Source organism: Parasteatoda tepidariorum, chromosome 11 (assembly GCF_982258835.1).
Source record: "Parasteatoda tepidariorum strain Cologne lab strain chromosome 11, Ptep-v5.0, whole genome shotgun sequence".
NCBI lineage: Eukaryota > Metazoa > Arthropoda > Arachnida > Araneae > Theridiidae > Parasteatoda > Parasteatoda tepidariorum.
In genome coordinates, this window is record NC_141765.1 from 38,637,660 (window position 1) to 38,700,170 (window position 62,511).

The 62,511-nt window shown below is 26.7% G+C and overlaps 2 protein-coding genes across 2 annotated transcripts; both read right to left on the reverse strand.

Moving 5' to 3' along the window:
- Nucleotides 1–407: 407 nt before the first annotated feature.
- Nucleotides 408–12,837, reverse strand: LOC147801352 (uncharacterized). Its single transcript, XM_087154419.1, has 3 exons — nt 9,615–12,837; nt 5,396–6,191; nt 408–838 (listed from the first exon to the last, which is right to left on the reverse strand). Exons 1-3 carry the CDS (start codon nt 9,704–9,706, stop codon nt 737–739), a joined length of 990 nt encoding a protein of 329 aa, XP_087010545.1. The 5' UTR covers nt 9,707–12,837; the 3' UTR covers nt 408–736.
- Nucleotides 3,504–4,933, reverse strand: LOC147801353 (uncharacterized). Its single transcript, XM_087154663.1, has one exon. It carries the CDS (start codon nt 4,621–4,623, stop codon nt 3,685–3,687), a length of 939 nt encoding a protein of 312 aa, XP_087010789.1. The 5' UTR covers nt 4,624–4,933; the 3' UTR covers nt 3,504–3,684.
- Nucleotides 12,838–62,511: the final 49,674 nt, after the last annotated feature.

The window sequence follows — 62,511 nt, forward strand, 5'->3', positions numbered from 1 at the left end:
TTTTTCTTACTGATTGTAACATAAATCTAATATGAATTATTCCAGAAATCAATTTTTTTATGGTGTTATTATTGATATTTTTATATCCTATTTAATTGAAATTAAATTAGAAGCTTTATAAATTTGCTCTGTCATTGTTGTGGAATACATATACAAATTCATTTTTGAAATTCATAATTAACTTTTGGTTGATATGAAAACTTTTTTAATATTTTCCCCGAAAGTGATAATTTATAAGTGCTGAAAGAAAATTCAGGTAGTTACTTTTCGTATTCATTATTATGTTTGTATACATTTTCTGAACTAATTCTGAATTTTAAAAGTAATATGTTATCTTTTACTTTTAAAATTTAGAATCAGTTCTGAAAATGTATGCAATTATAATAATGAATACGAAATATTCCGTTTTATATTCCGTATTAATATTCCGTCAGAAAAAAAGAAAATGAAAAAAAAAAATCAATTCAAATCGTTGGAGCAGTTTTCTTTATAGCAGCGCAATGCAAAGGATGGTACTCGAAAAGGCGTATATATACGCCGGTGGCAGGGAAAATGAAACAAATTTAATTTTTTATTAAACAAAATGATCTTTTCCCTGAGATTTGCTATCATTTATATTTTTTTTACAGATTCAAGTATCAATATTAGTCTAAATCCCTAAAATTTTCAAATTTTATTGATAATTTAATTTCATATTTTATTGGAATTAAGTTCAAAATTGTATACATTTGCTACTTCACTGTTGTGCCGTACTTCCAGAAATCCGTTCTTGAAATTCATAGTTAACTTTTGATTGATACAAAAACTCATTCAATATTTTCCCCGAACGTGATAAGAACTGAAAGAAAATTCTTCCTTTAGAATTTCGTTTTTTTCTTGTTCATTATAATAAGTGTATACATTTTCTTAACTAATTTAAAAAGTAGAAGTAATATGTTACAATTTAAGATTATTAAACGGTGTATATATATTTATCATGAAATAATGCATTATAATGCCTTTTTTATTAAATAAAGAACAATTTTATTTTTCATCCTCTAATTTTGAATAATAATAAGAAGCGAAAACATAATAAAAGCAGAGAATAATATTCAGAAGTGATGATGAATGAATATTGCCAGTTACTTCTTATTTTTATAAAGGGACAAATTAATAAAAATCTGCAGGTAAACTTTTATTAACTGCATTTTCAAAACAGGATGTATAATGAAGTATTCTGCTTACATTATGTAAAAATGTATTTATTAGCTATGTTTATGTGCAGTATATACAAAGGCCAAAACAAAACAAGCTTTAGATAACTATAAAGAAAAATTTGAACGGACGTTTTCTAGGAGGAAATATAATTAATAAAAAACATGCACATGAATGAAAAGGGAGGCAAGAGATAAATCCCACATAATTTTCTTATATACGAAAAAAAGTATTTTTATTTTACTTAGCATTACAGACGTTGAAAATCAGTTGTAATGTTAGAATGATATACAAGAATAATGAAATTGTAAAAAAGAGTTCTCAGAAAACGTAGGTCATTATTTCATATAGTATTCTTTTTAAGTATTATTTTGATGTTTATTTTAAACTCTTTGGTAAAAATCATTTACGCATAAATTAATTAGATTCATGCATGTATGCGCATAGCATTTCGTTTAATAGTATTGAATAAAATATTAACATTTTTTCAAATTGCAAATAAAATTTTTATGGCAAAAAATTTATCTAAATAACAATACATAAGATACATAATAATACTTTGCAATTCTAAAACAAGATGTAGAATGGTTATTAAATTTCAATTATAAAACAATATTAAACAAAATAAAAAGAATGTATTAGCTATAAGCAGTATTTACAGCAGAAAAGCATGCTTAGAAGTTAAGAAAAAATTTTAATAGCTACGATGATTTTTGATTGTTGAAAATATAGTGGGTGACAAGGAAATTACGGTATACTCGGCGAAAATTTATTATTAATTAAATTATTTAGATGCAAAGAATGAAAGTATCATTTATAATAAAGATAACAAACTCACTTTATTAAGAATGATATGACGGGGTGAACAAACAAAGCTCAATAATTCAATTTAAAGTAAATATAATTTTCAATTTAAAGTATTGCCTACTACAGAGTTAACTGAATAATTTTAGCAATGTTTATGTGCAGTAGATACAAAGGGAAAAGCAAGCATAGTAGATAAAGGTAGAGAAAAATTTGAGCAGTTACGATGATGTTTTGTTGGAGGAAATCTAATGAATAAGAATCGTGCAAATGAAACCAATCGGAAACAAAAGAAAAATCCTGCTAATTTTTTATATGTGAAAAAAAAAATTTTAAAGTGCGGTCATGCTGTCAGACATGCTTATGCTTGTGAATTTACAAGCAAAAAATGTACCGAGTTAAGCATTAGAAGCATTAAAAAAATTGTAAGAAATGAAATATAAAATTTCAAAATAATTATTTCCAAAAAAACGAGCTAACTATATAGAGTAAGGCAAATATCCATGAAGTTCTATTACCAGTAAATGGAACCCTATTTTAAATTATATCAACTGATCTCTCTCTCTAAATATATATATATGCATGATATTTGGTTAAATAGGAATTGAGAAAAATTTACCATTACTTAAAATTTAAAGTAATAATTATCGTGGCGTAAATTTGTCTCAATAACAATAGATAATATACAAATAATTTTCATTTCGATTTAAAAGATGTGCACTTATTTAGCTAACATTAAATTAGAAAAATATATTTATTAGCTATATGTGCAGTATATACAAAGGGAAAAACAAGCATAGATAAAGGTAGAGAAGAATTTGGGCAACTGCGATTATGTTTTGAATATAGATAAGTTTGCGATGATAATGAATAAAAATCGTGCAAATAAAAGTAATCGGAAACAGAAAATAAATCCTGCTAATTTTTTATCTGTGAAAAAAAATTTTTATTTCGTGGTCATGCTATTAGACAGGCTTAAGCTTATAAATTTACAAGCAAAAAATTTACTGAGCATTGGAAACTTGAGAAAAGTTGCACGGAATGAAAAATAAAGCTACAATATAATTTTTCAAAAGCGAACTATTTTGATATTTTGAACTGTTTGACAAAAATCTTCGAATATATATATATATATATATATATATATATATATATATATATTGTTGAATATGAATGAACAAAATTATTATAAGATTCAAAATTTGAAGTAACAATAACTGTGACATAAATTTATCTAAATAACAATACATAAGATAGCCAATTATAATTTGCATTTTTTTAAAACAAACTGCTCATTTATTCAGTTTGCAGTATATTAAATATATGTATTTATATATATATATTTATATATATATATATATTTATATATAATATTATATATATATATATATATATATATATATATATATATATATATATATATATATATATATATATATATATATATATATATATATATATATATATATATATATATATATATATATATATATTTCATGTCTAATAAACATGCAACTGAACACAAGGAAAAACAAAATATAAATCTTGTTAACTATTGCATGAAAAAAAAAAGTTTTACTTCGGGGTCACACCAGACAGACTCATTAGCTATAAACAAAAATGTATTTTAGCTAATTATAAGCAATTATGAAACTACTTCTTAACAATTATTCTAATACAATTATACTACAATAGTTTCCTTTTTTTAGAAAGATTTTTTTCATTTTGCGCTTTTATAATATATTCAGGCTCCCTAATTTTCATTGACCGCGTATGTCGAGGATCAACAAGTTCTGGCAAAATGCAATCAAAATAAAATTGTTGAAGTTTTAATTTCATTTCTTTATTCCAGAACCTGTCATCCTTGAAAATCTTTTCTATCTTTACTCCTTTAGGGGTCCACATTATGTATAAACAATATTTGCGTTTTGTTATATGTAATTGCCCCTGAACTTGAAAATAATGCTTATGCCTTAAGTTAATTTCCTCTTTATTTGTTTTTTTATCAATTTTCCAGAAAGTAAATTTTTTTTTTGCTATAGCTTCTTCAGGGGTCATATCTTTGCACGAACTGGGGCACTTGACCTCAAGTATGCCATCGTTATCAATAAGTCCATCTGGTGTAGCCCCTAAATAAAAATCTTCTTCATCTACGAAGAGACCACAGGGTTGAACACGAATGTCCAAATGTTTCTCGATGTGTTCAATTGCATGTTTTTCGTTGAAGCGGCCATACTGCATACTTTTAGTATCCACATTTGAATATAGTAGCGATTTCACTAAATTTCCACACCCTGTGTGAGGCAGCCTGCAACAAACGGTACCGAAGTTGGAAGCAGTGATTCGTTTTCTTCTCTCTTCGACCCATAGAGATGAATCGCGTTGAAGAGTGGTATCCAACTGCAGCCTCTTCCTGGATACTTCATCTAAAGTTAAGGATTTTAACACATAATCTTTCTTTTCTTCATATATTTGAGAGTTCATATCTGGTTTTTCTGCTTTTTCCCCCATTGTTGAAACTTTGCTGAAGTAAAAAGTTACTAGATATGGAATCCTTGTCAATTTTAATTGAAGTGAGATATTTCTAGCAGATGAAATAGCTTTGGAAAATGAATAATAATGCATTCTATTAAAAGTAAGATTCTTTATGGAGAAATTTTCTGACGTACTAGTTTTAAAAGAAACAAGGTTTTGGCGGAGTGGGGTATGCCACTTTGCAATAAATTAATAAATATTGCATCAGAAAACTCAGCAGTAGTTTCATTAAGTTTTTCCCTAAAGTTCCCCTTTTTGCTGTGGATAAGAAAAATATAATTGATTTTTTTTTATCACACATAAAACGAAAAAAAATAGGGTGCTTCACTCCTGAAGACATTTGTATATGGAGAATAAAAAAGTTTTATTCTATTTTATTTTCATACTTTCGGTTTATGATATTATGATATTAAATATTATGATATTAAATATTATGATATTAAATATTATGATATTAAATATTATGATATTAAATATTATGATATTAAATATTATGATATTAAATATTATTATGATATTATAATAGTGGTATTATGATATTAAATATTTAACTTAAAAAATTTTAAATATATATTTAATTTAAAATATATCAGATATATATTTCATTTAAAAGTATTAAATGTAGATTTAGTTAAAAAATTTAAATAAAGTACGATTTCAATTAAATTTTTGTTTCAAAAAATTTTGTTCAAATTTTGTTGGCTTCAAAGCGTAAATTAATTTATTTAAAGTGCTTGTAACAATTTAGAATCACATTTTGTATAAGTAATTATCAGGTTAAAAAAATAATAAATAAGTAAAGAAATATATGTTTACTTATGCAATTAATGTTATCGAAAATTAATGAAACAGAGATACTTACGACACCAGAAAGGGAAGTGAAATTTGTCCGATATGAACGTTTCGCCCAACTTCCATCTACGACTACTGTCAAGAGTGGTATACCGTCCTGATCTACCTCTTTTCTTGCTACAGCTAAAGCCATTTCTTCAGCTGCTGCTAATTCCATCTCTTTCAAAGCTGTTTTTTCCCAAGCATCGCAGATTTTCTCATGTTCTTTACTATAAAGATTGTAACTCATTGCTTTAATATTCATTATAGCAAAAAACTCTTCCAAGTTGTTGAAACCGCATCCAATTGTCATAATACCAGACACAGCATCAGTGTTCACGTTTTTGGAAGGACAATCTGTGTCTTCTGACCAAACGGTTTTCATTAGATTACACATGCGACATTTGAATTTGAATCCAGAAAGTAAGCCTTTCCTTTCTTCAGATATTATTTCCATTGAAGAGAAATTGCACCCAAAATTGCTATGATTGTCTAAACTCCGTACTTGCTTCAGGAAAAAGACAATATCAATTATTCTTCTCCCTTCAAGTTCTTCTGTGCGCAAGAGTTGAGCTGGTTCGATATCATACCCTTCTTCTTGTTCTTCTCTGTGTTGCTGTACATCCTGATATTGCTCATGATGTCTTTGCTGCTGTTGCTCTCGTTGTCCTTGCTGTTGTACTTGCTGCTGTTGCTCTCGGTGTCCTTGCTGCTGTTGCTCTCGGTGTCCTTGCTGCTGTTGCTCTAGATGATGTTGTTCTTGATGTTCTAGTTGCTGTGGTTCTAACTGCTGCTGTTCAGCTAATTCTGCCAGTTCTCTCGCTTTTCTAAAAGGAAAATATAATTAACATATAATTATATCAAATTTTTTAATATCAATATATATTTCATTTTTTTTTTGAATCAGACATTTTTTTCTCATTTATTTCCTGCTGAAAATTTTATTTTTGGTCACTGCGTGATGTATGCTTAAATATATTTAAACTATTTGCCCTTTTAGTGAACGGAAATATTAACTTACTGTCATGAACTAATCCAATTTGTTATAACTAGAGCCCGGATTTTGATGACCTAAAAAATCCCAATAAATGCCCTTAAAAAGTGAAAAAAATGCCCTTAAAAAGTGCGAAAAATGCCCTTAAAAATGCGAAAATTGCTCTAAAAATGCCTTTTGACATGACTTAAATAAAGTAAAAATATTGAACTAAAACAATGTTTTACTCTTTAAAATTATTATGAGTCATTTCAAAAAATATAAAGCAATGCAATACTTGTTTTACGTTCATTAAAGTATGAAAAATATGTTTTATATCCTAAAATAACAAAGAAAAAAAGGAAAATATACTGACTCCAAAACATTTTCATTTTGTCATAATATTATCTCATAAATCTCATAATATTACTAAATATCAGAATTACATTGGATTATTAAATTTTTTTTGATATTTTGAAATGTAAACGAGCGTCTCTTGTCTAAAAGTAAATTCTTATACCTGAGAAGCTTATTTCAACGTCTACTGATGTTATTGGTGCGTACTTGAAAAAGACGGTCTCACTTACTGACAATTCTTCTTTAATTTGAAAAGATGTTGCTTCACCTGTTAATATTCTAGAGATTTTCCTCACTGTTTAGAAGCCAGTGAAATAATAAAAAATGATAAAAAAATAATAAAAATTGGAAAAAATTTAAAAAATGTTTAAAAATGCAAAATAAGCCAAAAAATTTAATGAAAAATGCCCTATAAATCTAAAAAAATGCCCTAAAGGACAAAAAATGTCCAAAAATGCAAAAAATGCAAAAAAATGCAAATGTCATCAAAATCCGGGCCTTAGTTATAACAATATATCTGTAATATAAAATGTCATTTTAAAAAATTATTAGTAATGAAAATATTTATATGTTCAGTATTAGGCTTTAGCCGAATCATAAAGGGAATGTTTGCACGAACTCAAGAACAGAATGGCTTTTAGTAGTATTAATGTGAATGAATTCTACTAAAATTTGTGAATGAATACTACAGTAATTTCAACTTTCGTAGAACAAAAAACTATTTCATGTCATGAAATAACTGTTGATTATTAGTTAATAAGATGTAAATAAATCACAAATTAAAAGAATATTGTTTTTTTTACTTTTTTATTTTTTATTATTATTATTATTTTTTTTTTTTTGTATCTGGTAGATTTTGCGGAGTTCGATTAATGATGAAGATGTAAATACAGATCATACTTATTCGTTAACTCTAAATTTGTTGTGCCAATATTTTTTTCTATTCAATTTCAAATTAAATAAAAAAAATTACACGTAATTTGTTTTACCAGCAATCATTGGGTATATATATATAAAGCCCAGATTTTGATGCTCGGAGTTTGAAAAATCTCAACTAATGACCTTAAAAAGTACACAAAATGCTCTAAAAATGTAAAAATTGCGCTAAAAAGGCTTCTGACATGACTTAAATAAAGTAGAAATATTGAACTAAAAGAATGTTTTTCTCCTTAAAATCATTATGAGTCATTTAAAAAAGTATAAAGCAATGCAATATTTTTTCTACGATAATTAAAGTTTGAAAAATATGCTTTATATCCTAAAATAATAGAAAAAAAGGAAAATATATTGTCTCCAAAGCATTTTCATTTTGTATAGAAACTTCAATGTAAATACCGCAAAAAATAATGAAAAGTGGCAAAAATTAACAAAAAACTTTAAAAATGCTTTAAAATGCAAAATACGCCCCAAAATTTAAAAAAAAAAATTTCCTATAAATCTAAAAAAATGCCCTATAAATCTAAAAAAATGATCTAAAGGACAAATATTGTCCGAAAACCCTTCACAGTAGCATGTTATTAGAATTCACGCAGAACTTTCTTCAATAAACTTTCTCATAAAATTATATAGTAGTCATAATTTCAATCAACACAGAAATAAACCTGAGTAAAATGACTTAATTAAAAAAAAAAATGAATCAAATGCTTATATTCCTATTATATAACGTTAGCACTACGCTTTTGTTACATTCTATGGAATCCTTGAGTTGACACAATTTATAGAAGAGCAGGAAATAGAATAAGTTATAACTACAACCCACTCTTGTGTCAACTGGCTTTAGTCTTCCCTACTAATATTTACAAGTTACAACATAAAAATAGTAACACCTTCGTTCGCCCAAATTTTATTCATTTTATTTAATTTCATCATAATAAAAAAAAACAAAATCTTAGGAAATCTTACCGATTCAGAAAAGAAATTTTTAACAGAGTGTAACTTTATAAGATTAAAGCTTTACAAGTTTTAAAACAAAAATATTTTTTTAATTCAGCATTTGATTGAGTGTCGCAAATAAATATTTATTAATTAAGCTAATAAATAAATGAAATACAAGTTAAAATAATTCAATACAGATTCATTTATGAAATTATTGTAAACTGAAATATCCTCTTTGCCACACTTTCAAGCTTCTAAACATCACTTCCAGCTTCGGCGTACAACTAGTAGAAGTTAAATGCTTCATAACCAAGTATTTAAGCTATTAATTTATTTTAGTATGAAGTCTTTACTTATGATAACTTTATTATACACAAATTTCAAATCGGAATGCGAGGAAATAAGAAAATAATAATATTGTAAACGTGAATAAATAATATTTTCAAGAAAATCTAAACAGAATATTTTCTATCGGTCTGATAGAAAATGGTAGTGTTAAAATTTAAACATGTTTTTTTTTTAATCCAAAGGCAAGAAAATAATACTATTGCGATAGAAAAGGTCCATTAAAATAAACGCGTCAAAATTAATTTTTCATTTAAAGAAAAATGGAAGAAAAAAATTCAACTTTTCAATTTAAAACAGTTTTTTATATTTACCAAAAAAAGTAATTTTGTAAACCAATTGAAAATTAACAAAAAAATTATATTTGAACAGCTTTCTCAATATTTTTATTTAGTTGTTTATTTTGTAATTATACAACTATACAAAATAAATAAAGGTTATAATTAAAAAAAAAAAAGAATTTCAAAAATATAAGCATTTTTTAACATTTTTTATTATAATTTTTGGTAATATTTAAAAATTTTGAAATTAAAATATCCAAAAATGATTGAATTGGAATTACATAACATCGATGAAAAAAAAAAAAACTACTTTTATCGCACATAGAGAATTGAGCAACAAAAGAAATGGATTTTCAAAAACATACATACATTCTAAGAAGAAATGGATTTTTGAAAAACAAAAATGAAAATAGCCTTACCTTTCTCTCCAGGCTTTCAAATTTTGACCTTTATTTTTCTTTCTACGTGCAGACAAATGTAAATCACGTTCTCTTTTTCTAAATCGAGGCATCCTGGCTAAATCTTCTTACATCAAAGAAATTTAAAAATTTTTTTATGAAATCATGGTATAAAAGTAAGTAAAGGTTGCTCTGTTACTAATACGACGCATCGCAACGAATGGTAACGAATGTTTGAAAACTCGACAGTTTTGCACGTTCTTATATACAGAAAAGGAGATGAGTGGTATGTTAATCACTTTTAGTTACATGATCATGCTAAAATAAATTAAATAATTGAGCCTTTAGAAGTGCTGAAGATTTCTATTCATAGGTGTTCCTAAATAACGAGGCTTCACAAAAGCTTCGAAAAACGATCACCCTTCCAGTAATGTACCATTGAACCGTGATCTCCCCTTTTCGCTTCTTTGAAAACTAAAGTATTGTGTAAGGAACTAACTCGACACCTGTGAGTTTAGCCACGCTAATTATTTTGCAAAAGATAGTTTAGTATACATAAATTTACCTGTCTCTTGATGGAAAAGGTGTGCCCAGGCCAACAAAAAGGATAAGTACTCTTGAGCACTTTAGTCTCTTACTGATTATACCGCAAAGGACGTGTAATCGAAATATATATATGTCAAAGAGGCAGTAGAAAATATAAATTTAGGATAACATAACAACGTCATAATAACGTGCAGAAAAATCAACTTACTTAAATACTTGATGATACTAATAACTTGATGATGATAATGATAATAATAAATAAACTGAAAAAAAGAAATGTGGAGAGGAAGCTTAGTTGTGCGCCATTGTGAAGAAAGTCAAAGCCCACCAGGGACTGTAGAGTTAGAAAATAAGAATATCTAACTATGTATAAAAATCAAATGATGCAGCGGCTATTTTGTAATGCTAATTTCCAATCTTTTTCTTCGTTTTCATTAGCATAAATAACACTTATACAAATATTCGAAAAGATTTTATATCCCAAATTTATAGGTATCTTCAAATTATTTTAAAGATATTGCTATTCATTTTTCTTACTTAACAATGCTATATTATGACGTTTATTATTTTGAAAGTTTTCTAAATTTAAGTTTTACAACGAGTCGTTTCTCTCTAATAACGTAATTTCATGATTTTCTCTCATTACGCTACATTTTAAAAAATAAACTTACTTTAGTCAGTGTCTAAGTTTATTAACCGTCTTACAACTATAAATTTTTAGTGTGGTTTACATTAATATACCATTATAATCACATAATATATCAGCCTGTAAGCAAAAATATGGAATTACGGTTTTTGACACAAATATATTGTAACAATGTACCTTTAATTTTCCAATGTTATTTTAAGAACTGATTAATAAGCAAAATTAGCTATGTTAAAAAATAAATATTTATCTTATCATAATGAAATGTTTGAACATTTTTGGTACCACAGAGTTTTTTACCTGCACAAACAATCCGCTTTGTGGTTCAACAGTCTTCCACCTGCATGACCTCACCACTACACTGTTCCACATATTTTTCCACATTTATAATTATTATTAGTCAGTGATCACAACTACGAGTTACCACATAGTATTCCACCTGTATTCCATTTTTAAATTATTTTTTTTAATATTATGTGCTGATTTCATAAAAAAAAAAACAAAATATATTATTATTGGTACAAGTTAAGCAGATTAATGTTGGTACTAATTAAACAGATAACTGTCTTAAATTTACGACATTCGAAACGGTAAGTTCATCGATTTTTTCGAACTACAATAGATAGTCTCTGCTTAAATTAATAAAATTTACTATAATTTTTGAATACTTCTATAAATAAAAAAAATTAAAGATATCCTTGGCGATAGAGGTAAGAGTCATCCACAGAATTGAGTAAATAATAATAATAGTAATAATAATAAAAAAAAAACATATTTTCGGAGGGAGTTTAGTTTTTTTTTTAAAAAAAAGAAAATTAAGTTTATCGAAAATAATTTTATTTATTTAATAATAAGAAAGAAATTAGAAAAGGGTAAAAGAATTATGAATTTTGGTCACCTCAAAATATTTCAATACTTGACGAATCCTATGACAATAAATGTAAAAAATAAAATAACTGTAAAAATTAAAAAAAAAAACTAAAATTTTTATATTATTTTGCATGAAAATAATAGAAATCTTATTTGTATTAGGACAATTTTAATAAATTAATTAAGTGTTAATAAGCCAATTATTGATTGGCAAAAAATTAGCTTTTCAAAAAACATTTCTATTTTAAAACGATAAAAATGTTTAATAATGATCAAGATCTATTTAAATTCTTAGAATTAAATAAGGACATGAGTTCCCATAAGCTTAATTTTTTTATAAAAATATTTTTTCACGCCTCTTCTATTTAGCAAATAAAATTTGTGTTAATTTTGGCATTAAATTTGAAAATGCAACTGTCGAATTGAAGTAGATTCCATGTAATACGCAAACAGCAATATTTGAGATTTCTTGAAATAGAAAATTTACATAATTAAAAAGAAAATATGAATTTTTATTGATTGAATATCCAGAGTTGTTGTGCACCCTTTTGATCCCCTTGCGGGTATTTATGAATTTATAGCGCCTTTGTCATTAAATAAATTAACAAAATGAAACTACGTGAATGAATTTTTAAAAAAAGAAAAGAAAGAACGAAAAGAATCTTTGCGTAATGAGTGGTCAGTTTTCACTTTCTACTTTAGTAGAAAGTGATTGGTTTCCCCAGAAGATTTTCCTTCTAACTGGTCAATTAGCACTTACACCACTTCCCTACTCACAAGATTAGGCGGGGTCAAAGCGTTTGGGCGGGTCTCAAAAAAATTAAATGAAATAATGTGTTTTTTATCAATATCTATAATACTTATACGAATGAATTTTTTTTCAAATGCTTTGTAAAAATAGTTGCTTGATGGGCGCGTTGTCAAATATTTCAAAAATCTTGTAGTTTTCCCGCAAAAAGTAATTTAAAATTTCTCATTAAAAAAAAATGAATTTTCTTTAGCACTTATTATTTATTATCGCAAGAAATAATAAAAGACCCCGAAGCATATTTTTATTTTCTTGTATAAAAAATTAATTGTTATGATATATCCCTAATAGTTTTAATAGAAAAGGTAGCGAAAATTCCCCCATAGACTTAACATTACGGAGAGTTTTCAAGATGGCGCAGGTTGAGGCCTCTTAAGTCTTAAAAGGAATAAGCCAATGTCTAGACTAAATATTACCTGATCAAAAGAAATTTTCGAATAATCCTCACTAAATAAAATAAAAAAATGTAATCGAACATTTTTCCAATCACTTGCAAAATGTAAAGATTAAAAGAAATTCATTTTCCTACTTTTAAAATTATAAAATTTCACATTATTTATTAATTACCACAAAAAAATTTATTATATTTCGATTTAGTTTAAGAAGTTTGCTTCCTTCTTTTTATATAAAATAAGAAATTTTATAGTATAAGATTTTGGATTAATGAATAAAAATACTTTTGATTATGCTTAGTCTCGATTCTAAATCGTCTCGCTGATTGACCCAAGATATGGAGCTTAATGACTTTAATTTTTTTTCTTGGTGTTAATAACTCAAATGGGAAAGTCAATTAATCTTTATTTAGAATTTGTAGACCTTAGAAATGTCTGAGAAATTATGATCTATTTTTCTAACATTTCCCTAGCCACTCCGTCTAAAAAAGTGACGAGACGAACGGATGTCAAATGCGTCTAACATTCCATTTTTATCACTTTGCGCAATTTGTAGTTAAATATATTCTCTTTTACTCTAAACATCCCCTAATATTAGCCTACGATTGTTATTCATAATATCTCAAAACTCTTTGAAAATAATAAAATTAAAATAATAGTGTAATTTCCAAACCGTTATTGAACTTATATAGATATTGGGTGCTCATTTGTAAGACTTAACCCCTAACATTTGAAAAGCAGCAGCTAGTCTAAATCAGTGGTTTCCAACAGGAGGCCCGGGACCGCATCCGCCCCCTCGAAGCCTTTTTTTGTGGCCCGCGAACTAAAATATATTAGTTGTCATTTTTTTGCGGGCAATTTTCGTAAAAAATCTATATGGGTTTAAAATACTTTTCTCGTTAATAAAAACCTAATTTCTTCGTTTCTGTGAAATTTATCGAACCAACTGTGCAAAAAAAAATTTTTTTCTCAGGTTTTACATTCAAGAAAATATTTTTTCAAATACATAAATAATCTTGTATAAGTGTATGTTGTTCTTTTCTATTTAATTTTTTTGTTTTTTCTGAATATAATTTAGCATGTGTCTATCAGAAATTTTCTCAAAGAAATTCTCCGATTTAACTTTCTGAAACCACTCATTTTGGAAGAAAATATTTACACACACATTTGTACATTTTAAGTTCAAAATGTAAATATCTATTCTCTGCTAGTTGCAGCAGACAAACCTCAATTTTGTCATTGGACATTTTGTGTGCTACTATGTAAGTTTTAATACCTACCTTTTTAAAGTTTTATGTCTTAACCTATGTCTCAAGGTCTTAACAATTAGATATCTGTTGCACATTAATTGTTTAATACATGGATGCACATTAATTGTTTAATACATGGGTGTACATTAAAGTTATTGTAGCCCGAATTTTTTAATATGCAATTAAATATTTTAAAAAATCTACTTCTTATTTTAATTTGTAATTCAATACTTTTGTTTTGTACAACTTGGTAAAAATCTGACAGTAATATTTAATGTTCTTTCAAACATAAAAGAGTCCTATATAAAATTTTGATAAAGTTGCGGCCTGCCATTTGATTTCTGTTTTAAATTGTGGCCCCCGGCCTCATGTAAGTTGGAAACCCCTGTTCTAAATAAATGTATCTAAATAGAATAAAATGACTATGGTCTACTTTAACATGGTTAGTTTATTCAGTACAAACAGAATTTCATGTGTTCAACTCTTAAAATTGTTCCATACTTTAAATTTTGTCAAAAAAATTCTGTTATGTCGAGAAAAAAATATAGTTCATAGAGAGATCCGGTTCGTTTAGTATAGAATTCTTCTATTTCTAACGTTATCTATAAGATATTAATACTTAAAAATTATCAAACCTATTTGTTAATTTCTATAACTTTATAAGTGCTAACACAATAAAGATTAAGTGCAAACTATAACATAGCATTTCGTAAAATAATTTTTCATTTTGATTTAAAATATTATATGTTTCGTATGTTGACTTCTTCACCTGTAGCCGATTTTTTAAAAACATACAAATATGAAAAAACAGTCGACAAGTTTCAGAAATAGGCACCCATTCTCAAAACTTGCCAGACGTGAATGTAAAGAAACAAAAATGATTTGAAATAAAGAAAAAACGTGAAGTTGCGAACGGAAATTGGAAAAATAAAAGTGGGAAACAAAACTTAAAAAAAAAACATGGAAGTCGGGGGACAAAAAAGATGAAAAATAGAAAAAAAAATCTCAGTGGACGAGAGGCTTGAAAATGGGCATCTAAAGAAGCGCTTGAAACATGTCGATCATTTTTTTTAATTCATATTTCTCTATTTTTGAAGCGAATGAAGTTTCAAACAGGTATACAGGTAAGTTTCTTGGGATTATTCAGCATTTAATATTGTTTTATACTATAACATAACATTTCGTAAAATAATTTTTCATTTTGAGTTAAAATATTATATGTTTCGTTTGTTGACTTTTTCACCTGTAGCTGATTTTTTAAAAACATACAAATATGAAAAAACAATCGACATGTTTCAAAAATAGGCACCCATTCTCAAAACTTGCCAGACGTGAATGTAAAGAAACAAAAATGATTTGAAATAAAGAAAAAACGTGAAGTTGCGAACGGAAATTGGAAAAATAAAAGTGGGAAACAAAACTTAAAAAAAAACATGGAAGTCGGGAGACAAAAAAGATGAAAAATAGAACAAAAAAAATCTCAGTGGACGAGAGGCTTGAAAATGGGCATGTAAAGAAGCGCTTGAAACATGTCGATCATTTTTTTTTATTCATATTTCTCTATTTTTGAAGCGAATGAAGTTTCAAACAGGTATACAGGTAAGTTTATTGGGATTATTCAGCATTTAATATTGTTTTATACTATAACATAACATTTCGTAAAATAATTTTTCATTTTGATTTAAAATATTATAGTATGTTTTGTTTGTTGACTTTTTCACCTGTAGCTGAGTTTTTAAAAACATACAAATATGAAAAAACAGTCGACAAGTTTCAAAAATAGGCACCCATTCTCAAAACTTGCCAGACGTGAATGTAAAGAAACAAAAATGATTTGAAATAAAAAAAAACGTGAAGTTGCAAACGGAAATTGGAAAAATAAAAGTGGGAAACAAAACTTTAAAAAAAAACATGGAAGTCGGGAGACAAAGAAGATGAAAAATAGAACAAAAAAAATTCTCAGTGGACGAGAGGCTTGAAAATGGGCATCTAAAGAATCGCTTGAAACATGTCGATCATTTTTATTTATTCATATTTCTCTATTTTTGAAGCGAATGAAGTTTCAAACAGGTATACAGGTAAGTTTATTGGGATTATTTAGCATTTAATACTGTTTTATACTATAACATAACATTTCGTAAAATAATTTTTCATTTTGATTTAAAATATTATAGTATGTTTTGTTTGTTGACTTTTTCACCTGTAGCTGATTTTTTAAAAATATACAAATATGAAAAAACAGTCGACAAGTTTCAAAAATAGGCACCCATTCTCAAAACTTGCCATACGTGAATGTAAAGAAACAAAAATGATTTGATATAAAAAAAAACGTGAAGTTGCGAACGGAAATTGGAAAAATAAAAGTGGGAAGCAAAACTTTTAAAAAAAAAACATGTAAGTCGGGAGACAAAGAAGATGAAAAATAGAACAAAAAAAATCTCAGTGGACGAGAGGCTTGAAAATGGGCATCTAAAGAATCGCTTGAAACATGTCGATCATTTTTTTTTTATTCATATTTCTCTATTTTTGAAGCGAATGAAGTTTCAAACAGGTATACAGGTAAGTTTATTGGGATTATTTAGCATTTAATACTGTTTTATTTAGTTAAAACGTGAAAATGAAGAATAAAGCTTTTCTTTCAACAAACCAGCGAAGTTGGGAAAATGTCCCTACAGACCCCAGAGCCCCCGACCCATTATTGTAGGACAGTGTAAAATAACGGATTATTTAAAAAATTGTGGTCAAATTTATCTCATGTACTACAATATCACAGCTTTGAAGCAAAAACCACGATCTCCGTACTGCCTAAGTTCAATTAAAATAGCAATTCGAAATAATTTTTACACTTAAAACTACTATTTAAAGTAATTTCAATGTTATAAAATTTTTAAACGACTAAACATCTTCTGTAAAAATCTCTCAAGGTTTGACACTTATTTGTGAATGAAACTGAGGAGTTTCTTTTAAAATGTTGCTTACGAAAATATTTTTCAACCTTGAAATATTTCAAGGACGATTTGAAACGATTACTTAATCTCCAAGTGCTTAGAATATTATATTTTGTAGTCAAACTTCATAATTTATTTTAATTAATACTCCTGTGAATATTTGAGTAATTTAATAATATCATATTAAATCAAAGATTCGTATGATAAAACAACTCTCTGTGATTTTGATAACGCTCTTATTTTTAAAACAATTTAAAGTGACAACAATCTTGAAACAATTTTGATAAAAGAGTAAGTTTCAAGTTTAGTGAAGATCAGGAATATTTTACGTTTTCCCGCGAAATCTGAGCTTTTATATTTAAGTGCAACTGTATATGCTTAGTTATAAAACTGTTGTTGTTGTTTCTAATGCTACTTGTCAATGACAGCAAGCCTGTGAAACCAAGCGATTTCAAGGCAGAGCGTGCGTTTCTCGTTTTTCAATCGAGTCATCTATGACCAATAATACGACTTCAGCCATGCACACGTCCCAGCCCGTTTCAAAGGGCGGACCTATTCATACATCCACAGATCGTAATTTTGACCTAATACAGAAAACGATCAATCTCCAGTTCAGTACAGCAAGTGATATTGATTTGTTATAGGAACTTGGAGGACTTTCTGACGAAACAGATTTAACGTGCACCAGTCACCATTTACTACACGGGGGAGTTTTCGGCTGGTAGGGATCGAACTCACCCTAATTCTTTTCCTTTAGTAGAATTTTATTTAGGTTTCCTCCTACCTAATTATTAGAATTAATAGAGTAACAGGCCCCTATTCTTTAGCCACTCTTCAAAAAAATTGAGTTGACCAATCGCATTCAATTTTTCAGATATGTTTCTGGTGGGTGACGTCACTCTAACACAAATTATGACAAAAGGTTTTAATTGCATGGATAGTTTGATTAACTTCTGAGATTTCATCATTAAGATGGAATGAAGAATGCTGTTAACTTTGAAATAACTGGAAGCAAGGCTTACAAATAGCAAAAATAATTAGAATTAAAAAACAAATTCTTGGATTCATTAATATAGGAAGGATTTTCTGCAAGAAGCTGGAAGTAGAATTTCATTCTTGTTTCCTATTACCTAATAATTAGAAAAATAGGTCTCAATTCTTTTTGTTTTTCTTTAAAAAAAATTAAGCTATAAGTTGCACTAGGATGACATATTACTCGAAAATTTGTCACGGATTTTTACTGTGCTACGTCACTCTAATAGTGAAAAAAAAAATTATGACCTGCTTGGCTTGATAACTTTCTGAGAGTTCATTATTTATTGAGAAGATACGCACAAAGGCATTATCTTTAAAATAATTATAAACAGGATTTACTAGTAGTAAAATAAATTAGATTTAAAATAATTTGTGGGGTTTATTATTATAGGAAGGATTTTCTGTAACAAACTTAACTAATCTAAAAAAGTGCACAACAACAGCACAGTTTTTATACTACAAAACAAGAACAATTGTTCACAACACGTATGTGAAACTTCATAAATTTTTGTTTCTTCGATTATTTTTTTTCTCTTTTCTTTAACAATACAGTATGCTTTCAACCAAATTTGATTGTGCTCCGCACGTCAAGTGCGTAAACAATGTGTCAAACGTGATGCAGGAACATGACATTGATGACCTTGAACTCAGAACATGAAGCAATAAATCTGAAACCAATATTTTGATAGCTATTCTTTTAATTTTCGATAGTTTTTTTACTCTTATCAAAAATATAAATCGATAAGTTTTGGTTTTAAAAACCATAAAAATCAAAGCATTATTTATTTACTTAAAGTATGTGCTAAGCATTGTTAATCAAAGCCCTGCAATGCCGTAAATATTTAAGCTTGAAAATTTTCAAGCTTAAGTATTTCTCAGTATTTTTAACAAACTTTTTAAAATTTTAAAAATCATTGAAATGCTTACATCATAATATTTATATAAAGTGAAAAGATTTTTACAAATTTATCTTGTATTAAAAAATAATTACTTAAAAAACCTTTTGTTTCTTACTGTGTTGAAAATTTTGAACTTGAAAATTTTGAATTTTCAAATTCCTGAAATTTGAAATTTCCAATTCAATCGAATTTTAAAAAGAGGAATTTAAGAAATTTTAATTTCTGAAAACCAATAATTCGCTATACCTCTTTGTTTGTTTATCATTACAAATAATTTAATAAGTTGTAAACATAAACAGTTTTTAAATCTTTTTAACTTGCTTAATTTTAAGGTTTCTTACGTTACATTAATTTGGCATTGCCTCGTACTTTACAGAGAAGTGCTATTTTTCTATTTTAAAATTAAAATATTAAAATTTTCTTTAATGAAAGGAAATTAATGATACACGTATTGTCTGTCAGTATAAGATCATAGTCACTTTGTATGATTTTTATGGCATTATTGTTTTGTTGGAACACTGTAAAAAAGAGTTTCGTAAAGTTTACCGTTGACCAAATATGACCAAAGTTGATCGCAAAGATATACAAAATAACTCCTAAGCGAATGTAGCTGAATTTTAAAACCCCGTGTACTCATTATAGAGTATAGTGATATGGTCAAAACAGCATATAGGGGAGTGTCGGGTACCCCCGCCCACTGTCAATTTCATATGTATAGAATATTTTTTCAAGTCAATGGGCCATCGGACATTAATTGTTATATTAAAAAAATATTATTTTCAAAGTTTCAAGTATTTATGCAGCTGGTAACATGGTAAACAATAGTTTTGAAAATATGTTGAATACAGTAGTCATGAAATTAAGAAAAATCGGTTGAATTTTGTGATAAAAATAATAAATGAGGTTTATCTATTGTCTATGCATTGGTCATTTTCATTTACACCTGAAAAAAAAAACAGTCAAAAAACATAATTTTGGTAACTGGGCGGGGGGCTACCAGTCACATTTTGAAAAGAGCTGAAAAACATGTTTTTTTAAATTTCTATTTTTTTAAGTTAAACTATTCTTTTTTTTATTTATTCTTTTTGCATTATTTAATATTGATTATTACTCAATATTATACAGAAATATAAGCAACACTCCTTAAGTGGACGCGTCTACGCGACACTCCCCTACTCATTTTTGAACAAAATGCATAGTCTCAGAAGTGACACATCGCGTAATAATTTTGAGTAATTTGTTGTTTAAACGAGAGCCGGCATAGTCTCAAAAATCAGTATATATGCTATTTTGTGCATGTCGGTATTTTTTTATCTCAATATAATATCCAAAATCTCGTAATGGAATTAAAATTAAAGTTCACCAAGTTTTTTTATTATTTCTGTTTCTTGCAATGGTAAAATTTAAATGTTTTGGGGAATTTAAAATTTATCGTAGCCGTCGATAGTAAGCTCCCTCTACAGGATAGCTGGGATGTTGACCTTTTGACCCACTCCCTTTTGATGGAAACTATAAGTATCTTACAATATTTGAACGATACACACCCTGCTGTAATTCAAAACCTGAGTTATATTTTTCCAAGGGCTCGAAAAACCACCCGTCCGCCCGTCCTCGGCGGTCAAAAATTCCCGGCGGACAACGAATTTCTCGAATCCAACGTCCACGCGGACGGCCATTTTCCCGTTAATATTCGTGATACATTTTCAATTTTTGTTATCTTACAAGAGTCTAGTGCCTCACTTCTAAAATGACCCTCTAATCTAGAAATCCCGTTAATTCCTTGCAAAATACTGCTCATGGTGGAATTGATGTTTTCTTTGTCTGGGAGTACTGCAGCGTTTTTCAACCGGGGCTTTTCAGCAATGAACTTACAAAAAACACAATCTTAAACAAAAAGCGTTGAACGCAATTATGAACATCTCCTTAAATAGAAAACCCCTTTCAGATTTCTGTGCAGAAACCTCTGTAAATCATTGGCTTGATTGCGGAACTAGCAAACGTCATATTTGATTCCTTTAAAACACGCAGTACCCTCGGATAAATTGACATTCCAGATAACTTGACCTTTGTCATTTAAATTATTTCATAAAAGAAATACTAGGTTATTATTAGTAGCCTAGTATTTCTTTTATTACTGTATAATGTAATCCTAGTGTTTTTAATCCTAGTAACTACTAATTCATTGTGCAATTTATGTAAATGTTTGTAACAAATAAGAGAAATCTATATTTTTATTTATTTAGAAGTTACGGGTCAGTTTCAAAGGAGGACGGGTACATTGTTGGACAAGCCGTCCTCCGAGACGGGTAAAATTTCTGAGTTTTTTCGAGCCCTGATTTTTCCGACAAAGTTATGTTGTTATGCACAAATTTCCAAGTTGACACTTGTAGCCGCTCTAGATTTTCAAGTTATTATTATTGTCGTTGCCCTCTCCTTAATTTTATACTTGGTTTAATACACTTCTTGAATTGTTGATTAATTTGTCGTTCGTTAAATATCAATAAATTATAATAAATATTAATTCTCATATTAAAACTATTCGTAAACTGCCTAAATACCATACAGATCATGATTTCGTAGACCTGCAATCGAATACTAGTTATAGAAAAACGCAGAAGTAAAATTTTCTAGTTACTTCTGGAGGTTAGAATTTTCGATCATTTTTACGTCTTTTTTCACGTGATTTTTCAGATGCTGATATTTTTAATGCGATGTTATACGGCACGTGAATTCGGATTAGAGTGATCACTTGACTCTCACGATTATCGACGATTACATCGCTAATCCTCATCTTTTTTCGCAAATATTTTCTATAGTTATTTAACCTTTTTTCGGCGATCACCACATGAGTTTTCAAGCTTCAGTATTTTTAGTACAATACTATTGTGACACCTAAAGATTGAATTTAAGTAATCACTTTTTGATACCTATGATTCACGACTGATCTGTCGTTAATCCACGTCGTTATCTGATTGTTTTCTCGGCAAACATTTGAGTTATTTTTCGTTTTTAGGGCATTTTTACATAATCATCTAAATTACGAGATTTTGGGATGTTATTACGACACATGAATTTCAAATTTGAGTGATCATTTTTTGACGTACTCAATTCGTGACGAGTCGTAAATCCATCTCGTTTTTCGGGAATTATTTATCGATCTTTCGTAAAAACCTATATGTTTCAATACATAATAATCATCATTTAGTTTTCTACTAAGGAATATCTACCATTTTAAGAAATGCTTAGTACTAAGAAACAAAGAGCTATATTAAGGAAGCAATGAAATGCATATTTTTCTCCCAAATTTATACGCATTTTAAAAAACTTCACGTTTTAAGTTTTACAAGAGAAAACAACCTTAAAATTTTTTAAAGAATAATTGAAGCCTTTTTTGCAGCATTAATACACGTAGAAAAAAAATTGGTGAAATTACCGTTATGTATGATGAAGAGATTTCTTTCATAAAATAATTAATAATAAAAAAAATCTACGATATTTAAACCATTCATTTGGTAATTTTTCCATTCATATGGTAACGGTTAATAGAAAATTTTGGCTTACAAAATTATAGTTCTTATTACCACATATTTAGAAAAAAATACAAAATTGAGAAGTACATTTAAGCAAAGAAATGTTTTTGCCATGGTCTAAGGTATCATGATAAAATTACTAAATTTTATCTCATTTCATAAACCCATATTTTTTGTTAATTTTAACAAAATTACTACATAAACGCTTCGGAAATATTACCGAGCTCTTTTGGTGTTACCATTGAGAAAGAAACACGGAAAATTGTACCATATTCCGGTAGCTTTGACCATACTTTTTTTTTCTCAGTGTAATTTTTTAAAAAAAAATCATAAAAACAATTTTTACTTCAAGAGAATTTTTTTGTTCCCTTCCAGGACGGTAAAAGTTTTCAGAAAAGTGTTTTTTGTACAGCCCTGTAATATTTTAATAGGTAATTGCAAATTGCTCCTTTTGCACATCTCATATTGTGTGCAAAAACCAAATTTTTATTTATTATTTAAATATTTAGAAGAGCCTCTGTAAAAGCAACATGTTTTTACATCGATACATTTGCTCTTTTTTAAAGATTTTAATGCTAAAAAAATACCTAAAACTTATTTGTAGAACATTATATGTAGATTTTTTCATAATTCAAAATTTTTCACTAAATGTTGAAGTTTTGTGGTAGTTTTTTCGTTGCTTGGATTATTTGGAATAAGAGATTTAAATTTGTTTCCTTGTTTGTTTTTCATTTCTATCATTTTGCATTTCTATATTACATATTAATAAAAAATTCAGTATGTTTAAATTTTGTAACTTTTGTAATATTTCTTTAGAAAATTTTTTATTTCTGACTATTATTTTTTTAATAATCTAAATTTTCAAATAATATATTTATAAAAGTTGTATTTATAAAAAAAAACTCATTTTACTTGAAAAATATATTTGGTGAGTATAAGACCTGGTAAAACACTTTTACCATACAGTGTTTGAAACCTAATTAAAGTAATTCATTTATATTTATTGTGATAAAAAACGTTTTTCTTCCTTTCATCTTCTGACAAAACTAATTGAGAAATATTGAGCTATTACCTCAACATAATAAGAAATAATGGACTAATAAGACATATACTATGTAATAGAAGGTAAGGACTTTATCACACGATTCTAGTTAAAATCTTGAAACAAGGAAAAATAAAACTGCACTATAGCACGACTACCATTATAAGTGTTTCATTTTTCTGAGAAGGAAAATAAATTATGTTAATAATTTAAATTCAATTTCAATGCCATTAAATCATGTCATATAATGCAAGAAATCAATGAATGAGGAAAAAGACAATATGAAGTCGTATACAATCGCACGTGAGGAATTTTGAAGAGAAATATTTTCCTTGATTTAATTAATTTGGATTTTAACAAACTATTACTTATTTAACGAGAATGAACATTTTATGCGAATAATTCATTTTTTCCTTATTAAGCCAGTATTTTGTGATTTTTCTTGATACAGCCTGCATCTTTCGAACGATTTCATTCAAAATTTTATATTACATTTCAAGTAATATGTATTAGAATACACTGCAGTGTTATAATGGCAAAAGTTGGAGAAAAAAAATTGATACCCTGCATAATTACGCATCATTATTAAAAAGAAACTATTTTCCTTGATTTCATTAATTTGTATGTAAACAAAATAATGATTTACAGAAAAATGACTAACATTTTTTATTAAAATAATTATAATAATAACTTCATTGAGAATTAGGGGACAGTAAAAGACCGAAAGGCAAATCCCTACCATCAAACTGAGTTTTGTAATTATAATGGAAATTAAAAAAGTTGTACACAACTTGTAATATTTCTTTTTTATATAATTAAATAAGTTAGTGGTAAGAGGTATAAGTCATACTTATTTCTATAAAACGCAAACTTTTGTAAATGCTTTGCAGTAGTTAAAGTAATATTGTAAATCAATATAATATTGTAATTATTTTTTTCAATTGGTTATTATGGGTCACATCAATTATCACGTGCCGTCAATTATCATATGCACTCGTAACAGTGATAGCTCATAAGAAAATAATTTTAAATTAAGTTTATAACACATTAAAAGAATTTTACAGTAAAATTACATTTTATGGTAATTTATTAAATGATGATTTAAAAACATTTAATTTTTAATCCATGTTAGAAAGAAATATGAGCTACTCATATGATCATATTAGTAGAAAAATACATAAGATACACATTTGACAATATAGTAATTATTTAATAATTTTAAAGCACCTAAAATTTTTGAGAAAAATTTTCAGATACTTTAACTACTTTAAAGACTTCTTAAAATTATATCGCTAATAAAATTCTGAATTTCAGTACTAAAAATTAAAGCATTCCCGCTGCAGCCTGATGTAGGCCAGGGGAGTAATGGTGGCTAAAGTGCATAACAGCAGGAGTGTGGCAATGTGGTTTGCATTGCAAACAAGCTACTTCAAAGACAAGCTGGTATCCATCAATCTAAACCTGAGTAGGGTTCAGGTTGCCCCTAGGGAGGGATTGAACCACATGTCTTCACAATGACATTTAAGTGTTTTAATCACTGAACCACCGTGGCTCGTATTGTAGTATAATTTAAATTAAATAAATTTTTATTAATTGTCTTTTATCTCTTCCTTAAAGAAAACTAATTTTGTGCTAAATTTAGATAAAAAAAATAATAGAATGAAATATAAATCGATAAAATTTAAATTTTTTTCACTTGATTTGACAAACAAATCGTCTGAGTCTCATACAGCGTAAAAAACCCGAAAACCCTTTTACGAGCATAATGTTGCTCGTAAAAGGGTTTTCGGGTTACTTTACAGTCAGTGGACATTTATTTCACGAGAATCATGCTTTTGTATTTTTATGCTCATGAGAGCTTCACGGACACGCATTTACGGTCAATGACTCGAAAACTTTCTTTTGGTATTTTTTACGATTAAATTTTTACAGTTTAAACCTAAAGGGTTTTTATTCATTAAATTCAGAAATTTTTAAATCACTCAATATAATTACTTTTCTCAAAATTTAATTACAAATCTAAGGGGGTTTGTTACAAATCATGTGGTAGCTGGAAAATAATTAAGTAACTGAATTTGTATTGTTTCAACAGGTAGGTTGCCTACGAAACAATTTCTAGATTAATTATAGAATGCAAATTTATTTTGAGCTTTTATTCCCGGAAAATTGAGGGAAAAAATGGCCTTTTAAGAGAAATATTTATTATTTTTCTCATTAGCAATTTTTAATTCAAGCTAACATATTATTTTACTTCAGTTCAAAATTAGTGTATTCTACTAAATTTTATAGCACACTTGCGCCATGAAGTTTGCTTTATTTTAAATTTTTTTTTTTCCTTTTTAAGTAAACCTATATCACCCCGTGACTTGTGGGTCGAAGTTAGGGTTCAAAAAGCTTTTCACCTCTTGGATAAGCCCTATCTCATCTAATCGCCCTCCTCGGATCAATGACCGAGACCAGCCCAAAACAGACAGACCTCCTTTTTTTTCCAATTAAAAACCCTGTCTCGGAAATTCGCTGAAGGCCCAAATTGTGTAAAGAAAATTGTTCATAAGGGCAGGTAGGAAGGAACTTGCTTCCGCAAAACCCTTAACTATTGTCTTTAATATCACCGCATTACCAGTTTCATCATCTAAGTTTGTCGTCCACTCTTTGAAGATGCGGCATGAATATATTTTTTTTTTTTATTTTTCTCTTCGACATTCGCACTCTGTAGGTCACTTAAGTTCTAAACATAGGTATTTGATCGTCACATGGGGGAGTAATTTACATTTAATTATAGGAATTTAGATTTTCGGCCGGAAACTGGTACCGCAAAAGCGTTGGTTATTAGAAACTTCACTGAATTTCAATTTATTTGATTTAGGTATAAATAACAAAAACGCGGTAGAATAAAGGATGTTTTTTTTTTTTTTACTTTCTTTTTTAATGCAATTTAAATTTTTGATCAAAACCTATGACGGTTTTTTTCTTTGATATTGGTTTGAGTTCAACTTAATGTTTCATCTATATACTAAAGTTAATAAATACAAAGTCATTCAAAGGTCAATACAGGTCGTGTCACTTTCAAGTTCACTTCTTTCGCCTGTTTCTACTTTAAAACTTTCTCATAGCAATTTTATTTTATTTCATCAGCGCTTTGTACCATCCATCACTTGGGATCCGCACCTATCAATGTTCAACTCCGTAGCTTTGAAATTTAGAGAATTACGCGAGAGAAAAAATATCTTTTAACAACAATTTTATTGTATTTTAGTTTTATCACCTACACTGAGCAGCCGATTTTGATTTTAAAACAAACTCAGAAGACAAGAATACTCGTAAATCAACCATTGGGACGAACTTTCCTTTTCGAGGAAAACTAATGTATTTACGTTAAATGACAAAAACAAAGCCACAAAACAACCCACGTTTAACCCGATCTTAACTCATGCGTTATCATAAAGATCGAAATATTTGTAATTTTTACAATATCTAAGTCCAGTTTTGGTTCTCTGAATTCCAAGATGGCTACGATTATATTGATCCATCAACGGTTCTTGATTTATAAATTACAGTTTGCTAACTCTAAACTACTTAATTATCTTCTTCTTCTTGGGCACTACAGCCTATGACAGGTCAAGGCCGTCCCAATAAGTTTTTGCCATCTTGATACTAAATTATCAGGTATTTTAATCTTATTTTGTGCCAAATCGGTTCCAAAAAAAATTCTGAAAAATGTCTAAAACACCGATTAAGCTTACTAAAAATAATGCATTCCACGCTAATTTTATTTTCATCATATAACAGAAACTATGTAGCATAAGACACTAAAATGTACTATTTATAAAAAAGGCTGAAATGTACCACATCCAACTTCAATTCACCAACTTTGAAGTTTAAAAATAAAACCTGATATAAATCATCCTTCTATTTTGTAAAGCCTTATACTATCGACCGCAACATACCGAATCAAATAATTTTAACTTAAACTCATGACCCCATTGCTCCCTAAATTGAGTTTCTCTTCTATATTTTTTATCTCTTTAGTTCATTATGCAAATAAGTCAATATATATCAATTAGAATGGATGTTTTTTCTCATGGACTTTAAAAAAAGTGATTAAAAATAACTGGGAGCAGTTCTTCATCCATTTATTGAATTTAAAGCTACAGAATAAATAACATCATTCTATTAATTAAGTTGTCTGGATCTGAAATAATTTTTTTTTGCTTGCAATGCAAATGCAAGTTCATTAAAAGGAATCCTAATGCTTGTTTTTAGATTTCTTATATTAATCATGTTCTGATCTAAGAAAATGTAACTGTCAGTGTTTACGCACACAAACATCTAAACATCGCTACATAATATAAAATAAAAGTATACGCTTTTTTTTCACCAAAAATGACCCTTAACGAAGTATGAGATGTATTAAACAATTATGGGCAAGCTGATCGTAAATTTCAATACGAACTACTAATATTTGCAACGACAAGATAATTGTGTTTTTATGGTTTTACATCAACTGAAATCGAATACTAATTTTAAAAAGAATTTTTAAAATTTTTGTTGCTCATATCAGTTTTTGACACTCGTTAAACCATGGTAGATAATTCTTATAGCCTTGGCCTGATAGAAATGATAAAAGTTTCTTTAAATAGCATTTTTTTATCTACACTGCCAACTTACAACAAAAGTTTTTTTTTAATGTAGGAAAATCTAGATTGACTTCCGTATTCGTATTTGGATCTTATACTCCGACAGAAAAAGCGTTTATAAATACTATGAAAGCTCCCTTATTTAAAAATATTATTTTTACTAAAATTCCGCTCTTTTTAATATTGAAGATTTAGTGTCGATGAGTAATCTGTAAGTTAAAGCGTCCATTGTTCATTTTGAGTAAAAATTAAAATCTGGAATAAATAAAATATCTAAGATAAGTATAAATAATAATAATAATAGTAATAATTTCTAGATTCTTCATTTTTATAAATTTAATTAACTTAATTATTTCATTCTGTATTTTCGATAAAAAGATATATATATATATATATATATTTAATATTTTGACTTAAATGTTTTGTTGTTATTGATTTATTTTTTACATCCATGATATAAAGCAATTGATTTGGACAAAGTTTTGTTTCACTGTTTCATTACAAGTGTTTCGAACACTTTCAGCTTAACTGTTTAATTACACATGTGTGTAGTAACCAAAAAAAAAGGGAAAAAGAAAGAAAGAAAATAAATGAAAAGAAAAGAAAGAAATATCAAGAAATATTAATTCAAATAGCATTAATATGAAAAAAAGACCTGCTGCTTTTTTGTTTAAAATGACCTCATGAATACGAATATGATCTCGCTCCCCCTCTCAGCCACCAATTTCAGAAATGTCCCACCCCTACATTTATTACTTTTTAATAATTAATTCATGGCCGTATAAAAGGCCATGAATTTAATTAGAAAGAGAAAGGTAAATTTTTCCCATTAAAGTTATTATGGGGGGCTAGGGGGTGAAAAGTTTTAAAACAGGAACATTTCTAGCAGGGAAAAAGATTTCAGAGGGAGTTTCTCGCTTGAATTATAAAAATAAATATCAAAAATAGATACTGTTTTAATGAATTTTTTTTTGCAATTTTTTAGGATTATTTTATTTTTTGCATTTTTCTAAGATTATTTTATTTTTTATTTCCGCTTGAAACTTCCTTTTTCTTTCTCAAATACCATCGTATAAAACAAGTAGTCACAATTTAGGTTAAAAGCAGATGAGAAGTAAATATCCGGAAATCATAGTACAGTGGATCATTTAAAGTTTCTCGTGAGAGTAACGGCACTTTCACTAGATTTGAAAAATGAATATTTAAACCGTTAAATCTTTTGATGGGCTACAGAAAGCAAAAAGTTCTATTACATGTACAGAGTGGGCAAATGACAATGCTGAATAACTTTTGATACAATGATCAGATCTTCACGTTCCAGGATTGAATCTCATGGCTTGAGGGGAAGACCTCAAATATACTAATTAATTTGTGCAGACGATATTTTAAGTTACGAAATCAGGTGCAAAAAACTTTGAATAAACGTGCCTTTTTTCTCTGAATAAACGTGCCTTTTTTCTCTGAATAAACGTGCCTTTTTTTTCGATGGAATCGGATTTCTGACCGTCAAAATATAGGGGGTAGCCGCAATTTGGGAAATATGGTTCCAATAAATTGGTCAGAAGAGCTTTCCGAAATTTGGACCTCATAATGTTCATTTTGCTTTTGCGTATTTTGCTATATCTCGCGAACTTTTTAACCGAATTGAAAGTTTTTTGCCCACAATTATTAAATTTACTTATGCAAAGATAAATCCATGCAAAAAATAGCTTTTGAAAATATTCCTTACCTTTCGTTATTTTATTTAATAATGGTCGAAAAAATTTTGAATTGTAAGTTATAAATTCTTTTTTTGCATCATATTAAAGAATGCAATTATACATGGCAAAACGCGAAATTTGAGCAAACTCGGTTGAATAGTTCATGAGAAATTGAATTTCAAACTTTTCAAATGTTTAAAATTCGAATTTTAAAGAGCTATTCGACCGATTTTGCTCAAATTTTGTATTTTGCCTTGTAAAATTATATTCTTTAAAATTATGTGAAAGATTATGTACCTTACGATTCAAATTTTTTCAACCATTATTAAATAAAATAATAAAAAATAATAAATATTTACCAAAAGTTATATTGTGCATGGAATTAATTATCTTTGGATAAACGAATTTTATAATTGTATGCAAAAAATTTTCAATTCGGTTAAAAAGTTCTGGAGATGTAACAAAATACTCAAAAAATAAAATTAACGTGAAGAGGTTCGAACTTTGGAGCACTCTCCTGACTTAACTATTGGGACCCTATTTCCCAGATCGCGGCTATCCCCTATATTATGGGGGTCAGAAATCCGAATAAGTCGAAAAAAAAAGGTATCTTTATTCAGAGAAAGTCCGTTTTTGTGTCTGATTTCAAAACTTAAAATATCGTCTGCACTAATTATTTAGCATATTTGAGGTCAACCCCTCGAGCCATTAAAATTGAGATCTAAAACATGAAGATCCGATCATTAGATCAAAAGTTATTCAAAATAGTCTGTTACTTTATTTATTTATTTATTTTTGCACATTAAACAATACAGTACAGGCAAGGTTATGAGATTTTCTGGGACATTCCCCTTGAATGTAAAAAAATAATAATAATTATTATTATTATTATCTCTTGTAACTTATTTTGTGGATGTTTATGCTACCCCCCCCCTCCTCTTCGTTCCTCAAACAATAATAATATTTAATATCAATGTTAGCTAAAAGCGTAAGAAGTAGAGAAGGAAGGAAGCCTTCGTACAAAATATCTTCCAAACTTGCATCCGAGAACTATGGGAACTCTCACTCAGCTTATTTTTATTATTTAGGGCTTTTACAGAAGGATAAAGAGAGCAAGAAGCTTGATTATCTAGAAAATAAGTTAAAAGTTAGAGAAAAAAAAATTAGAAAAATCGATGATTTTTAATGATTTTTTTTTTTTAATAATTTACTGAGAAAATCTCCAAAATCTTTTTAATAGCTGTAATTGTTCGTATATTAGAAAATTTTACTTCTCTAGCACCTCAAAAGAAATTTATTTCTCAAAATAATCATTTTTCTTCTCAGAAAGGTCTCGAAGCTCTCGCGTGAAAGTTCACACGATTCACTGTTATTTGGATACTTTTGCCTCCTCACCCCTAACCAGCTTTTAGTCAAAATTGAGGCGAAATATTTTTGTTATTAATTTAAGTTTAATCCTTAAAACTCATGATACGTAAAAAATTACTCCTTGATCATTGTTCTTCAGAACACCAACAAATTATATTTTGATTAGACGCCGCAAAATTATCTGTAAAAACTAAAAAAATAATAGTTAAAACTATTTATGAAATAATTTTTATAAATACATATTATATATTATTATTTAATCCTTAAAACTCATGATACGTAAAAAATTACTAGTTGATCATTGTTCTTCAGAACACCAACAAATTATATTTTGATTAGAAGCCACAAAATTATCTGTAAAAACTAAAAAAATAATAGTTAAAACTATTTATGAAATAATTTTTATAAATACATATTATATATTATTATATATAAAAATATATTATATATAAAAATATATTATATATAAAAATATATTATATATAAAAATATATTATATATAAAAATATATTATATATTAATATATATTATAGATTATTATATATAAATATAGATCATTATTATGCACTGAATAAAGTTTCACCAAACGATCGAATCTTCACGTTCTAGATCTCAATCTTAGTGGTTTGAAGGGGTCATCTCAAATTAGAGCTCATTCATTAGAATCTTTTGTGCTATTTAACCATTTAAAATGTGCATTAAAATTACTATGAATTATAATGAATTAAAAGATTTTATGTTTCTAATTTTTAAGAAAAACTGAAATGAGACCAAGGAACTTATTGTTATTTAATTCTATGTTAACTAATGCCTATTAATTTTTACTTTTAATTAACACCTGCCATTAAATCAAACCATCTGCTCGAAGTTGTCATGCAGGTGGTGCGTTAAATTGTAATGGTGATTCTGCGTAACAAATAGAACTTTAACCTCTTCCGTCTGATATTCGGACATACGTTGATGACCCTTCTTCAAACCTACAACGCCTATATTGTGTCAATACCTTTTATATATTCCAAATTTCTGTCTTTACTATTTTTACATTTTTCTAGTGTTTTAAAACTAGCTTTATTTAACCAGCTTTTTCTTACATTTTTCTGTAATTGATAGAAATATTCCTCCTAAACTTAAAAGTAATAAAAAAATAATTCAGAGGAAAATTATATTTGAATTTATTCACATTCTCTGTTTCATTTAAAGATGTGTAAACTGAAATTAAAAACTTCCTTTACAATTTTATTTAATTTTATTATGCGTTAGGACGACGCATTAGAAGTGAATCTAAACCTAATTTAATATAAATAACAACGAATAGATCTTTTATTTAATAAATTTTGATTTTTTTTCTCAACAGAATGTAAACAAATAGTACGTCTTAAACAGAGAAAAAACACTAGCTTCTGAGTAATAATAGAAGAACAGGAATTTTTAGGATTTCTTAAAATTACTTTAAATTGTGATTTTTTGGCACAGAGAAAAAGCATCAAAAACAAATCATTAGTTTATTTTATTAAAGAATAATACTTAAACAAATATCTAAATACAGCATACAAAATTGTTTTAAACCTTGCTTGTTATCCTACCTCAGATATTGTTCGCAATATCATTAGATGTTATTATTTTTGGGAAGATTAAAACAACTTCAGATTAAGAACACGTTCATCAAAAACATCTGGAATCACATATTTATCTGGATTTATATATCTTTGAAATCATGTGTTCACGATGGAAAAACATGTATGGATTAAGAAAAATGTCTACAGGTTAATATCAAAATAGTAATAATAACGTGTCAATTATTTTTCTTATTCCAAAGATTAAGATTTGATCAACTCTTAGTAACATATGTATTTGATTCCCAAGATATTATCTGGAAGTTGTTGTGGAATGGTGAAAAACATGGGGTACGTGGGTTATGCTGACTTAGACAAATCGTTCCAAAATAAAAATAGAAACAAATTTGAAACTAGTAATTTTTCAAAGACTTTACTACAATGGAAATATGGTGGTTTTATCAGCACTTGTGTAAAATCATGAACAAATACTGTGTTTATTTGGAATACGTGAACTTGATCTGCCATAAGTTAAATACGAACAGAAAAGTATAAATGGAGCAGTTAAACTTATGATTGAATTGGCAAATCTTATGAATTTAATTACTATTTTCTAAAGTTTACTGTAGTCAAAAAATTATTCATTTATTAATTTTTTCAGAAGAAGAAAGAACAAGGACAAATACTTTAAAGTATGAAAAGTTTTAAAGATGATGCATTTATTTGGTAGGCGTCAGATAAATTATTTGCAAACATTTTTTGTAATAAGGAATTCTTAATAAAAGCTCAACTTTTAAGCGTTGTTCCAAACTAAGTAATTATAAGATACTATATGAAATAACTACATACTAAACTATATAAAATACTGTACTACATAGCATACTACATTGATACATACTACACAAAAATAAATACTACAAAATACGGAATTACAAATACATACAATAAATATTTTAAATTTCGAATTAAATTATTTCTATGATACTCACGGTTAATTTGGGTATTGCATAACTTTTTCAAAACTTCAATAAGAATAATATGATATATAACCTTTAAAGTTATATAAAATATGATTAAGAGGTGATTGCTATTTAGTAATCCAATTATTATTGATATGTATATTTTCAATTGATAGATTTTAGATCATAACATGTAATTGTTATTTACATGTAATTGTTATTTACATGTAATTGTTATAATTAATAATATTTACATGTAAATGTTAATATTAAAATAACATGTAATTGTTATTTTGTTTACTTGAATTTCAGTTCCACGTGGCGCTGTCAGGATTAAAACGCAAACGAAGTAAAATAAATGAAATGCGTGTCTAAAATAAATTAAAAGCAGACGAGAATTAAATTACTTAGAAGAAATATTCCATAAAATGCAAACTATCACTACATTTTTAGACAACTATTAGTGGGCAAAACTTTAACAATATTATAAATTGTAAATAAAAAAATTAGAAAAGCATCTTACATTAATTTTGCACTAAAAAATTATTAATATTTAATAATCGAATTAAAAATTTATACTTTAAGTAACTATTAATGCCATTTTATTAGGAATCACAAAGTTTTCAAAGCTCATTTAATTTTTTCCTTTTTAAACAAACATTAAATTATTAATAGACTTAATAGTATTGGGTGTTGTCTGAATTGATGCCCCTCTGAATTGTTTAATTCCTTACAGTTCATTAAGTTATATCTGTTTAATCTGTTTAAAAGTAGGAAACTTTTCAAACGAAATTAACTGTAATTAATTCAAGAGACGCAAAAAATTTGAAACCTTTGCCATTTGTGAATACAAAATTTGTTGATATATTCTCCGTAAATTAATTGGTCAAAATAAAAAAACATTCAAATTTATAAACACCAATCCCCTTATGATGTTTAAAAATAACATTATATTCAACTTTAACTAAACTATAGTTGTACAGAAAGTTAAATAAAGAATGAAAATATATTTTTCAAATGCGAATCTAAAATGAAAACTATTGTGAAAGAATTCGACTAAAACTTAAACCCTGTCACGTATACATAATTCACGAAACACGTATACTTCTTGATAAAAATAACATCCTTATCGCACATCAATTTCAAAATGAAGTTACGCTAATAATTATTTTTTTACGCAAGATGTTTTAAGATCTTGCATATCAGAACTGCAATCCTATGCTCAGAATTTTACATTGTTAGTTCTTTTCCTATAAGAATAATTTAAATGATATGGATAGAGTAATTGATAAAATTTTATTAATTCGTAGTATTCAAAAAGTTTAAATAAAACTATGTTTTGTTAACCAGAATATTTTTTTAACTTTTGCATAATTTTATTCTTTCTTGAAAAATTTACAATTTATTTTTTGTTGAACTAAATGGCTATTTTCTTTAAATAATTGAAAATAGCTATCTTAAAAAGTTTCATTTAATTTTTATAGCAAATTGTATTTTAAATCTACGTTATATACATTTAGTAAAATTTAATTTCAATTTCAACCGAAATTGAAAAACACGGGAAATTGAGAAAACTGAAGAAATTTTTTTATTATATCTCAAAAATGTTAAAATGAAAATCCACACAATTGGAAAAAAACCGTTTAGGAATCATAATCACCAAGCACGATTCCCGCATTAATTACTTAGTTTCTAAAAATCGTAATATTTGTTCACAAGTTTAATAAAATTGAAATTATACTGTAGGGGAGAGTGGGGTCAATTGTAACAGGGTACGATTGTAACAGAGCAAAAATTTCGAGTGTCGGGTTCTAGATTTGGTTCCTAGGTGGCGCACAAGGTGTATTTAATAAATCTACATGTACACCCCTGATGGCAACCATTTTTATGTACTTTTGAAAGAGCTACATCACAAAAGATATTTTCACGCCACGCAAGTACTTTTTTTGGTATTAGAATATTATATTGTAACAAAGTAGTTTTGTTTAAACAAATAAAAATTAGTAACCGAATATGTAAGTGGACACCTTAATTAACATTTCAATTAAAAAAAAAGATTAGTTTTGCCAATTAACTAGCATTGTTTTTAACAAATGAAGCTGAAATGGCGTCTTGGGGACAATTGTAACAATAAGTAAAGGGACGATTGTAACAGCTGAAAATAAATAATCTTATGTTTACAAACCATTACTTAACCCTTTAAGAACCACCAATAGTTTCCTATATCATTTATATTATGTTGCATGAGCATTATTTTATTTGTCACTTTTCACAGCATAAATTGAAATTTTTAACCCCTTAAAGTTAAAAGTTTAACCCTTTAGGTCTCTGCTCATTATTATTTTTATTCCTAAAATATCACTACTATTTTGATCAATAAAAAAATATATCACAACTATGATAATATGTATAATTAACTATGTTTTAGTTGAATTTATGAACTGTTACAATTGACCCCGTAAGTGGGGACAATTGTAACAAGTGCACGACTGTCAAAAATTGTTAATAACTAATATAATAACATTTAAAATCAGGTATTTGTTTTTTTTTCTAGTAGAGGATAGTCTACTTTACTCGTCTGTCAATTAATACTAATAATATATTGGATATTTTGTTAGTTAAAAATAGTTAAGTAAAAATGTTACAATTGACCCCACTCTCCCCTACGAAATTAGAAATTATTATATAAAAAAATAGAAACTATTTTAAAATGGAGCGAAATTTTATAATATATTTAAATAAATACATAGTTTTTATTAAAATAAGCACAATAAAGTGAAATTGTAGGGTTAAATGAAATTACACTGGTGTCTGGTAAGAGAATTTGTAGACTTGGGCGATTATCTCTAGAACTACTGGGCCGATATTAATGAAATTTTATCTGTACATACATTGATACAATACAAAACAAATAACCATTCAACAATTGTAATACACTCGCATGATCATTCGTAACACTTGTTGGAGTTGGAAGGTATGAAACAGCAGTTGTAGAATAAACGAAAAAAAGGGGGTTAATCGGGAGTATGGTCCCCTCTTACACATATACAGGCCTTGTAGAGTGATTTCATGCATGAAATAAGGCAGTTTATCATTTCCTGTGACAATTGGCCTGAATTGTCCTGTGGCATTTTCATACCTTCCGATTCCAACGAGTGTTACGCGTGATTATGCTTGCGTATTACAATTGTTGAATGGTTATTTGTTTTGTATTGTATCAATGTATGTACATATCAAATTTCACTAAAATCGGCCCAGTAGTTCTACAGATAGTCGAGAAAGTCTGCAAATTCTCTTAATTTCTTACAGCAGTGTACTTATTGAAAGAAAATCGTGTAATAAAATAAATAGAATTCTTATGAAGTAAAATAAAAAGTCGCACTAGCTACAATTTTCTTCTTTCGTACTTTATGATCATGGTTTTTTTACACTCTATATTTTTTTGAATATTAGAGTTTCGTTTTCAGTCTTTTACTGTGATTCTCATAGGAAATTAAATAACTTGCTTTCAGTGTTCCATTTGAAACATTTATGTAATAAAATAAATTTTATTTCTAAAAAACTTACTGAAATCATGGATTTTTCAAAAGGCAAAAAGTGTTAATTAAACTCTAAGTTAAAATTACTCGTTTAAAATAACTGATTTAAGTTACTATAGTCATTATTAATATAAAAATAAATGTATAGACAAATCAGCACTATTATAGCGTCACTTATTACTGTGCAATACCAAGAAAATATATGTTTGCCGCACAACAGTCTGCATGTGATTTTAACTAGTATTGTATAGCATTTTCAAGCCTCCATATTTTAACCATTATTTCAATTGCTATTCTTATTAACAACTCTTAAATCATAAGCGTTATTGTAACAACAATCGTGGAGTCATTAATTTCACTGCGGAAAAAAAACTTTCTGTAAGAAAGCAGTATTTCTTAAATGTATCTGTCATCTTTAAAGTCATACTTTTCAGACAGCGAAGAAATATTAAATGATTCTGCTCCTTTATTCTTCACTTTTATTTTATTTATTATCTTATTTTATTATTCCATCTAAGATCACGTTAAATACCTTGTCTAGTTTATCAATTCTCAGATGTTTTTCTCAACAGTGGATCAATACACGACTTTCAAACAATGAAATACATTGTTAGACTACAACTGTACAATGTAAATCCTATAAATAAATATTTTGACTGAATTTATTTTTCAATTGTTCGAATTCAACTTGATAAATAAAAGCGAAGTTTTAAAGAACTATCAAACATGAAATGAAATTAAGTATAGAAATAGTCTTTTTATATTTTTGTTAGTGCTGTAAGAAAAAAAATATGGTAAAAACCATCAGAATATGGTAAAATTCAACGTGTGTTTGAATCAATAGAACACCAAAATGCTTGGTACTATTTACCGAAGCCATTTGGTAGTAATTCAGGTAAAATTAGCAATAAAATTTGGTAATTTTATCAGGATGTCTTAGTATGGCATAAAAACCATTTATTCGATTAAATTTACTTTTCAGTTTTGCGTTTTTTTTTTACGAAATTTGCGGTAATAATAAATATAATTTTGAAAACCAGAATTTCCAGTAAACCGTTACTATATGAATGGAAAAATTAAAAAACGAACAGTTATGTTATGGCATATTTTGATTTTTTTTTCTTTTCTTTTTTTTTTTGTTGTTGTCAGAAATGTCTTTATATAGTACAGTAATTTTATCAGAATTTTTTTCTCCGTATGTGGGTATTCCGCCATAGCAAAATATTATAACTTTTTTTTACTTTATACGAAATATAAATTTAAAACTTTCTTATTTACATATAATTTACAGTATTTCAAAAGCATGTTGGGGAAAGTTAGGAAAACCTGGACAGCTTAGTAGTTGTATAAAGGTTTTACATTGCTAAAAAATTACGATTGAATACAATTATAGTTATTGTGACCATATTATTATTAAATATTTCACATGTAACATTAAAACTATCGAGGTATTTATTTTATTTTGAAATGTAATTTAACATATTGTGTAATTTTAATGTATTGTTTTGTACTGTTCCAAGCAAAAAATAACTTTTAGTAAATATTTATTATTTTTTATTATTTTATTTAATAATGGTCAAAACAATTTTGAATTCTAAGGTATGCAATTTTTGCATCAGTTTAAAGCTCATAATTTTACATGGCAAAATACAAAATCTGAGTGAAATCTGTTGAATAGTTTCTGATAAATAGAATTTCAAAAAAGTCAGATATTTAAAATTCGATTTCTCACTAGCTATTCCACTGATTTTGTTCAAACTTTATATTTTACCATGTAAAATTATATTCTTCAAAATGATTCAAAAAATTGTATACCCTACAATTCAAATTTTTTTTCGATTATTATTAATAAAATAATAAAAAATAAATAAATATTTAATAAAGGTTATTATTAGCTTGGAATTACCTTTGAACAAACGAATTTCATAATTATGCGCAAATTTTTTTCAAATAGCTTAAAAAGTTTTTGGGATATAGCACTATATTTCCCAGTTTGCTGTTACTCTCTATATCAGGGGTAGCCAACCTGCGACTCGCGAGCCGCATGCGATTCTTTGAAGGATTATTTGTGGCTCTCGATAAATGTACTCGAGTTCCCTTTTCATTTTTGTGTTATTATATTTTAATATTTTTCTGAATCCATTTGAAATTAACATAATTCAAGGTGAGTTTTCCATTTCCAATATAATTATAACCCAAAAAGCATCTGAAGAATTAGAATTAATAGAGATGCAAGACGATCAAACTCTACAATTGAAATATAAGTCGACATTGATTACTGAATTTTGGAAATTTGTACCAGAATCGAAATATCCTGAATTGAAAAAGGCTGCTTGTCGAATTATTTCAATATTCGGAACAACTTACTTAAGTGAATCATTTTATTTCGCTTTAAAATTCGTGAAATCCAAACACCGATCAGTATTAACTAACCAGCATCTCAAAGAATTACTGAGAAGTGCTGTCACCAATTATTCACTAAATTTTAATGAAATATCAAGAGAAGTAAAATAAATGCGTTTAATTTTTAATATTTAAATTCAGTACACATATTTTGTATTTTTATTTATATATTTTCAATAAATATAATTTCTGTAAAAAAAATTAATACATTTTTTGCATACCTTTTAAATACGTATTTAATTGCGGCTCGCAAAAAATTTAAACTTTTGAAAAATAGCTCTACTATCAGGGAGCTTGGCCACCCCTGCTCTATATCTTAGGGATCAGAAATCCGAATGCGTCGAAAAAAAGGTAAGTTTATTCAGAGAAAGTACGTTTTTGTGTCTGAATTCTTATCTTAAAATATCGTCTGCATTTATTAAATAGCATATTTGAGATCACCCCCTCTAGCTCTTACGAAAGTGTCCTAGAACGTGAAGATCCGATCATTAGATCAAAAGTTATTCAAGGTGGTTCGTTTTTTTTCACATTGTACATTAATGCTGCCAATTTTTGATACCTCACAGAGAAAATTTGACCAATAACTATTATTCAAGATATCCACCCTAGCCCCATGTCCACACTTGGCTCAATTTTTCCTGTATTTAAAAAAATACAATATTTTAAATAGAAGATTGAACAGTTGTACCATTAAATTTCCTGAAAATAATTTAAATTCATCTATATAAAATACCCAGTTTAGGGTGATTAATAAAAATTTGATTAAAATTTTTCTATAATATCCATATAAGTGATAACATGGTAATCATATTTTTTTTAAATATCATTAAAAATTATATTTAAAATATCATTCAAATTAAAATTATCTATAAGATAACTGATGAACATATAATTAAAGTATAAATTACGTAATTTATCAAATAAATTTAAGCACTAGTAATATTATTCTGTGAAAAAAAGAAATAAATATACCTTCTCATTCGTATTCGTTTTTCTTGTTAGGGCATTTTTAAAGTTACTGTAATTATCAGAAATTGTACGGACTCCTAAAAAATAAATCATATGGATAGTAAAAATCTTTAAAGAAATTTGAAAAAAAAGGGATTGAAGAAAATTACATAGGCGCTACGTTTATATTTTCAATTATCATCTGTCCATACCACCCACGACGCAGCTTCTGAAAAATAGTGTGTTTAGAGTGAGGGAAAATTCAAGTGATTTTTAGATGAAATTCACTTGAATTGGGTACTGAGTGACTTCATTTATTTATTTTTATTAGTTCTTATTTTGATTTTGGATATTTTCTTCAATTTTAAAGAATGACTTTCTAAAAGGAATTAATCAGTTTGCTAAATTTTTTTTCGAAAAAAAAAAACTATTTTCAGGAATCTTTTTTTTCGTGGAAGGTAACCTTTGTAGGAGGAATAAATTAATCAAATGAACATCATACTTATGCTTGATTATGGAATTGCACTTGAATATTAAACTTTAATACTCAGACGCAAAATTTTTTTTTACAATCTTTTTTCACTAGTTTGTATTTATGTCAAAATAAATGAAAAGATAATATTTAGCATTTTAATTATTTATAGTTATGAAATACAGCATAAGACACCAGAATTTTTTCTGCTGTAAAGGTAAAATCTTCCAAACATGGCTCCCTCCAAACAGTAAATTTTCAAATTTGCATTTATTTGCAATTATTTAGATTTAAGAGGAACAGTTATTCACCACTGAAATTTCTTTAATTTTCAAAATTTTTTAATTTCCAATCATTTATAAATTTTTGAATATTTACTTTTTTTGGTTTTTATATTTAAGTGCAAATATAATTTTGATAATCTGACAGATTTTTTTAATAACTATTAGTCAAAGGGTTAAATGTGTAAAGCTCTCATTCAAAACTAATACCAGAAATATATTGCAAAAGGACAATTAATTGGAAGTAAGCTGTATGAATTATAAAAATGGTGATGGTAATATAGTTTATTACAATTGATTGAAAATTGGCAGTTGACAGAAAAATCCTATTACAGTCAAATTTCTCGTATTATATTTATATATATATATATATATATATATATATATATATGTAATGTTAAAACAATTATATATTAAATATAATCCTTAAATAGAGCATTTATCCAACGCGCAAACATTTAAAAACCTTTCCCACAAGAAAGTAATAATATTGATCTAATTATCTCAAAAAATGTGATGATGTGGCTTTAGCAGCTTGGGAAATTGATCAGTCCCACGCTACTGAGACCTATTAACATTTAAATATATTGTCCAGAAATATATAAAAACCCTCTTTCCAAGGTCAAATGTGCTATTCTATACCTATCCACCAGCATGTAAGGTTGTCATTCTGGGGCTCTGGCCCTTACTTTAATAAAATTATATTATGTATGATTCCTGCATTTTCCTGTATCTTTTCCAAGAAGCACCGGCCACACTACAAACTTACAATGTTTAGGCTTTCAAAGCGTAACATATATATATATATATATATATATATATATATATATATATATATATATATATATATATATATATATATTGTATCAAATTGTAATACAATTTTATCAAAATACAGAAATAAGCAATAAAAATTGAAATATTCTACAACTCAAACTGCTTCTAAAATGAGATTGAAAACATTATTGATGTTTGTGAAAATCAAGAGCAAAATATACATAACATATGATATTGCTGATAATAAGGTCTCTTAATCGGCAACATTAAAGCGAAGAATAAAAATATTTACTATTCAATGACAGCAAAACATACGTGAATACTCTGGAAACAAAGTTTTTTGTTCTTATCACATGTTTACAGTCTGTCAAATTCAATCTTTGTCTTTTTTTAATCTATTGTAATAATTCTTATGATAAGTTTAAGAATGTCTTCATTTAGCTTATCGATAAGTTATAGATTTTGGTGTTTTCGTATTTTTTACTTTTGCAAACAAAGAGTTATACTCAATAACAACTAAATAACTTGTTAGTTTTTTTAAAGCTAAAAATATCGTATGTTAGTCTTTATAGATAGCATCGAAGAATGATAAAATTGAATATACCTATACCTGCTTTTTCCCTGTTAAAAAAAAATCAGTAACAAAAAGTAGTAAAACATTTAAAAATTAAAACAAATAATTGATAGTTTTATTGGGTATATGAAAGAAGATCTAATGAAATGCATGAAATGCTTCGCTTTACAAAAGAAATTTTTCAAAAGAGCTTTTTTTTCTCTCTTCTTAATTTTTAAATTGTATAATATTTTGTCCTTTTTTTCAGATTTTATGAAAGTATTCAACTTTTGAGCGGGATTTATTTGACTTTATGATTAATATAGACGAAATTGATGAACTTATTTAACTTTAAAGAAGCAATTGTAATAACTTTATTTCAATGTTTTTGTCAAATAAATTTTTTTTAAAGTTTTTGTAGAATATGTTTTCTTTTTATATGTTTTTCTCTAACAGCTATCCATTAAATGAAACTTACTGATTGTTGAATCTGAACACACCAGTCGGAACTTTCATAAAATTTACCTTGGTTCTGGCTCTAAGAGAACACCATAAAGCTCGATACTTTTTAACCGAAGCCCTATGGTAATGATTTTGGTGAAATTAACTATAAAATATGATTTTATAACATGAGAATAAGTTTGGTAAATGTGGTAAAATTTGTGGTGAAATTACGGTGAGCTCTAAGGGCTACTTAGAGCTCACCGTAATTTCACCGTAGAGCTTGGGATAAAAACCGTTTATTCAGTTAAACTTACTTTTCAGTTATATATTTTTTACTAAATGTGTGGAAACAAGAACTATAGTTTTGAAAAACGAAATTTCCGGTAAACCATTATCATATGAACAGAAAAATTTCCAAATGAATAGTTTAAATACAGTATATTTTTATTTTGAATAGAAGAATTATATATATTTTTTTAACTAGAAATGCCATTACCATACAGTGCGGCAATTTTAACAGAACTTTTTCTCCGTGTAAAAAAGAGACTTCGTGCTAAAGAGACTTTTACTTTATATTTATTTTCATGCATTCAGGAGATAATGGTTTAAAACGTCTCATACAATTAATGCGTGGGAAAATATTTTCGTTTTTTTTTCTTCCCTTGCTTTATTTAATATATTCAATATTTTTTGTGCATGTAAACTAAGTGATTTTTAATAGATAATCATTATAATATAATGTGGATAATCGATTTTTATTTAGCATTGTAAACGTTTGGTAAAATATCATTAAAGTACGGCTAACTAAAATGTGCATGGAGTATAAAATTTTGTAAGAAATAAAGCTGGTTAAGTATAGATTTTTTTTATCACAAAATATTGGAAACCTTTGAATAATTTCTGTATATTTCTTACATTTCTTCCGACAAAATTTTTTCCTTACCGTACTTTTTTATTAAAACATAAAATTAAAATAACAAATTTAATCTAAACTAACTACAACATTTATGTGATGATATAATTTTTATTTTCTTAATACCTTATTTTCAGTTAAAAATCTATCGACAGTTAGTGCTACAAGTAATAAACCTTTTAAACAAAAAGAAACATTTGACAGCCACAATAGAAGTTTTCGTACTCTTTTAGTGAATAAAAATCACTTAACGATTTTTGACGAAATCTCCACAATCAGCCACAAATCACAATCGCATATTGTATTTCGAAGCTGATATTTGTCTACATCAAAACGAATTGGGATAAAGGGTAGAAAGGGCTTGTAATGTCATTCTTGTCATGTAGTATTGCCAGAGAATTTTATATTCTGTACTAGCGAAGAAAAGAATCCTGACCTCTCACATGAATTAGATGCAAGAATAATATTTGTAACCTTAATTATTTTCCTGCTATTATTTTTTTGCTATTATTTTTTTAAAACCTTCTGTTTTATCTAGAACACCCTGTATAATCGCGCTGTAAATTCTCCGAGTTTTACTTGTATGATTATCGGTTTTGTTTTTTAAGTTAAATGCTATTAAGAACAGTTACATATTTTTTTTCAATTTCGTAAGAAGAATACACAAATAGAATAATATAAATAGACGGTATAAGAAGATGTACATAATTTTTGCAAATAGCACCTTTATATATTTTACAAGAAATGTCACAGATACTTATGATGTATCAAAACTCCTGTCATTTTATAAATATTTCTTTATTTCATTTCTATACACAACAATTACAGCATTTTAATGAATTTTTAAACAAAAGATTCACATAAATTTGAAAAATTGAAGTATTTTGAATGATTGTAAAATATAAGAGGAGGAAGTAAAATGAACTTTTATAACCATGACACATTTATTTATTCGTTCTCCTATCGATATTTTAAAATTTATTACATATAAACTACTAAGATTAAAAAACTATTAGAAAAATAGTTGTGATCTTAACGTTGTATTTTGCTTTATTAGGTCAAACATAATTTTATCATGGTTATATTCAACAATATTTTCTTACAATTGCTTACCTATATAAGGAGTACGGTGCACCATCGATGTAGAAACAGAGGAAATTACTCTCTTTTCGCTAGTAAAAATAAAGTAAAAATGGTCCAATATTTTTATAATATTGTATGCTAATTTAATAATAAAAATTTTCTTTCATTTGATTTAAATTTAATTTAAGTTATAAATTAATTCTAATTTGAAATCTCGGTTCTATAATCTAATTAATAACTATAATTTAATATATAAATATTAATTAAGTTTTCTATAAATTAATATATATATCTCAAACACCTATAGGATGTGTGTGACCAATAATATATTTCAAATTTGAATTAAAAATCCTGCAGGTAAAATATGTATTTTTTATTAAAAAAATTTTAAAGTTTCGAATTGTCTCAAACGGTGAAAGTATATTCAGAATTTTCTTTCTGTAGAGTGATTTTTACGTAAAGTGATTTAACTTATCAGGTAATAAATGAGCTATCAATTGCCACCTTTAAAAATGGTCAGTTTTGAGACAAAATGCAAGTCTGAAATCAACTTCAGTTCATAAAAATAAAATTCGTCTGCAAAAATAATTATAAAATTAAAGATCGTCTGCAAAATTATTTATAAGCTAAGTATTTTATTGATAGATTAATGGTTTTTAAAATCGTTTGTGGTTTCGAAGGAATACTTAATATCAACCCTTGCAAATAAATCTCTTGTAATAAAGAAATTTTAATTCGCTTGACCTCTATATGCACTATTATTAAACATTTGTAAAAGTAAAAGTGATACAAACTTTTTTATAAATCATATACAGGTAAATTCGTTTTTATTTCCCCATTCTCATCCACTCTAATTTTTTCTGACGGTTAATTTATAATTTAACTATCACATTACTTTTATTACAGTTTATATTACTATCCTGTTTAATACTTTAAACTAGTCCTTGCATCTGCATGCTAACAACCATCTTATTATAGGCATAATTTCAAATTTATACCGAGCATGATAATTTTTATTTTAGTTATGTAACAAAAATCATCAAAATAAAATAATCTGAGTTTTTTGAAAAATTCATTAGATCTATTCTTTAATAAAAGCTTGCTGTATCAATATTACATACTTAACAAATGTTTCAAGCCTTTTATAATCTTTATTTTTAAGAAAAAGATGTGTTAACTATTCTTTTATAATTCAAATTGGTTAAATATTAAAAAATTGCAATTTTTCTTAATTTATTAAAGAGATTCAAACTGTTCACAACTGCTAACCAGATCAAAATAGATTTTGTTTTATCAGTCATGGCCGTTGTAGAGTAAAAAGAACTATTCTTAAACTTAAAATTTGAATTAAAATTGCGGATTTTATTTGGTATCAGTATTAGTTGCAGTAGTCTGTTTCGTAGAGTTCACTTAGAAATTGATGGATCTTTATCAAATTTGACATTGTTTCATTTTATTTAATTTAAAAAGTGTTCAAACAGTTAAAAATAATAATTAGTTTTTCTAATTTAGCTACGTAATGTAGAAAACGAGTGAAAAATAATTAAGATATTCTATATTGCAGTTTTATGAGTGTAAATAGCAAATAAATAAATTATAAAAATGAACAAATAAAAATAAATTATCCATATTATTTAGGAGCCTCTGTCAACCAAAAAGTTAAAGATTTTGTAATTAAAAAAATCATAAACGCAATCATAGTTAAAAATTATTTTCTGTATTATATTTCATTATATTCTAGTCTCTTGATCTTTACAGCAATAGAATTTGTACCTCGTGTAAATTTTTGCATAATTTATGATGAAAATCGGTAATTCCTTAGGCCTTATTAAAATCAAAATTTGATAAGGTGTTCCTTTTCAATAAAAGTCATATGGAGAGTAATAAGTTTCTAATTATTTCAACATCTTATTGTTTTAGTTCTAATAAAGTGCAAAGTTTCCGAACAACACAAAAATTATCATAACGTTTAGTTTAATATCCATCTGTATTATTTTGAACGATACTTTCGTTTGTTTTATAAAATTTCTATGTAATCTTCAATGTATGTTGGGTAATTAATTTAGTCTAGTGTTTAGTGTGTTATAAAAACATTCTAGAAAGTGCAAATTTAAGTTATTTGATATTCATTACAAAGCATAGCTCATTCACAGATATTTAGCAGAATTCCTAGCAATTTCATAGAAAAAAGTATATCGTATTTTATGCTACAGAATATATTCAACAGAAATTTTCGCGAATTTGAGATTTTTATTATATTCTCAATTAACGACATATTTATTTTTAATCGCTAATAGTTTGTGCTTCAGAGAAAAAGCACAATAGATTTTTGTTTTAGATTAAATATAATTGAATATATGGTGTCGAAATAGCAAAAGTTATAAGCAATAAATGTAGTCACAATCTCAATATTTTACTAAATTTTGCGGAATTTCTATAATAAGTGAGCTAGAAGCATTTGTTATCTTCTTTTTATTGCTTGCAGCATTGTAATAAATATATCCCACTTAAAAAAATTATTATATCTTCTTACAAATAAATACACAAAAATAAGATTTATGAGTGAAAAATTAAAGCAGAAATATCCATAAGGGATGTTTGTTTCCTTATTTTTAACAAAAACAAAAGCATTTGTACCGCAAGTTTATTTCGCTATTTATCTTTCTTTGTTAAGCTTTTGTTATTGCCTTAGATATTTTTTTTTCTCGTTTTTATTGATCTATGCTGGGAATACGTTAATTTATAAACAGGAAATTGAATTTGTTTTGAATAAAAGGATGCTAGCTGTATCCACTTAAATGTTGTTTACGTTTTCATTGGTGTGTTTCTATTAAGAAGCATGTTGGATATCTTAACCACATGCTGTTTTAAGGCCTTGACGTAATCTCACTTAAGTAAACACATTTGGCGCGAAACGTGCTAAATAATCTTTTCATTTGGCAGTGCATCGTCTTTATATTTACATTCAACTGTCATCCATGAGATATTTGAGCTATTTTATTACTTATTTTCGTTTTATTGCATTTTATAGAGACCTTTTTTATTTACTTATGGGTATTATTCTCGAATTAGTTTTTCGACAATTTTAAACAAGCAATATGTTTTATTATATTCTTTTAAAAAATGCTGTTATTTTTCAAACTTGTTTTCATTGCATCATTTGCAGCTTTTCCAAAATATTGAAGTGCATGTAATTAAATAATATGTTAGTACACATTATTTGCTGCAAAAAATTTTTTAAATCATGAATCAGTGGATTTGTTTTCAACTTAAAACATATTTTTAAAGTTAAGGAAAACGTAAATATATATATAAAAAAAAATTATTTTGAGTTGTAATTGAAATTTCAATGACTATTTCCAAAAATTGTGCAAGAAAAATCATTCAAAACTCGAAATATTATTGTAAACACAAAATAAGCTTAAAATATGAAATATTTTAGTATGCTTTTCGATTCAAAATATTGTATTAAATACATTTTATCCATTAGTGAGATTCAATTCAAGCTTAAAAACTGCTTCTTTTTTTCTAAAACTTTGCATTTTAGTTCTAATTTCTTTTCTTCAAATTCAAAGCTTTTTAGCAATCTATAAACAAGAACAACAAAATATTAATGAATTTGTATATGGGTTCCGTTTTAACAGCCCAAAGACTCTTAATGCGTGCTGGGTTGTACTTAAAGGATGTAACAATCATTGACCACCTCCTCAGAGTTGTCACTATGTGGCACACTAAACCTTACCCCCAACCCCCTTGTCACATTTAACGCTATATTGCATTCACATATTACATATACTAGCAGAGCAGAAATAAAACGCATATAATAGATGATATTTCAAATTTCATTTTTAAAACTTTATGTATTTCATCGACATTTGTGAGTATGAAAATAATAATGGTTAACAGTGTACTTATTTTGATGGAAAATACTTTTTAAAAAATTGTTGAAACGAGCTATGTAAAAATATTTATTCAGCTGGTTGCTTTAATTTACATCAAATTGTATGATAATAGAAGCTTGGGATTTCTCCCTTGTCATAACTGTCATAATTTTACTAACCCATTCCCTCCCAACGACGTATGACATAATTTATGGATGCTCCCAAATGCATGATTACACCATTAATGGGCAAAATTTCGTGTTTACTTTTTTATTTTTTAAAATTTTACAATAAACAGCTATTAGTAACTTTAATCACAATCTTAAAAGAAGGCTAAAATAAAAAATACATTTCGGAATGTCGGAGAACGAAATCCATTTTCAACAACCCATTCTTAACTTCTCTTATATTTACAATTTAAAAAATTAGTGGAAAATGGTTCTAAGTGACATTTTAGTGCATTTAAGAACATCTGCTCAGAAAATAAAGCAACAATACTCTAACTAAACACATTTTCTCATTTAAGTTATCTTATTTAATCACCTGGTAGAAAAAATAAGTAATATGCTTTTAATTGACCATGACATATTTTATACCCAAAGTTTCACCTTTTTTCATAATGTAATTGGGCTTTCTTCTTTACATTTATCGCTGATTTCGTTCATTCAAAGACAAAATCCTAGGAGTAGAGAAATTGGAGGAATCATTTGGTTAAAGCTTTATCGATTTTGTTCTAAAAGTAACGATTCTGCGCTTTCACTAACTCCATTGAGAAGTCAATGATGCGCTCGACAATCAATAGTTCATTTTATAATCAAAATAATAATAATCTAATTCTTGAAATTTTGCTTCTTTAAAAATTCTTTGAATACTCTTCCTACTTGTTGATCTGATTGTAATTCAATCCTCTTTCTATTCGTTAAAGCACCTAAAATGCTACTAAACAAAACAATGATTATGCACACACACATATATATATATATATATATATATATATATATATATATATATATATATATATATATATATATATATATATATATATATATATATATATATATAAACGAAAAAAATGGGATAAGAGGGGTAAGTGGTATGAAACTCTCGATGATGAGTGAAATAAATTTTATAACCTTAAATATAGTTTTATTGTTTTAAGATTCATTGTTTCAATGTGTTAATGTTAATAATTTTTTTTTTAAAAAAACTCGGCTATTTTAATAATGAAGCAGGTCATTGCATCTTTCAATGGAGAAAGTCAAGTTAGCAGTGATAACATTAGTGAAGTTCTATATTTTCCTCGTTAAAAATTCTTTGAATCCACTTCGAACTGGTTATAATTGTTTATCTGATGTGCAATTCGATTATCTTTTTCTATTCAGTAAAACGTCTTATTCTTGGCGTTACTTAACGAAACGACAGTTGAAAAAACATTGGATATAAAGGGAAAGTGATATGAAATTTTTCAAGCTGAGTAAAATAAATTTTATACACTTACAAATAGCTTTAATGTTATAAAATTCATTATTTTGATTTGTTAATTTATTATTATTTTAAAAAATATCAACTATTTTCATAATCAAGTAGGTCATTGCTTCTTTCCAGTGATAACATTAGCGAAGTTTTCAATTTTGCTCTTTAAAATTAAAAATTCTTTAAATGCATTTCTTACTGATAAAAATTGGTTATCCAATGTATAATTCAACTCCCTTTGTCTATCCGTTAAAACGTCATTAGTTTTTAGGTGTTCACAAGTAGACAATTGTAAAATAATAATAACAATTGGATGTAAGAGGATAGTGATATGAAAGTTTTCCATTTGAGTAAAATAAGTTTTATAACCTTAAAAATAGTTTTACTGTTATAATATTCCTAATTTAAATCTGTTATTGTCAATTTATTATTATTTGCAATAATCGGCTATTTTAATAATTAAGCAGGTCATTGCTTTCTTTCAATGAAAAAAGCGAAGTCATCAGGAATAACATCTGACGATCAGCAAAGTGTCCTTCTTTTATGGGTAAACAAGCTATGTATATTATTTTTTGACGAAAAGAAACGTAAGTTTAAATTTTAATTGTAAAAAACAAGATAAGAAAGAAAGGAATAGCATGTCTTTTCTATTACATAAACATAAATATTTCATTTATCTCAAAATCGAAACAATTTGTCATTTGAATCAAAATATTTTTGAATAGCTGTATTTAATAAGTGAAAAGTCTTTTTATGTCTTACAATAAAAAATATTTTTCGATCGTTATTCAATTATATAACAAAAATAAATAAACAACTGTTAAAAAAAATCTCGGAAAACAATTTCGAATAATGAATTTTATACCGCGCTATGTAATGGCAGCTGCCCCTATCATATTCTGATTGTTCGAAACTGGAATACATTGTAAAAAGGTTCTGTTACATTTAGGATTCTGCTAAAGGACGTTTGTGATCGATTTCGAGACCTCCAAAGGAATTATTATTCTTAAATTTGGTATGAATATACATTGCTCTGAAGCAAGTTTGTAATAGTATTCGTCAGAAAAGGGAAAAAATGTAATCTATGCTCAGTATTTTCAATAAAAAATATAAAATTTGATGACGAAAATTTTCCAGGAATAAATCTTTTTTTCTTAAATATTATTTGATAAATTTAGCACTTTTGAATATATTATTTGAAATACATTATTCTGAAATAAATTTCCTTTCTTCTGAAATATTTTTGAAATATTTCCTGTAGAAGCTTTTTAATATCGTCCTTTTTGGTTCTATCCATTAACAATTTAAGAGGTAATTTTTCTAACTATTTTTTTAAATGCAATCAAATTTTTAATTAAATAAGAAAAGTATTTATGAAGCCTGGTGGCTGAGCGGTAGCCTGGTGGCTGTCGTGCCACAAGTCCCTGGTTCGATCCTCGGGCCGGGCAAGGTTGACTCAGCCTTTCATCCCTTCAGTGGGTCGATAAATGAGTACCAAGCATGCTTAGGAACTAAACACTGGGGGTTCCGCGTTTGACTGACCACCTGACCGTAACATCTGCTCCTGCACCCCAGAGCCCAGGGTCACGAAAACTGATATGGGCAGAGTAGGCCTTGGCCCTCTATGGGCTGTCGCGCCGCTGAGTTTAGTATTTATGAAGCCATGATAATTGAACCTTTAGGTCATTATCAAACATCTAAAGCAAAACACTTCCATTCATCATAATTTTAAAAAAAGGCAGTTCTGCTTCTAATGGGCAGTTTTTCATCATTTCTTAAAAGTAAAAGTTTGAAAAGAATCGTATTTACTTATGAGTGCGATTTTAAACTTGCATTATATACTTAGAAAAATGCCGCACTCAAAATTTTCTTGTGTATCTTTTGTATATTTGAATAAAAATATTTATTTAAAACAATTCCCACTCATTATTAGGTATATATTTTTTAATGTTGCCATTGCGTTTATGTCACGTAATATTTCTCATACTTGTTGAAACTTATATCTGTTTGGATACAATTTTTTCATATATATATATACATATATATATATATATATATATATATATATATATATATATATATATATATATATATATATATATATATATATATATATATATATATATATATATATATATATATATATATATATATATATATATATATATTATTTTTCCTGTTTCTGCAACTTGCTTTTCTCTTTCAACCCATTCTGGACCGACGAAAGGAGAAAATAACGCTTCCTCAGGCTCCAAGAGTAAAACGTGTTACAACATGTGTAAATACATACTGTAACACGAGAGTGCCAAATTGAGATCACATCGGAGTTATCAAGGGAAGCTAGAATTAGAATACCTCGTCTCATAAATGATACTGCGGACCGTGGATGGAGAATCCCGTGATCACGGTCCTGAATGGGTTTAAAAAAAAAACTACGCTGCTTTTGCATACTGTATTGACTGTATAAATTGTTACGTATTACATTGCAAATTACATACTGGACAGCGCTACGTTTTCAAGAAACAAGAACTGATGCTTTAAAATCATAGTCTGAGACAGAATCTTATAAGTAACTATTAAGTAAATTAGGAGTAAAGTAGCATAGTAAGTACAAGTTCGTTAAGTAAAACCTGGTATCTAAAAAATGAATTATCAATAAATATTATCAATTTGCTCCAAAGCATCTGCTTGTAATGTCAGTTACACACATGTAACAAAAATATTTGCTAATTTTTTCACCATAACATTGTAAGCGAAAGATAGTATATCTATTTATATGAAATGAACTTTTACTAAAATAATTAATAAATAAAACAATTTAGTGATCAAACTCCAACCAATATAAAAAAAAGTGCATAAAACAAAGCAATCGATAAATTTCACGTTTAAACGTTACTAAGTATTTAAAGCTCACGAAATCATAGAACCTACGATCAAAGTACGTCACCAAAATGATTATAATGGTAAGTTATCTTCTTTCTATTCATGTCTGCAGATACATTATCCTTATTCAAAGTCTAATGTCGATGAACTATCTGTCCCAAACAGTCTGGAAAATCTCAAATGACATTTTAATGTAAGGTTCATCTGTCATTGTTCTTACTTTGCATTACAGACAGAAATAAACTTTTCAACTTTGATTATGTATTGCCGTTTTTTTAACTATATTGAATTAAATATAGTTTAGCATTAGCTCAAAACGTATCTTCTAATCTTTATTTTCTTATGTAAAGTAAAATCTTAAAAATTTAAGAAAAATAAGTTTACTATACATATATATATATGAAAAACGTGTAAAATAATTAAGATTAAGGAAAAGAGAAAAAGAAAATTTATTAAAATAAAATATTTGATTTAATATTTTAAAACAAATTAAAGAGCTGGAAAACAAAATAATGAAAAGATATATTTTCTTCATCAGCTCACACAATTACATCCTCAAAAAGGAGTGCTTTCTAATATTGTATCAATATAGATAACGCAAAATATATCTATACAATAGTGAGAGTACTCCAAAATCTGAAACAAAAATAGAACACATAAAGCAAAAATATATACGAAATAAAACATATCAAACTAAAAACGGAAAAAAAGGAACAAAACACAAAATTAAATATAAAAAGAGAGTAGCGAAATCAAATGAACTTACACGTACTGAAAACTTTCAAGAATGATTTAAATTATCTTCGTAATAAGATTGCTTGATTACTAAATATGAAAATAGAAGCGCAAATGGAGTTAGAAGCGTAAATAGAGTTAGAAGCGTAAATAGAGGGATCTTTTATTACGCGTTCTTACTGAAGTACTGAAGCTAGTGTGATTTGTTAGTTACCTTGGATTGACCTGAAAATGGATGTGTGCAAGGTAATAAAATTATACTGGCTAATTAAAAGTTTATAAATCATAAGGTTGATATTTAATCGCACAGTATTAATGATTTTAGAAAGTTACAAATCATTTTAAAAACAGAGAGAGAGAGAGAAACATGGTTTGCCCGTTTTACACAGATTTTTAACCACGGAATTGCCCGAATTGGATTCGCACATGGTAGAAATATAAATTAACAAAGAAGTTCTTAGTAAATTTATTAATAATAACATGCAATTCACTCAAGGATTTTATATAGATCTTAATTACATCAATTACATTAGTTGGGTATCCATTTTTTTTATCAAATTTTTAAAGAGCTTGTCTATTTGTTTTTTGTATAAATAACCATTACCACATATTCTTTTTATTCTATTAATTTGATTAAAAATGGTATTTAAATAAATGTTTTTATAAACATTAGAATTCCAAGAAATTAGTTTATTTGTAATAAAATTAAAATCATTTCTTTTATCGTATAAATTAACTAAGCAGATATTTTCTTCTATCATGGCCAAGTCCAAAAAATTAAAATTAATATTATCATCATGCTTAGGAAGCAAGATTAATTCTTTGGGAAAATATCATTTAACAAAATTGTATAATCTTGAAAATTAAAGATAATTAAATCATCAATAAATCTAAAAACAAATTTAATATTAAGATTATAATTTCTTTCATAAAAGTGTAAAAATAAGTTAGCTAGAGAGATGAAAAATTAAATACTTCTGGTATTCCATCAATTTGAATAAAAATATGTTTTCCATAGTAAAGATAATTGTTAAAAAGACAAAAATTAATTAGAATTTCCCAATAATCAAAATCGCAAATAAGGATATTTTTAAAGTCACAGTAATTACTCAAAAGAACATCTTTTTGTTTAGAAAAGGGAATGCTATTGAAAAGATCATGGAAATCGAAAGTCGCAATAGAATTAATTTTATTTTGTTTAATAAATTCTGAAATCGGTTGATTATTAAAAGAAAATTTTCTTTAATATTGTTAATAATTTTATTTAAGTAGTTGGAGAAAATGGTGCCAGGTTTAGTTAGGTAAGTATTAAACCCACATTTTATGAAATTTTGTACTTATAATTAAGTAAGGAAATAGTATATTGCTAATTTTAATTTTTAACATCTTATACAAAGCTAAAAAATTTTGATATTATTATTTAAATTACTAAGCTTAAAATTTGTACTATTTTTAAACTCTTTAACCATAGAATTTTTAACAAAAGATTACAGAATCATTGTTCGCTTTATTTATGGAGGTAATTACAAAAAAAAAAACTTTTGTAGTTGCTTAATTGATACATCAATTTCAGAAAAATTTTTTGAATTGTTACTGTTTTTCAAATTTTTCTTATTATTGAAAACAAAGTTCTTAGAGTAGTTATAAACAGCCAATTTCTATTCTGTTATCATACGTAAAAATGAAAGAGAATCTATATGATGTCTTTGAATAAAAATAATTGAAATCATTAAGAAAGTATTTTAGAATTTTATTAATTGATATAAGATAAATGGGTCTAAATTTTGTGCCTTTTATCCTTAAATTCCTCACTTCTAGTTTTTCTATAATATTTAAACTACCAGTAATATTATGTTTATGATGTTTATCAACAAATTCAAAATATTTCTCTTCTTCACAATGACATTCTTAATCGGATATATTAATTTTCCCTATATATTTGCAAATATCATAATAATTAAAAATAGTTCTACCAAGAAATATACTATATTTAAAGCTTTTAATTATGTTAAAATCTTTTAATGGAAGCAAATTTTTTAAATTTTCAAAAATACTATAAAATTTAATTTTATAGGAAATAGGATTATGAAACTTAATAACGAAATATAAATTATCTAAATTTTTCTTTTTATCTAGAGAAATTTTACTCTTTTTAGCTTTTACAAGATTGAAACAAAGAATTTTGAAGTGTAAATTAATAAAAGAAAAGTTAATAATAAGATGTTGAAGCCTATAAGCATCATTATTCTTAAGGGAGAAAACATAATCTTTAATTGGTTTATTATTATAATGTTTATTAAAATCATTTTCCGCATTAGAAATAAAATTTGTATTTAATTCGTCACTATTAAGCGAGTTTTCAGCAATTTCTGATCCCCATTTACCTCAATATGCATGCTTATCATAAATGTGAAAATGTGAGTAAGTTAAGGAGTTATTAAAGTTAATCTGTATATATTGGAAGGTATCGCTTAACCCATACGGCAAAATTGTTTTGTATAAAAGCATATAGTATATATATATTTCTTTTTCTGCAGTTTTAAATCGATATCTCGATATCTTCTACTATACATAAAATATTATTTTTAACACTGCTGAAATTATTTATTCTAAAATATTTAAATTCTAGGTTATTGATAATTCTATTGCTGTTTATAACTGAACGATGTTGATTTATTCTAATACTAAGAGAGTTGCTGGTTTGTCCAACATATTTTATATTACAGAAACCACAGGTTAACATATGAATAACATTTATAATTTTACAAACATATTTGGAGCTATTGTTATATTGAATTATACATTTTTTGTCAATATTAGGGCAAGTTTTACATACATACATATGTATATATATATATATATATATATATATATATATATATGCTCTATGTTGCTCTATGAGCCTATTTCTTTGGATTTAAACAATTATAACAATTTAGCGCCTGGTAAAAAATGTGTTCAAATTTTAAGAAATAAAACAAATAAAAATATTTCGCTACTCGCTTTATAGATTTTGTTTTATACTGTTTTTTCTTTTTATTTAATTTTATTTTTTGTTTTTACGTGTTATTTTTACTTATTCTGTTCTATTTTATTTGCTGTTTTTTGTTAAAAAAAATTTTCGAGTTCTCCTCACACTATTGTATTAATATATTTTGCTTTGGCTATATTGATGCAATATCAGAAAACACTCTTTTTTGCGGATATAATCGTGTGGGCTGATGAAAAGATTATATCTTTTATTTTCCGGTTTTTTTTAAAAATTTAATCCTTTTTTTTTTTAAATCAGTTGTTGGTTATTTTTTTTTTCATTATTATTTCTCCCCCCCCCTTTTTTTTATGTGTCTATAATTTTCCTTTGTTTTATCTTCATTTTGTATATATATATATATATATATATATATATATATATATATATATATATATATATATATATATATATATATATATATATATATATATATATATATATATATATATATATATATATATATATATATATATATATATATATATATATATATATATATATGTAAAATGATGCAGTCGGACCGAGCAGGAAAACAGACACAGGATTTTAATTAAATCAGAGTAACTTTTATTTGATCATTCTTAGTTGAGTGGGAGCGAAGAAGTGATGTTTACTCCATCAGCAAACAGTCTTTCTGGTAGGGAAAATCTTGCAAAAAATCCGAAAATGCCTTTATTTAGGGAAAAGAGGGAAATCTCAGAAATTACTATTGGTTAATTAAATAGATCACGCGATTCTCACAAGGCTTAAAAGGAAAAATATCTTTATTTAAATTTATGTATAGTTGGCTAAAAATAGATTTAGAAACAGGATGTGGTTTTTTAAAAGTATCATAAAGTGCTTCGATTTGAAGAATTAAGTAGTAATAAATTAGGAGTTGTTTTATAACGAAGAAACTAACATAAAAAGATTAATTGAAGCTTTTTATGTTACATATATATATATATATATATATATATATATATATATATATATATATATATATATATATATAATTTTCTATATGATAGTTTAATGGACTCAAAATGCATTGGATTTTCTACTCCTCAATGCCAGAGATGCAAACAGCTCCGAATTCGACAAAATATATTAAGAAACAGTAGAGAACTACAAACTAAAATTTACTGATTTTCGGTAAACTTTTAAAAGGCTCAACACGACTTTACTGTAACAAAGTGGTGTATTAAATAAGCATTTGAATAATTTAGAAGTAGAGGGGAATAAAAACCGTATAAAAATCGAATTTACTAAACCGAGAATCGTACATTAAAGAACAACCACTTTAAGATATTCATCAGATGTCCGGAGCAAATTGTTATCTCTGTCCATGTCTTTCCAATTTCTTATCTGTCAAAATTATCGACCATGTTCTGTTTCCTTTGTTTAGTAATTTTGTGTTCAAACTTTCAAATTGAACAAGTTTAATAGAGAAAGGTAAGATCAAAATAATATAATTAATAAATGTTGAATTTAGTATAATTACAAGTTTATAAATAATAAATTTAAATATTAAATTTCGAAAACGTAAGATATGTAGTATATACAGATAAGATATACACACTCTTGATGTATATATGTTTTGAAAATATGCATTAATTAAATATGTACCACTTTTGATGTATAGTTTTAGAATCATTTCTAATAATGTATTAAAATTATTTATTTGTGATTTTTATTTACTATTACTTATTTTTTGTCTTCAGTTACTGCATATATTTCAGACTCGACAGATGAAAAGTCAACTAAAAAAAACATATTCCTAATTCTTTTTCGCAATTTTTTTTAGTTTAATCTTTTGGAAGAAAAATATTGAATTATTAGTAATTATAATTAGATTTATTTATTTGTATATAATCATATGTATGTTTGAAAATACATTGAAAACTCAATGAAGGAAAAAATTTTTGGTGCAGATTTTCTTATAAATATACTAAAATCTCAATAAGTCGAAAAATATTTGAAGCATTATTAAAAAAAAGGCTGAAAAGTTCAATAATTTTATTTAACAGAAGCCCAAATGCAAATTAAACTAACAAGAGGGAAAAACCTATTTTAAGCAAATATTTTATTTTTGTATCTTTAATATATATTGCATTTCATAATTGAACTTAATTCATATTAAGAGATAACAAAAAAAGTGTGTTAATAAAATTCCATTTTTGTCCACCTTTTTCGGGATTTGAAGCAACTGTTTATTTATGTAAAGTGATATAACTATTTAAGGCATAAATTGTGTTTCTTACTTGAAGTTATTACAATTATCATACATCATGAAGTATATTTGTTTACAAATTCTATTCACTAATTTTTTCTAAATAAAATTCCATATGCATTTCCCTCCCTTTTAAAATCTAACTAAAATAGGATGATATAAGCCAGGCATAAAAATTGCAACTGTTAGACTGCTTAAGACGGTCCAAGGTTATTTTCTTTCCAAGTTTTATTTCTTGTTATCGTGTTTAATCTGAATAAAACCGACAAAAGATATCGCTAAACCTGTTTGTACTAGATAATAGAAAAGAGTCAGCTGTATATCATAAAACAGTTCTATCATAAAAAGAAAACAAAAATAATTCTGTCACTGATATAAAATCCATAATTTACATTTTAAATTTAAAACAATTCTCTGAATTAAATGTTTGTTAAAGGAAATAATCATTACGCAAATTTACAGAACAAATAAACGGCGTCTTCTGATTCAAAATTTTTCTACAAAAATTATAATTATCTTTACATTCATTTCAGGGCAAAAAAACCATTTTCTTTAATGTTGATTTAATAGGCCGAAATTTTTTTTTCCTAAGGCTCCATATAATGTCAATTTTTGTAAATGTGCCATGTTATTGTTTATTAAGTGAATAGATTATTGTTTATTAAGGTTCCATATAATGTCAATTTTTATAAATGTGCCATGATATTGTTTATAAAGTGTTAATTACGCAAATTTACAGAACAAATAATCTTCTGATCCAAAATTTTTCTACAAAAATTATAATTATCTTTACATTCATTTCAGGGCGAAAAAATCATTTTCTTTAATGTTGATTTATTAGGTCGAAATTTTTTTCTAAAGGCTCTATATAATGTCAATTTTTATAAATGTGGCATGTTATTGTTTATTAAGTGAATAGATGTTTTATAAGTTTGATATAAGTCATTGAAACAGAAAAAAATTAAACCCTGTTAAGCACTGTTAACATTTATGTTATGAATGTTTTTAATGTCAAGAGTGATGACCGTATTAAGACTAAACATTTAAATTGAAAAAAAGTTTATTTTCTTTGATAATAAATACAGTTTTAAATTAAACCTTTATTAAAAGAAATATTGCTATTAAAATAAACTGAACTGAGCTTTAAAAGTTTTTCAAGGATCTTGTCTGTAATTGTCAGCATTTCCTGTTAAATACACATGAACTCTAACGTTTGTTTACCTTTTTTCTGCAAACAATGTGACTTGAAGACTCATCATGGTCTAATAGACTGTAATAAAAGACTGGAAGCACTCTATTCAGTAAAAAATAAAGGACTAAACAGTTGTACTAAAATAGAACTATTTTAGTGTTTTTTAATAACTGTGTGCTTCGAGGACCATATTTACTATATTATTGCTTTAAGTTAAATTTTTTAATTAATTTTTACTGTGTATTCTGAATGGAGATAAAGATATTCCTTGGTATTACTTCATACTTCGGATTTTTCCCTTGAATTCTTTGAATAATATTTTTACATAAAATAGTTTTTCCATTTATTCCCAAACTCCCATATTTCCCCTGGAAAAATGTTTAATAATTTTTTTAAAAAATCTTTTCGCGCTTCAATAATTAAGAAGTTACAAACTGCAATCCATTTTCCCCTTGATTTTACATTTTCTTTGAGATTTTACATTTTCTTTCTTTCCCCTTGATTTTACATTTTCTTTATTTTATTTGAGACTAAATTACAATTTCAAGTTCATAGTTATTTTTTTACCAATTGGGGGACTGCCGGCTACTCACTGTACATCGGCAACCCCTGAAATAATTACGCAATTCCTTTCAAATCGCGATGAACTCTCGTAGCTCGCTTTTCACACTTCTGTGGAACCCTTCCCCTTGTGACTTTCGTATGTATAGCAAAAATAATATTTATTTATTTAGAATAACATCATAAAAATTAATTTATTAGCTTATGAAAATATAAATGAACAATAAATTAGCGATGGAAATATGGTTAGTTATATGATACATATTTAATTTATTTTCAATAGCATAAGTAACCAAATAAAGTTATAATAAGAACCAAATAAAGTAAATAAAGCTATGAAAATATAGCTTATGAAAATATAATATTAGCTTATGAAAATATAAATGAACAATAAATTAGCGATGGAAATATGATTAGTTATATGATACATATTTAATTTATTTTCAATAACATAAGTAACCAAATAAAGTTATAATAATAATAATCAAATAAAGTAAATAAAGTTATTTAAAATAATTGATTTTTATAAAATAAATTAAAATATGAGTTTATTCTTTAAAAACCAAGGGGGCTTCTTTCCCAGCTCGGTATCGCCCACCAACCCCCAAAATATTTACGCAGTTTATTTCATATTGCTTCACTCCCTCTTTCTTGTATAATACGTTAAATTTTATTCTAGAATAATCTTTTAAATTTTATGTTTATTATGTTAGCATGGACGCCTCGTGCTCGCTATCGCTTACCACTTCTCGATACTGCTTGAACAGTTTTTTTCAGATCGATTTTCAATGCGAGGTTGATTACGGATAAAGTAGCAAATAATCAAAATATTAAAATGGATTGATAATGGCTAATTAAAAGAATCGACTTGACAACTTAATTGCTTTAAATCTAATTAGAAATTTAAGCAATTTAAGGCGTATTGATCATCTTTAGTCGTAACAGTACGTGGCTGCAAATAATTATAATTCTATTGCTAATAATTTTTGCTAAACCAAATTACGCAGCACAAAGAAGAAAAAATCTTCTCCTTTGACGTAAAATAAACTGAAACTTAGTGTTCTCTTGTTAAAATTATATTTGAAGCTACACACCCTGCTTACTATCGCTCGCCAAGCCGCAAAACTGCTTGTACAATCTTTTATTTTTTTTTCTAATCGCTTTTCTCGCTTATTTATTCAGTCCTGAAATTAAATTAGCTTACAAAGCTTAAAAAAATTTAAAATGAAATTGTGATTTCATACATGTGTTTCGAGATCAAAAATATAAATTCACAGAAAAATCATCATTCCGAATTCTTTTTTTTTCTAATGTATTATTATATTTCAATTATAAAACTGAAATTGGAATAAAT

What these genes read in the sequence shown, in the direction of transcription:
- LOC147801353 (XM_087154663.1), bottom strand. Translation starts at nt 4,623, where the DNA reads ATGCATTATTATTCATTTTCCAAAGCTATTTCATCTGCTAGAAATATC.
- LOC147801352 (XM_087154419.1), bottom strand. Translation starts at nt 9,706, where the DNA reads ATGCCTCGATTTAGAAAAAGAGAACGTGATTTACATTTGTCTGCACGT. An exon ending in TTGAAAGCCTGGAGAGAAAG is followed by an intron (nt 6,192 to 9,614) that starts GTAAGGCTATTT and finishes TTTTCCTTTTAG; the next exon opens with AAAAGCGAGAGAACTGGCAG. An exon ending in TCACTTCCCTTTCTGGTGTC is followed by an intron (nt 839 to 5,395) that starts GTAAGTATCTCT and finishes ATTTTCTTTCAG; the next exon opens with TTCTTATCACGTTCGGGGAA.